Here is a 57,108-nt window from a genome sequence, read left to right on the forward strand (position 1 = left end):
TGAAACAAGTAGTTGGGATTCATGAATTCGAGTTTGTAAAGTCAAATTTAAATCTTATTACTGTCACTCTTGGTGGACCATCTTTTATCTAAACTTTATATTCCCATACTCGGGAATTGCTCCAAGTAGAATGATGTGAAATTTCATGAATGAAGTTGATTCTCTTGAGAATGTTGGATTTATACAAAAATATTTGTACAATTACTTACATAGGATCAAACAAGAAGGAGTGCAAGATGGTGATGCTGAAACGGTGATGGCGTATCTTTATGGAAAGCAAGAACTTGATCCAGTATTTTTTGTGAGCCATACGAAAGATGAATATGGAAACCTGGAGAAGTTACTATGGTGTGATGGTGTATCACATATTGATTATAAGGAATTTGGACAAGTACTTGCATTTGACACTACCTACAAGTGCAATGCATACAACAAACCATTTGTAATCTTGGTTGGTGTTAATCCTCATCGAAATACAGTTCCATTTGGATGTGCATTGGTAGTAAATGAGAAAGAAGATACCTATGTGTGGGTTTTACAACAATTAATTGCAGCGGGAAATGGCTACAAACCACTTATTGTCATTATCGAGGGAGATAAAGCTATGGCAAAGGCCCTTTCTCAAATTCTCCTAGAGACAAAACATAGATTATGTTTATGACATCTTACGATGAATGTCAAATCAAATGGTAATAAACAATTTCACGATGGATTTATGAGATACGTTGACAAGTGTAGAACACCATTAGATTTTAAAAAGGCTTGGACTAAATTATTTCATAAACATAAATTTCAAGATAGGAGGTGGGTAAAAGAATTGTACGAAGCAAAGGAAAAATGGGCAGAAGCATATATGTGAGATACTTTTATGCATGTGAATTTATTTATATTTTCAAAAATACTTTAACTATAGTTGAATTCATTTTATATTTCCTTTTATTTATTTTATTAAATGAAAATTAATAAAAAAAATTATGTGCAACAATGAGGATTACTCAACATTTTGAGTTAATGCATAGAATACTTAAAACTTTGTTGGACCAAAAGGTAATGTTGTATCGTTTCGTTACATATTATCATAAAGAACTACAAGCTCTAAGGTGGGAGGAAGGTCATCAAGACTACAAGACAACATATGAACAACCATATTGTGATAGTATATTAGCCACTTTAAAAACTCTTGCAACACGAGTATATACAAGAAATTGTTTTGCTACTTTGTGTATTATTTGATAAAATCACGTGTTGGCCCCTGACTAAGTTAACTTGATTCGGGCAACAACCCAACAATACTTATAAACAAAGGAAAAGAATATTTGATAAAATGTTTTTTCCCTAGAATTAAAGAATATTCTTATAGAAAATTACACTATATTAAAAATTAATATTTTAATATTTTGTATGTTTATAATATGATATTTTTATTTATGACCATATTTAGTCAATAATTGAAAATAAAAACTGGTTATATATTATTATAATTGCATGTTAGTTGAGATGAGTTTTCAAAGTCTTTATCTAAAGGAAACATCTAGAAAATGATACAGGGAAAAATTCAAAATATAATTGTAAATTGGAAGAAAGAAGAGAAAAAATAGATTTGTCAAATGGAGGATTAGTGAACATATTTGACCTTTCTAAATTTAATTAAATATTAACACCCAAACGATATCGTTTTAAAAAAAATGAGAAAATTGAATTCAAGGTTCATAAATTTAAATACCATAATTATCTGAATTACATTACATTATATTTTAATTTTTATAATATAAAAATAAATATATTATATTCAAATAGGGATATATATATATAAAAGTAGCTTACATTTGATAAAAAATATATATAACATAAATATTTTAGTGTAACTATACCGTTGATCATTTAACTACAGCTCATTTTAATTTCGATCATCATTTTTGAATTCTTATCACCATCCAACTATTTAAATGCATTCAATTAGACCATTGACCGTTAACAGTTAACAGAAGTACTGACGTGACAGTTAATAAAATAAATATAATTTATATTTAGTTCTTACTACTTACACAATCTATCAAATTAGTTATAATTTTAAATTAAGTCAATATATTTAATCCTCCAATTATATGATGACATGTGTCATGATATCATTGGAAGACTTTTATTTGTTTAATTTATATTTAATTTAAATATGGGGAACCAAACTGAGGCTCATTGGATGATAAGGAGCAACCTTAACCATTGCTCCAAGATTAATTTTTGTTATAATACTTACATCAACTAATATTTATTTTATAATATAATGAAGACGAGAACAATGAAAATAGAAGCAACACTAAAACTACTTGATCTAATCCGATATAAATTATTAGTTTATTCTTCTATATCTATATTCGAATCGGGCAAGATTTAAGAAAAATATATCATTTTTACTATTTAAATTATAATAAATAATTATAAATGTATTATTTTAACTATTTTAAAGTATTAATATATTCGAATCGGGACAAGACTGGGTTTAAGGTAATAAATCACCAACCCGACCCCAATCGGTATAAATTACTAGTTTACCTTTTTTATATATTCAATCTGGATCTTGTTTAAGGTAAAAATATATTATTTTAACCATTTAAAATATAATAAATAATTATAAGTATATTATTTTAACTATTTTAAAATATTAATTTATTCTAATCAAGCCGGGATAAGTCGAATATAAATAATATATTTTATGGGTGGATTGGGTTGAATATAAACGATATATTTTAAAATATTAATTTATTCGAATCAAATTGTCTTAGTGTTGCTTTATTTTCTTTGTTTCAGCCTTTATTATATTATAAGATAAATATTAATTGATGTAAGCATTATACTAAAAAGTAGTATTGGAGCAATGGTTAAGGCTACCCCTTATCATCCAAGGAGCCCACGTTTGATTCACCCTCCCCTCCAAGTACAATATTGTTTCAATTTATTTTCTTTACATTAGATGGCGTTTGATTGAAGAAAAAATATTTAAACTAAATATAAATTAAAAATATAAATTAAACTAATAAAAGTCCTCCAATGATATCGTGACATATGTAATCTTATAATTGGAGTATTAAATATATTGAATTAATTTAAAATTATGAAAAATTTGATAGATTGTATAAGTAATAAGGACTAAATGTAAATTATATCAATTTTATTATCTGTCACGTCAGTACAACTGTTAACGGCTAATAGTCTGATTTAATATATTTAAATAGTTTGGTGGTCTGATTAATAAGAATTAAAAATGATGGTTGAAATGAAAAGAGACTATAATTAAGTGGTCAACGATATAATTTACCCTAAATTTTATCAAATATTCGACCTATTCATTGTTGGTGTGTGGCCTTGTACATTATTAAATATATGCTTCTACCCAAAGGAAAATTGTTCGGCTAGCCCAGATTCAGATTGTCCTTGGCCCATCCAAATATATCATTTTCTTAAAATTTCATTCTAAGAAGGGTTAAATTGAAAAACTAATTTCAAGAGGGACTAAAAATATAATCACACCATTTATCAAAAGAGATCTAGATATATTATTCCAACTTTTGATGGCGAATTCAAGTAGCATTCCCGTAAGCTTTAAATTTATATAAAAGTATCAATATTTAAAATAAATTATTATTATTTCTTAAGAACTCGGGTTTCAGCACCATAAATATAAGCGGTAAGCATTAAATTTAAAAATTTAAGAGTTATCTTTAAACAGATATTGCATTGTAATTACTGTAAATTAACCATAAAATTAATTTTAACGGAATTTTAAAGGATTGAGTTGGATTTTTATATTATTTGCATGAATCAAATGATCTCCGTGATAAAAGAATATTGTCTTATTCATCCCTTACTTAGAGAAGACAAAAGGTGAGTGAAGAAGAAAATGAAATTGATTAAACAATTTCCACCGTACGTATGGTAAATCGATCAAATTTTTCCTTTAGTACACAGAGAAAGAAACAAAAGTGTCTTCGTTTCCGGACAGGGACACAGACAGACCGAAAGAAAGAACAACTCCAATAATCAACAGTAATACACAACAATAATGAATACATACACACATACATATACATACATGTGTATGTATCTATGTGTTAGGCTATAGTACATTAATGAACAACAAGTCACGAGAAGAAAGAAAGAAACAAGTCTTACACACACTACAAATCTCAGAGAATATTTACTTTTATTCTTCTCTCACTTCCACACCCAGCAACATGTAAAACAACGAAAACAAATGCCTGCAAAAATAAGCATAATTGTCCTCTGCACATAACAACAAATCCAGTTCATGGTGGCCTTCAAGCACTTAACCCTAAACAGGAAAGTGAAAGCTTTTACCGTGCTTAATAGTAATAATAATAACAATAATTTTACAGCTCAGGAGGGATAGACAAGGAAGGAGAAGGAGAGATGGGCAGCAATGGGGAGGGAAAACAGGCAGATTCTGCTATAAGGACAAGAACTGGACTGGGTGGTATACGGTCAAATAAAGGTCTTACAAGGTCAAGAAGTGTATATATATATGTGTGTGTGTGTGTGTGTGTGTGTGTTTGTGTGTGTATATAATTAAAGAAGGAATAAAAGGAAGCTCAGGTAGGATAGCACCAAATAAAGATAAAGAATCCACTGCCACATAGGAGTTCCCATGCATCGGTACTGGATGACCTGCAATGGAAAAAAGGATAAAATATTAGAAAAATTCATCTAAATTGTTTAATATACATGCATGTATGTATGTATTCATGTATGTATAAGATGATAAGTAAGGTTGTGCTCCCATATACACTGTGGAAGCATGTGGTTTGGTTTCTTGTTGCTTGAAAGCTTTTCTTTTTCCTTTGCCTCCATGGTTTGGTAAGGGTTAATGATATAAAAGCACAGGGAAATATGAAAATGATCTGAGAACTAAGAGATGGTGTTAGGCTTTATATAAAAGGCTGCAAAGGGAGATATTTCATGGAGCCAATAAGTGGTAGCATGAGGTTCGTTGACTCACCATTCATTTATTCAAATAAATCGTCTAAATTATATTATAGATAGAGCCAAGAAACATTAGTTAATGATTTAGGGTTTGGGGTTTAAGATGAAGTTTGTTTGTTTCACCATGACTAGATAGAGAATCAATCATTGAAATGAAATCATACATGTACGTAGGTAGGATGCATGAAGCTGTTTCATTAGGCAGCAGCCAATGGGTTTTGTCTATACCAGATTGGGGAAGCTGATGTGAAACATGAGACCCTGAATTGTATGCATCAAGCAACCACGTTTGGACAAGGGGTCACTCGAAACTACTAAGCGACATCCACTACTCACAAAGTGAAATCATTGGCAGATACATGCAAATCATGCACCTACATGATCGATCAAACCAGTAGCATTCCTTTAATGACGGCCGGCTAGTTGTTCGAGATCAATCTCAAGACCTAATATCAGATATCGTATAGAATTATTATCTTAAAAGTAATTTTACCTTGATCGATATAATTATTTGATGATAAAAGATGTTTTTTTTTTCATTTATGATACATTTAAGTCCAACTTGGAACTTGTGGTGGTATTGGTGAAGGCCCATATGAGAGAAAAAAAGGAACAAAAATCACTGCAAAGATTCTTGCAGACAAAAAAGTTATTAATTCAAACTGTCGGTTGCTTGCAATTGGTGGTCCCATCTACAATGTAAACTATACAAACATTAAGGGACTTGTACATGGCATTTCCCCTATCACTTAAACCGGTGAAGATGTTTTCTTGGTATCACACAAGGTCTTACCGTACCATCGGAGAGTCGAGCCGAGTGTGGAAGGAAATGTTCTCCGTGAAGAACAGCGATGCCCTCTCGAGAACGATCTTACCGGGCGAGTAACATGTCTGGGGAAAATAAAATGGAGTAAACTGTTTGTAATCAAATAACTCATAAATTTGTCCCCTAAATCAAACAAACCGAAATAAATAGTCGGAAATCTAGAGAAGCAGCTGCTGCAGTGTCGCTCGCAGCAAGCATCTTCACAGTGCAAGGAATGACAATGCCATTATCTGGTAAGAAAAAACTAAAACTCCCTGTTCTTACAAGGTTTCCATGAGTTGGAGACACATCTAGTCGAGTGGACTCACTTGTTAGGCTGAGAAAACTGACCGATGTTCATCTGCAAGAATTTTGTGGTTCAAAATGAACAAGTTAATGTTCAGCCTTCTCTGATAGAATGTATTAACCAACTGAGGCTAGGCAACAGGTACATTTCAGTCACTCGACATGAGTATCTTTACATTGTCATCAACGGTTCGCAACGTATCCGCCTTGACCCGAAAAGAATCCTAGCCTAGCAAGTTCTCATCTGTTGCCCAGAATATCATCCAGTATGTGAATAGGTTCCAAATGACCTAAGCTGTTAAACAAACATTGGACTAAAACATGCCATGTTGCAACATTGGGACATATCCCCTCATTTATCATCTTATTAAGGTAACCGATACCCTCTTCTATATCGACCCAATTACAAAGGCCCCATATGAGACTCGTGTATGAAATTATGTCCGGACGCCAGTCATCCCCAACACGTGTACGATCCAAAAGTTGGACAGCGATCTTCACCTTATCCTTCTTACATTAGGTAAAGATTATTATGTTATATGTGATTGCATCAGGTTTTATACCTCGAATCAGCATTTTCCCAAGAAGTTGCAAAGCATCCTCTAGCATACCGGCATGACAAAATCCAGAAAAAATGGTATTGTAAGTGACTAAATTCCATTCAATTCCTTTTTCTTCGATCTCCTGCACAATCACATAAGCGTCTTTTAGCCTATTTACTTTGAATAGACCATCGAGCAGCTCATTGTATGTTATGATGTTAGGAACGCAACCATAATGCTTCATTTCGTCAAGTGCTTTCATTGCCCAATCAACTCTTCCGTTACTGCATAAACCTTTGATAAATGCATTGAAAGTGACTGTGCTCGGAGTGCAGTTTTCCAACACCATCTTCTCTATAAGAGAACGAGCACAGTCAAACATACAATGCCGGCAAAGGACATCCACCATACTTGTATATGCTACAACGTTGGGATGACAACCGTTGGACATCATTACATTCCATGTTTCAGATGCACCGACCAAATCACTGACCTTTGCGAATCCATTAATAAGAGAGCTATATGAGACTACATTTGGAGGCCAGCCATTTTCCTCCATCTGATAGGATAAAGATAACGCCTCGTTGACCTTCCCATTTGAGCAGAGACCGTGTATTACAGTGTTATAGAAAACTGTATTAGTTTCAATTCCCTCTCGAACCATCCGGTTCCAACAGACAAAAGCTTCATGAACCCTTCCTGCCTTGAAATACCCCTTCATCAACGAAGAGAAAGTGTAGATATTGGGACTGCACCCTCTCACAAACATCTTGGCAAAAAAAGCAAGAGAATATTATAAGTAAGCAAATTCGGCTCCAATCCGTCTCGCTTCATATTACCGTATATTGGATTAATCATCGACAACCGATTCTCGCTCAGCAACGCGTCCAAAACACGGTTATAAATCTTAACCGTAGGCTCACAACCGAATTCCTTAATCCTATAAAACATTTTCAAAGCTTGTTCAACTAAACCCTTTTGGCGATAAGAATCAATCACAATCACAAACAAGTCCTCACTACAGCTAATCCCTTCTAACTTCATCTGTTGTAAAAGATATTGAATACCATCGATTTGGGACTCTCGTGCGAGCTTCTGGATCATGCATTGGTATGTTTGTGGTGTGTGTTTGAAGGAATTCGAATTGGCTATAGATTTGAAGTAATTTAAAGCTAAAGAAATGCTGGGTTCTTGTTTTAATGTGTCGAGAACATGGGATTCTTCGAGTTGGGTCTGGTTTTGGTCGGATTGGGGTTCTTTGTTGGGGTTTAAAACTGGGTTTGTGTTCAAAATGAATGGGATTGAAGGTTTCTTCACTTTCAGCAATAAGGAGCGGCCTTCTCTTAAGTACATGATTACGAACTAGAGCTAAAAAATCCCAGTTTTCGGATTCAGGGAATCGAAAATTAAACTAGAAATTTGAAGAAAAAATTAATACATAAATTGAACTGGCTTACCTTACAAGTAGAGGGAACAATCGGATTCAGGAAGACTAGAACTGAAGAAGACGAAAAAGACAAGGACGCTATTGTAGAGAGGTACGTATGGGATCTTTATGTCATTTCGAAACAGAAAGGGGGTGTAATCGGAATTATAGAACAACGAAAGGCTATAAAAAAACTAATTATGAAAAGGGTTAATTGGTCAAAAGTCCTTAATATCTACACCGTATCCAAACTAATTCCTAAATTTCAAAATGTTTCAAAATGTCCTTAATATTACTTTGTACTTCTCACGTATTAATAGAAAAAAAAAACACCACATCATTTGCAATGATATTTTAGTTTAATAATACAATTAAAATATTTTAAAATATAGAGTAATTTAAAATTTAATTAACAATTGCAAAATCCAAACAATCTCGTTATTAAATGAATTGTTGTTATTTCTTGAGATTTCAACTTTGAACACCATGAATAATTGAATGTTATCTTTAAATATATATTACCTTATACTTATTACAGATTAATAAAAATTTTAACTAACAATTTTGAGATATTTGGTACTATTAACACATAAATAAAATTATTTTATAAAATTTCTTTACATGTAAAAATAAATTTGATTTGATCATGTAAACTCAAATGTTTTTAAAATTTTAAAATTCCGTCAATTTTTGTGAAATAATAAAGATGGATACGGTAAGAGACAAACTTATGATAAAAGTATTCATTTTATATATTTTTTTATATTTTTTCAATCATCTCATTCACTTTTTATGATCTAAACTATAAATTTTATAACCTAATTTTTTAATTTTTTTAAATAATACATAACATTTAGTTTTCATTTCATATTAGTATGTCATCGCTAAAAATTTAACGTGTTTAGTAATTAAACTATCAGTTTTGATCTGTTTTAGTACCTAAACTTTTAATCTTTTCAAAACTTAACGTTAAATTTTAAACATATACTAAAATGAAATAAAAACTAAAGTTTTTAATGTGTGTATTAAAATGAAACAAAAACTAAACTTTAAGTATAATTTTAAAAAAATAAAAGTTTAAATACTAAAATAAATAAAAAAATAATAGTTTAGATATTAATCACGTAATTTACCCTACAAACAAAACAATACTTATATAAAATCAAAACAAGTTTTCTAATCAAATCTCTAAATTTTGATGGGATAAAATAAAAGGTATTATTTAAAATGAAAACTCTCCGGTATGAACATATATTGAACTATAGAGAAAAATGAGATCTAAAATATTACTACACCGTTAAATAATTAACGATACAATCACCATAAAATGAAATAGGATAAACTATATATATGGTAACTTAATTTTTCTCTCTCCAATTTCACTCATCATACTTCTTTTTTTCAAATTACTCCACCATTAAATCACTAAAGACATGACCGTATTTTAATCAAAATTATATCATTTTAATCTAAAATTTATTTTTTTCAAGAATTCAAAAAGACGTCGTTTTGATGTAAGTTACCATGTATTAACGTCGTTTAATTATTTAAAGGCGGGGTGATAAAAAAATTCAATGTATAAAATTTAGTGAGTAAAATAAAAAAGATGAAAATACAATGAAAAAATATGAAAGAGAATAAAGTTTGGTTACCAAATCGTCTAATTTACCCAATCAAATAAAGTCCCTAACCATCCATGATCAAATAAGTAACCAATTAGAGTAGAATTCAATCTAAAAACATGGATAAGTTACACAGTTTCTAAACCAGCTAGCTGTTCCCATTATACAAAACCAAATCTTATGCATATTACCACATTGAACATGATAATAATACTACTTTCATGTTCGCCCTACTTTCTAAAACAACAGAAAGACGAATGGTTTTTAACGAGAAAAGGGGGGGGGGGGAGAGATTGAACCTATGTGACAGCAGCCCTCACTGGTCCTTTCATCATCCCTATCGCTTGGACGGCCTCTCATCATCATCCTCTCCGCCGTCATCACCGTCGTCATCGGATTCATCTCTGTCCGATCTCTTCCTCTTCGGCGGAGCTTCAATCTTGCCGGCACCTTCGTCTTCTTCGTCATCGTCCTCCTCACCGTTTTCTTCTGGTTCGAAATCACTAGCTTCTTCTTCATCTTCGGCTCGACCAACGGCTCGAACAAGGTATTCTGTTCCCATATCCTCCTAAAACACAAAACATGTAAAGGAATCACGAACAAAAAGATCAACGAAACTGATTTTCCAGTATATTTTCCTTGTAGCCAAACATGACAATATATTTGGCTGAGAAACATCAAAGGAATAAATAAACAGAAAATATAACCGTAGATCTAAAGCTTCTAAGGCTGGATCTGAAAGCTCTAAACTATCCAAAGCTATGTGATTTTGGATCTGTAAAATTATGGCGATTAACTAACTATTATAATTAAAGATGCAGTTAATAGGGGGAAAGCCGCTAGTTAGAAAATGGATCTGAGAGGAAAATTAAAGAATCGGCTAATATCCTTCCAGAAATAATCAAATTGATGAAAATTAAGCTTGATTATTTTTTAAAATTTTGAGGTTTAACCTCGAAAAACAATGGATCTGAACAGTTTCAGCAGGAAAAGACATGAAAATACAGAGATTTTTCAAATAACCACAATGATTAAAAGGTATTAAAGTAGATTAATAAAATTTACATCTTCCAATCAAACAATTAGCGAGAAATACGAACGAAAAACAATAGATCTGAAAAGTTTCAGTTGAAAAGGACCTGAAAATTAAAAGATATTCAAATAAACACAATAATTAACCATAATTAAGTTAGATTAAAAGAATTTACCTCTTCTTCACTTTCCTCGTCGTCATCACTGTCGTCATTATCATCGTCGTCTCCATCTCCGTCGCCTTCACCATCTTCATCTTCGTCCTCATCGTCCTCGTCTTCGTCTACTGATTGCACCGGAGGACCACCGGAAGGGTGAATAACCTGCACTTCATCATCTTCATCATCCTCTCCTTCGTCGTCATCGTCTTCGTCCTCGTCGTCATCACCGTCTTCTTCCTCCTCTTCGCCGCCGTCTACTTCAGTTTCATCTTCACCCTCAGCCTCTTCCCCCTCCAAAGTCTTAATTTCATTTTCCTCCTCAAACTCCCTCTGCTCTTCCATCAACTTCATATTTAGGAAAAATAATCGAGAATTTTTTTTTCTTGGAAAAAAAATCAGAAATTTGGAAGAGGGGGAGAGAGGGGAAGCTTGTTTGCTCGCTCTACCAGTATCTTCCGTGACGGGGATCTCAGCCGTTGAAACGGGTATTCACGCGGATTAACGACGTGGAGAGTTATCGAACGGTTTAAATGAAAGAATATGTGTTTTTATGGTAATTGAGTCGTTGCGGCGCGTATTTTTCCGCTTTTCTTCATCAGCTGCTTCTCACGTGCTATAAATCCCTAGGGGAACCAAGGGGCTAGGGTTAACTGTTTTTTCTCTTCCTTTTTTTCTTTCGAAACTATTCCATTGATTGGGTCCATTAAATAAATTTAAATCCATACTTCAAAGGCTGGATCTATTTTGGTAATGTTTATGGCCCATAGTTGAACAAAAAATGTTTGAAAGAGAGATTTACATTTAATATTTTTAAGAAAAATATGCGTTGAAGAAAATATAAGGGGGGTGAGAATAGAGGTTAATTATTTAGGGGATAAAAAAATGTTTGAACAATTAAGGACGGAATCATGATTTTAGTTTAAGGGGTAAAATATAATTAATAATAAAAATGGAAGATAAAATCAAAATAAATCAAAATTTAAAGGCCTAAATAAACAATTGTCCTTATATTCTTTAATGATAAAAAAAATTAAGGGCAAGTGGCCGCCCAAGTTCCTACATGCCTCTGTTCTTGTGAACAGTATTAGATGAAGTCACTGATTGTTGTATATATCTTAGGTGGAAGACATCCGTAAATTTGTGAGAGAAATTTTTTATCCAAAGAACGATGCTTATAAGAAATGACCACTTTTCATTAAATACCTTTATAATAACTGACGGTTTCTTTAACTACTGAATACTGATATCATTTTTTTGAATAATAAAGAAGGCTAAAACCCAAGACATTAGCTTCTCAAACAAGAATAAGGTGGACCATGAGTGTCTTTGTGAAGAATATGAAGTAATGAGATTGAAAAAGAGTCGAAAATAAAAAGAGAACCATCTCGGAGGGCAAGCATCTTGACATCGTAATCCGTCGCACCATTAGCTTCACGATAGATCTTCTTGAATTCAGTGAACCAAAGCTTATTATAGAGAATTGCAATGGATCTCACCAACGCGGAAAGACTTTCCACCGACAGGGGAGGGGAGAGCAGGTGAAAAGCTTCACTACTATAGGTTTGAACAACCACCTTTTCAAAATTATCATTGTAAGAAATATATACTACAAAGTTCACACGTTAACACTAACGGGATAAATAAACAATAATGAAGGACTGGATCTAAGAAAACCTTGTCGTGGTGAAAACTAATGTCTTATAAATAAATTCGTTTAGATGTGTGTAATCGATACTTTAGACGGATCGTTCCCGAGGTTTACACGATCGCTTTGAGAAATCGTACACCTAAATTCGAAGTGAACTACGGGTGGTATTTCAGAAAGAAACTTTAAGAGAGTAACTTAAAACACTTGAGAGTGATTTGATTTGAGAAACCAAATGAGTTTTTTTATTTATAGACTAAATATAGGGACATTTTCATCTAACAAAAAAACAGAATAAATTTCTAATTTTAATTTTGAAATAAAATCTCAAAAAATAACAACCAAAACAAATGTACTTCATCGCATCAATACTTAGATGTTTGTAACTCTTGTATTTAAACTCTGTAACTTTTGAATTAAACTTGTCTCTCCAAAACTGCAAATTCAGTCCAGATACATCTTAACGTAAAGATTAAATCAAGGAGAAATACGACTTTTAAATTCTATAAATAAAGCAGTCAATTAATCAACTTGTTCTTTTAGAGAGAAATTCCTCACAAATTTTCTCTAAAAAGATAACAATCAATTATTATTACCACAAGTCACAACCACAAATTGAACTGAGCAGAGCCGGACGACGGTGGCGACGAGGACGCACGAGAATCCCCTCTTGTTCTCTGTCACTCAACAAGGAGAATGAAAGCCTTAAATATCCAATCTCAATGTGTTTTCCCCTCTATGTGGGATTTAAGCATTACTAACATTCCCTTGTGAGCTTGGGCGAATTGAACGCATAACCCTTCAACATCAGAAAGAGTTTTCCGTTGCCTCTTAGGACTTCATTCCCAGTTTTATACCGAGCACAATCTGAGATTTCGACAAAAAACTGCACACTGTGAGTACACCAAAACAAAGACAGCGTAAACATGATTGAACATACAGATAACGAAATGTAACTTACGGCAGCCAATCAACATTCAACAACTCTGTTATTATAATTTGTGGCAGCTGTATCAACTTTCTGAGATTCGGCCAATGAATGGGGGAGTTTCACATCATTTGCACGAATAGGATTGAAATCAATTAGCTCAGCAAACCCAGTTTTGGCCATCACAAAGATTGACTATTATAACAAAACAAGGAACAAGTGAAGACCATTTTCAATGATAACATAGTAATTCAATTTTGGCAGCTTGATAAACACATGATGACTTGGGAAAATCAAATTAAACAAAGAGAAGGTAGAAGAAGTGTAACCTGGTCCATCCCACCAGACTGTGTTCCAGTGTGCTGCATGTAACTTGGGCAATTTCTTTCTGTTAACAGAACAGGTATTGAAATTTCAGAAAACGACTTGCAAAGTTGCGATTATCAAAATGAATATGGAATTAGCAAACCTTTGGGAAGTTAACACCAAAAGCAGCCATGATAGCAATTGTAGATGAGCAAACAAAAGCTGCAGTGCTTCATAGACCGGAGCCTGGAAAAAAGTTGCACAATGAGAGTTAAGTTCTCTATAGGAGCATACAGCTGCCTGCATGTGAAGGTAAACTTTTGTTCATTAAGAATCGAAGTCTGAGTTTACTTGTAAGTGATGTAAAAGATAGAATACCTGTAGGAACTATTCCATCAATAAGAACATCAAGACCAACTGGCTCACTGACATCCACTCCTTTTGACTTGGCGTATTCTTAATAACCTTTATACCTACGGAATGTGGGAAGTACTAGCATCACCAATTTGGTAGTATCATAGAAACATAAGTACCGTAAAAATCTTTTCCATTTTAAAAAAGAACTTGCATGTCTGTTGGAAAAGATATGTAGCAACTTCAAATTAAAGGAAGATAAAAAGGACCAAAAGGATTCAATATCTCACCCACAAACAAAGTAGTGACCCCATTTATGCTTCTTCAAGTCAATTGCCTGAAGAGTCAACCATATCAGCTATATCGACGCAAATTCCAGATAATTCTTAAGACAAGGATCACAGAAAATAGAAAAAGCTGATTTTTACAAGCAGGATCTAGTTCTACCGGGAAATTGAAGTTCAATACATAAACTATCAGAAACATTTAGCAAGTTACATAATCACTTCAATAATTGATGAAGAAAGAAGTAAACCTGGTCAGGATCAGCAGGGTAAGTACAAGTAGTGTACTTGTCATTAACATTAGCAATTCCGAGAAACTTTTCAGCCTCTCCTTCGTCGCGCTTTCGAATTGCCACAATCGTGTCTTGCCGGATCGCCATCGGCAATACCGAGTATCCTTCATGGTCAATATGTTCTCCAATCAATTTCACTCTCCCTGCATGTAAAAACAGCCATTAAATATCAGATAAAAAATCAACAATGTTCACAATTACAAGATCCAAAGAGGTATCGCTGCTTTCTTTACTCAAAACTGTCAAAATGTTCAATGACCAGAAAGAACATTGATCATAATTAAGGGACCTATGTTGTATTTTACCCTTGTCAAGGTACGAGAAATAAAACAATAGCGATAAATACGCAATTTTTTTAAATAGAAAGTATTAAATGAATGCATCTCTATCACGAATTAATATCAAATTACGAAATCCAATTAAAGATGTTCACGTATTTTTTTAAGGGATTTTCGCATGATATTTGTTTTTTGAATTTTCTAATGAATTTATTATTTTATTAATGTCACCGACAAGGAATATTTTTTAATGAATATGTAATAAATAGACAGAGTGACTTGGATAAATCCGAAAGTTCTGGCGGTCCAAACCCGGTTTTATCGAAAAAGACAGTTGGGGATTATAGTATTTCGGATAAACTACAAGTTTAATACCTAAACTATTAATCTTAATACATTTTAGTACTTAAACTTTTATTTTTTTAAATCATACCTAACATTTAGTTTTTGTTTAATTTTAATATCTGTTGTTAAAAACTTAACGAGTTTAGTGCTAAACTATCAGTTTTAGTCCATTTTAGAACTTAAACTTTCATTTTTTTCAAACTTAACTTTAAGTTTTAAACAAGTACTAAAATAAATCAAAAATTAAATGCTAAATATGATTTTGAAAAAAAATTAAAAGTTTCTCCCAAAATTGTGGCAATGGCTCCCAACATTAAAGTACTAAAATCCATTGGCAATACCGAGTATCCTTAAACATCATATAGCAAAATTGCTCCCAACAACATAAATAACCTGGGACTGGTGGAAATTGTAGATATGGAGTGACCGCGGACTGAAATTCTAGATCGATCGAGAAATTCACAGATGAAACATTGATCGAAACAGCGAAAAACGGGGATAGGGGCATACTTTCTACCAACTATATATCAAGAAACGGTATTTCTAAGTTCATGAATCCTTAGCTGTAGAAGAAGTAGAAGTTTGACGGATCCGTCGTTGATGAACATCCCAATTATACACACGAGCGATAGTTACCTGCATAAAGGTAATGTACAGTCGATAACCGAAAACCAACACACGCATAGCAGGCATCAAGCAAGATGTATGAGCTAGAATGCCTGAAGACATCACTAGGAACGATGATATCATATACAATTACCAAACTACCTGAGTTATGGTCACTTGATCCCTCAAGAACTGCAAATCAGTTATAAGAACTTCCAAACTTGCTTTAGCGTTTTCCAAATTCTTATTCAGTAGCGAAGTGGCCTGCACATGTAAAAGTTATAGATTATTCGGTCTTTTTTCCCGTAAGCACGCGAACAGTAAGCAACCGGTTGCAGCTATCGCACCTCTTCACATGAATATTCCAACATGACATTTGCTCCCAGCCATAAACAAACTGAATCGTTATCCTCAATGCGAGCCCGAGAATATATGCCTTCGGAGACTTCAAAATCAGTAATGAGAGCCTATATGCCAAAAGTAACGTTATACAGCATTAGCATGTATGCAACCCGTGTTAGGTTAAAGAAATCTAAATATATTTTCAAGCTTGTTTGAGCAACAAGCATGCAACTATAAGATTTGAGAACTTCACACCTAATCGAGCAGAAAACGAATTTTTATAGAACTCAATCCCCAATTTTAAGCAATACAGGCCCCCATATGTAGCAGATCCCAATTTAAACTGGTTTAGTCACACGAGATATTCATGCTATATGGATGCCAGAAGCTCAGAGAGAGAGAGAGAATAGTCAAGCGTGTGGACTATAAAGAAAATTAATAAGTTTCATCATGTTACAGTGATTCATAATAACTCAAGTTCCAAAAGGAAATGAAGAATAATTATCTCCTTTAAACAGAAAAACAACAATATAAAAGTCGATATATCTGAAAAGCACGAACCTCACCAGTACCCTTCTTAGCTTGTAAAGTGGCAACCACGTCCAAGCATTTCTCGATATCAGGAATTTTTGGCTGATGACCATAATAATAAAACTCATTAGTTAAAACCCTTGTGACATGTCAGCAACTTTAAGCAATATATATATATATATTAAGCATGAATGAGATTGAATCTTTGGGGGGGGGGGGTGAATGAACATAGTTTAACCCAGCCTAAATTTTGATGTAACTAAACAGCATTGTAGCATAACATGGACACGTAGAAGCTTACTCGCATTCAGTATCTAAGAGGGCAAGAAAGTCTCACTTTCAGCCTATATTCCTCAGACTCTTACGACACTAATGTCTGCCACATGGATATGGGGATAGGTCATAGGACCTCCAAGGATTCACCAAATACATGGAAAACCTTAGAAAATTCTAACCATACCCATGTCAAATACATAGTCGTATCCTATACTTACACCCAAGTTTGGTAAGAGAGCTTTTAGAAACCAAAGCATATACAAAATGTGTAAATTAGCTAGGCACATTCTAGACGTTAACATGCCAAGTACTTTAGAATAAATTGTGCTTTTACAAAACACCATCCGGAAGGAAATTATATCCACACAAGGGTGAGATTTTCTTCTCTCTTGGTACGAACTCACAAGCATTTTCCCAATCCGATTCACAACACTTCTCCATGGACCAACATAGATGGAATTTACAGACGAAAACCATTTTGTATAACCCCAACTATAAGGAATAAAAACCAGTTCATAATCAAATTAACTAAAGATTTGTCGTCACTGACAACATAAAATTGTCCTTTTCATAGAACACATAAATACAAATATAAACTATAAAAATACCAGGAAACACTCTAGTTTCAAGCATCACATTTGTCCACACAGTGAGGACAGCCAAATGCGTAGAAATTGGAATGGAACACACATTTTTAATATGTATAAAACAAATGCAGCATATGAAAACAGTCAATAATACGATAAAAAAAAGATCCCAATATAATACCTGAAGATCTCGTTGCTGAGCAAGAAGCTTCATCTCGACCAGCTTATACTGCTGAAGCCTGCCAAATTCAATAAGTCCCAACCAAATAAGCTTTAAAACCCTTCAATCCCAACTAAATTTGAAAACTAAAAAGAACCCAAAGTTCAAAAAAGTTAAAAACTTTTAATTAAATTAGATTTCAACATAAAAACATAGCCTACAAAATGCACTTCAGTAAAATTGAGAGTTAAAGAAGGGACCTTTCTTGGAGAAAAGCAAGGGCAGAGTTAACATCGAGGCCAGTTTGAGAGAGATAAATCTCGACATCTTCTACGAACTGAGCTCCGTGGATTCCTCTCCTCTCCGTCGTAGTTTTGGGTGATGCCGTTGAAGACGAAGATGCAGCCGCCGCCATGTTTTGAATGTTTTTTTTCTCGATTGAGAGAGTGAAAATCAGAGGAAGAAAAATTACGCCGCTGATCCGTACGGTGTGAGCTTCGAAGGAGCGATAGTGTTCGTTGCTGTCTGAGTGATACGAAAGGCTGAGCCGAGGGACCGGAGCTATGAGTTTGAAGGCGGAGACCATATAAAAAGATCAGCGATATCGTGAGATGACACTGAGATGAGAAGATGCGGATTGGACGGCGTCGTTTAGAAGGTGAAATGCTGGAAGATGGGCTCCAGTATGGGGCCCGTGTTATATGTGTTTGTTTTCTTTGTTTATTTTCAGCTCATTTGTTGATATCAAGTGGAAGTAGGGTATATGGGTTTTTTATTTAGTCTAATATAGCAAGTAAAAATTATTTTGGGATATATAGTATTTTTTTAAAATGACATAGAACTCGTCATGTCGAGGTGACGAAATTTAATAAAAAATATTTTTTATTCTAACATTTTACTTTGATGTGATAGATTTTAATTAAAAAATTATATTTTTATTGAAATTCGTCACTTTGACGTGATAAGTTTCAATAACACTGTAAAAAATATCGTAGATCCCAAAATATAATCCGAGATGCCCTAATGGGCTAAATAAAAAAATATTATCCTTATTGGGCAAAAAAAGTCATAATGAACAAGTAAAATTTAAGGCCTTATTATAATTTCTTTTAATCCATTTGATAATATTATATTTAGTGATGTCAAACGAGCGGAGCGGGTAGAAATATCTCTTCTCCTATTTTTATCCACCTAATACTTTTGTATTTACCACTTATCTATCATCTATAACGGGTAAAAATTTTAGATCCACACACGTCCATGTAGGTATATTTTTGAATTCATCCTCACACCCACTACTTAATTGGATACTCACCCCTCATCTCGTACTCGTTTGTACTTGTCCATACCGACTAATTTACGATAGGAGAAATAGTGGTCTTCAATTCTAAAATGTTTATACTCTAACATTTGGTTAAATTACAAGTCATGCCCTATAAAATATTAAGATTTATAGAATAATATTTGAAATTATACTTAATTTCATAATTGTCCAAAAATTATATGGTGAGTAGTTAGTAGCCGAGTGGATTCGGAACGGATAAGGTCTCAAACTTATCACCTACCTACTACTTACAACGGGTATAACTTTTTACATCCACACCCTTCTACTACCCACTAAACTTATACTCATCTTCGTCCCAATTGAAATGGTACGGAATCCACTTTACTCTCTATCATTTCTAATTGTACCCAAATAAATTGGGTTTTTTTCTTCAGTTTTTTCAATTATATTGTTTCTAAAATAATTATACTATACTTTTAAAATATTCAAAATTTACAATAATATTTATTCATTAATATAATAATTATGTTTTTCGTATAAAACTATTGACAAAATTTAGAGTTTATAGGACAGCCTATCTATTGATGTTAAATGCAAATATTAAATTACCAAAACATTGGTTTAAAGTTTTTTTATCATATAAGGAAGCATATGTAAAAAAAATTAATCATTTGATAATAAATACTTATATACTTTTATAGATGTACTGTTCGAATTTCACAACTTAAAAAATAACAATAATCTTTTTAGTCACTGAATTTATTTGGTTCGTATTTGTTAAAGTTTTAAGTCTTCATTTGAGGGTGATTATGCTGTTAACCAACTTTGCTCGCCACATGCTTAGTGATAGAGCTGGTCCAATTAATCCGGTCCCTGTCCCATTCTTTTTCTTTTTAAAAGTTCTTTAGCAATGTCGGATTAAGATATGAATCACTATTCAAAAAGTAAATAAATAATATTTTTTGTTTATTTTATAATTGATCTAAATAAAAACTATTTTATAATTTAATTTAAGACGGGATAAAAAATCCTAAATTCAATTATTATCAAACTCGATCCTCGAATAGATTTATCAATTACTAATGATTTACATTCATTACTATATATATATATATATATATATGAAGTTGAGATGGAAAATACCATAATCGAAGAATCAGTACCATTCATATATCAACCCTGTATTTAACCCTAAGAAAACTACATGAATCAAGCGATTTCGATAGTAAAAAAATTGTTATTTTTCTTTGAAGTATCGAGTTTTGAATACTAAGAATATAAGAAGTATGAGTGTTCAATAACAAATGGTTAGAAATTATCTTTAAACAAATATTGTTTTATTATTACCCGTATTAATGGAAATAAAAACCAAGGAGACTAAAGCACATGCATGGGACGTAAGTGCGGACTGGTATTTTGTTTCTTTTCTGACCCAAATGAATGCGTAGCATCAGCATGTGCTTGCTTACTGCGATTCATCCAGCCAACAGGTGGTGTTTCTCATCGATATAACAATTCTATATCCTTAAAAATAATGGTTCTTTTTTATTTTCTAATATTTGTTCGGTCATTGATAATATTGAAATCTGTTATTAAAAATTTACTACTAATATGTTATTATAATCAATGTTAACTTCATAAATAAATCATTAGGAATACAATAAATATATTTTATAGTGAACGTGTTAGAGGATTAAGATGGAAAGAGGGCGTGTAGGTTTAATGAAGTTATTGGATGGGTAGAATGAGCCGTAACACAAGCGGACTGCCCCTGTTGGTCCCTCGGTGTTTATCCCTATTGAGAATGGATGGACCTAACCAACCATTTGTATTGAGACAGGTGGTGACCTACCTCACTTCCACCAAAGATGAACGGAAAGAGCGGGTGGCTTAGGGATGAAACTTAATATGAATCTAACGAGTTTTGATTGAATCCGATTTGATAACGTTAATTTTTTTTCAAAAAGAATAGGATTCAGATTGAGTCGAATTGGGGGTTAGGTTGAATTCGGATAGAGGTGAAAAAGTCAGACTCGATTCGAGAATAATAATATATTTTTCTTAAAAATTATTATTATTTTAATTAAATTCTTAATTTATATTGGGTCAGGGTCCAAATTATATTGGGTTAGGGTCCAAATTATATTCTAAAAAATTGGATCGGGTCCAAATCGGTTGGAGTATATATATTTCGGGTCGGGTGTAAGATATAAAATTTTTGGAATGGGTCGGGTCAAGTTTATAAAAAAAACTATACTCTAATCTGATATGTTACCATTCCTAAGTGGAGTAATTATTCTTCTTGAAATTTTAAAATTATTATATATTTTAGAATTTTTTTATGTATCCAATTTTGATCAAAAACTCGACTCCAACCCTTCAACCTCACCTTCTTGAACATGGGCCTAATTTTGGTGCTCTGATTTGTATATAGGGATGGGTATAGGACCCGAATCCGACGGGTTCTGACCTGACATGATCAGTTCGGATTTTTTTAATTGGGTTTAGATTCGGGTCGGGTCAGGTTTAGGATAAAAAATGCCCGATTTGACCCGACCCAAAAAAATATATAATTTTACCTTATATATTTAGAAATAGTTCTAATAATATCTCTCCATTTATAATTTTTTCAATTAAATCACTGTTTTTATTAAATAAAAAATATTTTTTTATTATTTCAAATCAGGTCGGGTTTTTAAGTTATATATCGGGTATGATGAAATCTTGTTTTGGTCGGGTCGGGCCGGGACTCGGGTGGAGGATCATTTGTTCTCGGATCCCGTCGGGTAGATAAAAAACTCCACCAAACCCGACCCATACCTATTTGTATACAGACAAGTGCGGGACACTTAATTTTTATTTTTGTTTCATTGAAGCTTCACCGAATTCTAGCTATCAATTAGAGGAAGTATACTTTTTTTTATTAAGCTAATATAATTATAAAATAATATATATTTAAATATTTTAAATTATTTAATAATAAATAATTTAGTGTTTAAACTCCGACTATTTCTTTAACTATTAAGATAATATAATCATTGCAACCATTAACTACGGAGATAATTTAAGAGATAATGTAATTCATGCAACCAGTCGTATAGTTACATGAACGCTGATGATTGAAGTGAAAACTTTAAAAATATTTGAATAGAATCAAGTGAAGTCGTGGGTTACTGATTCCTCAACAAAGGTTATCAATTACCAGCCCACAGTACGATGGTGGAGTGGGAAGCCATTGGCTAAAGGAGCATTATAGCCCCCATCCACCATCAAGTGCATTTGTCACCTATGACCTGGTAATTTGGACACATCTTCCCCACCTTATCAAAATCACTTTGGCCCCTCAAAAATCAATGAACAAACGAACCTTTGGTTTCTTCATTTTTAACCTGAAAACTGAGATAACTGATAAAATTTTGCAGATGGATAATAGTGTACTGTGTACATGCAAAGGTGAAAGATGAATTCAAGAGCTATGAATTAAATGGAAATGGAAATAAAAATGAGGATAAAATTTACTTGAAGAAAAACAAAGAAGACATGAATTTAAACAGGGGCGATGATTACTTAGAGAGAAGATAAATGATGAAAAATATATAATAAGGAAGAAGAGGTGACACTTGGCTTTTACGTAAATAAAAGAAGTCACTGGCTAGGCGGCGGCGGCGGCGGCGGAGCTGAGCTGAAGCTGGCGGCTCCAGAGCCAGATAGTAGCTCGGCGAGAGCGCTCATCGCTCGAACTTGCATCTCAAGCGCCGATATGTAATCAGTAGCTTCTTCAAGAATAATAGGTAGCGGTTCCTTTCGGCAACCGGGAACCAACCGGCCAAGAACCTTAACTTTCCTTTGAACAGTCGGTAAACTTCTCGCTTTCAGTCTCGAAACGCTAAATCTCGGTTTCTTCGACCGGCGACTCCTGGTGACGGCAGCCACGGATGCGGCGGGTCGTCCTCTCTGTCTCTTCCGCTTTCTAAATTTCAGCTTAAGCCGGCTCGTCAAAATGGCCCGGCTCCACCTGGTTCTTCCTTTAGCCGCCACGGCCAAAGCTTTATCAGCAGCTTCACGGACAGCTCGGCCACCGCGTGGAGCCGAAGAAGGAGGACTGTCAAGACTCAGCTGACTCAGAGCTTGAACGAGCTTCGAGGAATATACTTGCTGCTGCTTCTCCGATTTCCATAAGGCGTGGCTTGGGTTGATCTGATTCTCTTTGATAATCGATTTCCTCTTCTTCATCATCTTTCTTCGATCGGAATTCGAGTTCGTCACTGGATTCATTATCGTGGACGCCATCTCAGCGGATCAAATCCGTTAAAATACTCTTTTCCCTCTCTCTTTCCCGCCGTACAATTCGATGAATTGCAACCGAAAAGAGAAAATCCTGCAAAAAGGATAACAAAAAAAGGAATCTAGATTCAGAATCTTTGGATTGAAATCATAATTCCATAAAAGAGAAGAGAATCTATTACTGGTTTTGGTGAAGTGAGAGAAAAGAAAGTGGAACGGAGGGGTGGAGGAGATGAACGGAACGGAGTAGATTAAGGGAAAGAGAGCATGCGTCAGTTACTGCTTGGTATTCCTCCCTTTTTATTTATTGGTCTTTTGGTAATGGTGTGGACCGTTTGGTCGGTCCGGTTAAGCGGTCCGGGTCTGGTTATGGGGAGCTCACCTTTTTTGTTATGACTTTCCGTTTTAAATCCTTTCGTAGAAAGTATGACACGTGTATACACATTTCGTCCCATTGATTTTTATTATACGAAGACAATGCTTTAAATGAATCGAACAAATATGGATGAGAGTATGTATTTATTCGTTCATTTAATTATTATCGAATAAATAAATATAAATAACTAAATGAAAGTAATTTTTGTGACCCTCTCACTCACAAAATAATTCAATATGACCTTTTGAATCTATTTAATGTTGTTATAAATGGAAAAATTACATCATTCATCACTTCACCATCTTTTTTCTTCCATTGTAGTCACTAAACTTTAACTTATTTTAATTTTAATCTCTCAAATTGCTCCTATTTTATTAGTAAAAGAAAAATTACATGGTATAGATTCTCTTAGGTAAATCCCGTTTGGAACTAGGATTTTTCCCTTTTTCATGAGAATTGTACGTTGCATTGCAACAATATTATTTTAATATTGAACAACAATATACAATTAAAATAATATTTATATTATTTTTTAATATTGTTATTTTTAATTTGAAAATTGAAAACTTTTAATTTACATTTATATCAAAAAAATATTATTTCTTTCCTCTCAATCTTATTTTAATATTGAAAAAATCCAAGATTGAGAGGATATTTTTTTAAAATTTAATTAATATTATTTTAAACATATATTAATAAAATAAGAATAATAAATGTCACATCATACATAAATATTAATAAAACAAGTCATTATAATTAAAATAAGAGAAATTTGAGGGATAAAAATTGAAAACTTTTAAAGTTTAGTGACTAAAATGGAAGAAAGAAGATAGTTGAGTGGTTAATATATAATTTTCCCATTTATAATAGCAATAAATGGAGTCAAATAGTCACATTGAGTTATTTTGTGAGTTGGAAGGTCACATTAAACGCTAAAAATAGGATGTTATGCTGCTTGACGTGTCACGTCAGCACAAAGTAAAGGAGTCGTTAGTCAACGACGGAAAACGTTGGTCAAAGGGTCACATTTGATTTTTTCCCCGAGTTGGATGGCCACATTGATCCCAAAAAAATGATAGAGACCATATTGGTTTTTTTTTTATAAAGTTCAAGGGCCTCTGATGTCTTTTTGCCTAAAATTAATTAGGTTTTAAAATATTAATGTGTTTAAGGGTAAATGTAGTAGGTATTAATATTTTATACAGATTTGGAGATTGAGTTGAATATAAACGAGCGAACATAAACGAATGAATTACCAAATGTTCACGAACGTAAATGAATGAACGAGCCATAAATTTGTGTTCGTTAATTTAATTAAACGATCATAAAATCTTGTTAATATTTGTTCGTTCAATAAATAAAAAAACATAAATAAACTTCTTGTCAAACGGTTCGTTGAACAGTTCACATTTACATGCCTGTACAATCCCATCAAATGACAAATGGCTTAAATTGGTAAAATTAGTGTTATGCTCTAAAGAGATCATAAATTTGAACATTAATATTTAGGTGTGTATATTCAATGATTATGTTTATATATTATATGAATTATTATTCGATACAATAAAAAAATAATTTTACAAGTTGTGCTCAGATGATGTGAAATGTCTTATTTTTTTAAGTAAGGTATCAATTTTCTCATTTAGTTTTCTTCTTAATCGTGTTTTGGTCACTCAAGTGTTAAATCATAAACAGAAATATGATATAATAACTAGTGTTGATTAGGGGTGGCAACAAGTTAGAGACGGTTTTGCATTACCCATTTCATCCCCAACATTTGCGGGTATGATTTTAGGGAATCCCTATTATATGTTTTGAGGAATTTTTTATCCACATACCCATTCCTTACAGATCCCTGTGGGTTTCGGTTAATCTCATCCCAAAAAATAAACAAACATTTTTGAAATTAATGCAATAACTAAAACTTGTAAGATATATCGGATTGTCTCAAATTAGTCTCTATCTATAATATGAAAGCTTCAAACATTAATATTCATCCAACACCCGATGTGTATGTGCAATCTTATCCATTTTCAATCTCAACAAATCAATATATTAAATAAGAAAAAAATCTAAACTTCAATTTTAGTTCCTTTGAGATGTAACAGTGGCAATATGTAATCTCACATATATTTTTCGAGGATCCCCACGGTTATTTTTGTAAAATATCGAGGATCCCTACCATTATTTTTTGGGGATCCCCCAGTTATTCGCACGGGTACAGTTCGATTATCCCCACGGTTCAGATATAGCAATCTCCGTCCCCGTTCCCATTTGAGCTTCGGGGATAAAACTTCCCCCATCCCCATCCCGGTTGGTGAATATTTTAGTTATTCCCCATTTCCATGGGTTATGATCCCCACGATTTTCGATTTTTCTCCACCTGATTCCCACCCCTAGTTTTGATGTTAATTGTTTTATATTAACATGAAATCCACATGTCATTCACATCATTTTCTCCTTTTTTTTTACCTTCTTACTCAATATATGAAAATTTTATAATTTATTAATGTATTATATTGATACTGCAATTACTAGTGTCTATTATGATCACTTAAGATATTGACAAACTTATTTAATCGTCTTCTATCACTCTATTAATTTATATAATTACCAAAATCATTTTAAAATTCATAAAACTCGATCCTAAACTCAAAACTTGAAAAATCATAAATTAAATTGATCTATAATATATTATATTCGATCAGTATGGAATTGAGATATATAACTAATTTCTTCATTCTTCATCTCCACACCATTGAGATTTAGAAGAAGATGATCCATTATTAAGAAAAATAAAACTAAAATCTAAATAAAAAAGAAGAAAATTTTTAGGCTTATTTTATATTTATAAAAGAAAGATATAGTCATAACAACGTTGAGTATTTAATGATGAAGTGACTAAATTATAAGGAATACTAAATTTCATTGAATATATTATTATTTTCTTAAATTTTAATGCAAAAAAAGAAAAGAAAATATTGAGTGATAACATTTAAAATATATCATCTATTGTTTAGAAAATTAAATATATTTAAAATACAATTAACGTCGTCTTAATATCATTTGTAAAATTATTTTTTATGAAAGTGTTCAAATAATAACTTTATATTGTATGCTAAATTATAGGTTATATTTATAATCATTTTATACCAATTTTGATATGGCAAAAATGCCAGGATAATGCATAATGGAAAAAAATTTCTCATTCTAATGTGATTCTAACATTATTTCCCCATCTAGGGCATTTTATACAGTACACGCCTAAAGACTCTAGAATATCTCGACTTCTTCATGCTAAAATTTTACATGCATAATCCTTAGAGATTACTCGGTGTCTTTAATTGAAATAGGGTTGTGGAGGTAGCCAGAAAATCTCGGAGTCTTCTTGGGTTTTTCGTTGCTTTTGTATGCATAGTGAATGTCCACAAGTTTATAAAGTGGGTTGGTCCACAAAGAATGATGAAAGCACCAAATTTTTGCCATTTTACACCTTTCTCAACCTTTTCTATTTGGCTGGTTGCACGTGACATTCTATTTTCATATTGTCACATTGTTGAGCACTGGTCTTAAAACAATGTTAAGCATGATCCCAATTTTAATTGGGAAAAATGTCAGGATAATGCAGAATGTTAAAATTTTAACATGGGTAAATAGCAATAAAATGTTATGATGAATTTAACATAAAATAACTCTTACTTTAAGTCGTTTAGTCAAAGTGTCCGTAAAGAGCTAATAAATCAATTTATAGCCCACATGCCACTCATCAGAAGGGTTTTTCCATGAAGAACATCCAAATGGAAATGATTAAAATGAAACATATTGAAGCCCACATGCCCCCCATGCAACAGCTTTGATGCCAGAGGAAGAAGAAGATGCCGAGAATTCTCAGCTACCTCCATATGCACCAGCAACCCTATTTTAACTAAAGACGCCGATTAATACCCAAGGATTATGCATGTAAAATTTTAGCCTGAAGACGTCAAGATATCTCGGGATCTTTAAACGTATATTGTAAAAAATGTTCTAGATAGAGAAATAATATTGGAACTACGTTAGAATAGAAATTTTTTCCCATTCTGTATTATCTTGGTATTTTTGCCATTTATATACTCCGCTCCAATATTTTTACCATTTGACCATTATAATTTTTTGCCGACCTTTCCTTAAATTAGTGCGGGGACAAGACTAAATCCCTTCTTCAAATTTAATTTTTTTTGATGAAAACTTGTATCCAATTAGACTGGTCCAACTCAAATATATATATATATATATAATTTCTATGGTTTGGGCCATTTGATTTTGTCTGTGGTGCAACCTTATAGGCTGAGCCTGAGGTTGCCTTCTAAAACGGCAATATTATTGGAAATCCGAGGACTTTTCGGTAACTCAACTCCCCTTCTAAAAACCCTAATTCCCTTTCCCCATTATATATAATCCCCGCTTTCCTCCCAGCTACAGTCAGTATTGAACTTTCCTCTTCATCAAAAATTTTCTTCAGCATTTTATCTTCAAAATTTCAGTAAATTTTCTCCTTAGGGTTTCCCTTTAATTTCATTATCATAGTTTCAGGGAATTCGACCTATTTTTTTTTTCAAATTCGCGAGGCATGGATTATTTGCAGGTAAGTTGAGTCACTTCGCCTCAGCTTTACCAGGCGCAGCGAATTTAGCTCCTGCGAAAACCTCCTTTTTATCCCTAATTTTATTATTTAAGTTTGATTTCATAATGGGATCCAATGATGGTATGAAATCTTTGAGACCTGATCTTTTTGTTTTTACATTTGATGACAACTATAAGCAAATTCACTGAGGATCCCTTTATTCTGCAAATGAAATTCTGATTTTGTTATGGATTTTGTTAAGAACTGTAGTAGATGCTAAATGTAGACGATGAAATATGCACTGGGCTCTGATCAGTTTCTTATATGAACTGCTTTCTTGATGGAAATTGCAGCCTAGAAAGCTTGTCTGATACTTTAGCCTCTTCAATTCTTTGAAAATCATGTTATTTTTAACCTGTTTGTTTTAACCATATTGATCATCACTTGTAAGATGCATGTTGTTGAATAGATCAACATGTATGTTTTGGATTTTGTTATGGATTGTAGTGGATGCTAAATGTAGATGATGAAATATGCACTGGGCTCTGAGCAGTTTCTTTTATGAACTGCTTTCTTGATGGAAATTGCAGCCTAGAAAGCTTGTCTGATACTATAGCCTCTTCAATTCTTTGAAAATCATACTTTTTAACCTGTTTGTTTTAACCATATTGATCATCACATGTAAGATGTATGGTTATGGTTACATGCACATGTTTTATTTTGTTTCGAGTAACAAATGGATTCAATAGATACTAGCAAGTATACTACCTACACTTGAAGGACGTGGATTAGAATGATTTGAAGTTTAGGAAATCGATTTGAATTCAAACAATATCGCAAGGGCGTTTTATGTGATTAACCAATTAAGAAGGCTATGTATATTAGAATATGCTCTCGAGAGCAAGAGCTCAATGCCCAATGGAGATCCATGGTGAATCCATTATTTATCGCAGATATGTACCTAGTAACAATGTATTGATTATTCTTGGCAATTACTGCTGCCAAAAAGCACAAACTCGGATCAGATTATAGTGATTAGTGAATATGTATTCTTAAATGTTTTTCAAATGTACAAATTGTATTGCAATTTAAATGTTTAGATAATTTGCATTTTGGTCATTTAACTTTAAAAAATGTATTGTAATTTGATTTCATTACAATCATTATCATCAGCTGTTAATATATATGAATGATAATTTGATCGAATCTGATGTGTTTTGATTTAATTTAATTTGACATGATAGATTTAAGGGTAAACTATATGAATGGTCACTAATATTTGGGTAAGTGTTTGTTTTCATCACTCTAGTTATCGTTTGTTACAAATTCGACATTTCACGAAAAGAAATCATAGTTGGATTGTTATATGTTGACCTGGATTGTGGATTGCCACAGTGGATAATCGCTGAAATATCTTTGACCATCTTTTTATCTAATATTATAATAAAATATAAAAAATAATTAGATATTTAATGAAGATTTACTTATTAAATCAATTAAAGAGGAAAAATGATAGAAAATAATTTTAAAGAGAGTTTGTGTTCTAAACCTTTTCTTCTTCTATTCCTATGTCAAATGAATCAATTTGAGTGGGGATTTAGAGAATAATTTTAGGGTTTAAGAGGAAAGGGGGGAATCGTGAGAAAAAAAATAGAGATCCGTTTGGATTTAAAAAAATATAAGTTATTTTTATTTTCTTAGAAAATAGAAAATTTTGAAAAAAAAACGTGTTTGGTTGTAAAATTAAAAAATGATTTCTAGAAAATGAAAACAAAAATAAATGAAAATATGAAAACATAAAAGATGAAAACAAAATAAGTGAAAATAAAGATGTTTTCAATTTATTTTTATTAAAATTGTTTTTGTAATTTTTAAAATTTGAAAAATGCAAAACATATATTTTTAACTTAACTTGCACGGATTTAAATCTTTTCAACGGTAACTTTTGAGTTAATTGTATCTAAAACCCTAAAATTTTTGCAAAATATTCAAATATGGTCCTTAAACTTTTTGTAGTCAATTTGATCCTTAAAATATTTTTTTTAATTTTTTATATTTAATATATTAAATATCTTAATAATTGTTTATATTTTATATTTTAAATTTAAATAATTTTTAATTTGTTCTAAATATATAATTAAGTCCTTAAACTTTCTAAAAGAATCAATCGAGCCCTCGAATTAGCTAATAAATCAATTAAGCCTATCTATCTTATCATCATCCATCATGTAAGCATTGTGATAGGTAACAGTTGATTTTGTTAGTCAAATGGTTAGATTGAAGTTTTTTCTTAATTTAGGATTCACATTGAATGTAAAAAAAGTTCAAGGGCTATACTATTTTCCCCCAAAAGTTTGAGGTCCTTAAGACCACTAAACATAATTTTTATTTTAATGACATTTTTCTGCTATTGTTTACAATAATAATTGTGTGTGTGTATTTTTTAATTTAGGTGATGTTTATATTCTTATTATTGTATTATAAAATTTCTTATTAACATTATTGTTTTATATTTGCATAACTCACGTATTAAATTTATGTAATAAATTTTTTAATGATTATATTTTAATATAATTATTTAATAACTATTTTTTCATTTCTATTTAAAAAAATTAGATATCAATTATATTTTAACTATTTTTATTTCTGAAATTAAGTTTTCGTTTATATTAACCAAACATGTTTTCTAATTTTCAAAAAAAAAAATGAAAATGAGAACTATTTTTTAAAAATAAAAATAAAAAATATTTTCTAAAACCAAACCTACTCTTAGGTTTCGAGAGAAAAACTTACGGTTTGAAGTGAATATGATATTTACATGGAGGCTATGACAAAAGAGAGACAACACTATACTTTACGGTTTTGACATAAAATTGATTGAATTTTCTTTGGAATGATGTTTTCAATTTTGTTTCTATATTTTTCTTTCATAGTTATGTGTTGATTTGTTACATATGACAATTGAGTTTGCCTATAGATTTTTAGTTTTTCTTCCATCTTTACCTTAGTTAGGTTTTCTCTTAGGGATTTTGTTAGAAATTTTAAGCGAAGGAAGTATGAATGCAAATGTCAAAACTTAGGGTTAGGGATTGAGTTTTTATTTAAAGGGGAAGAGATGATCATTGGATCCATTTCACTATCCATCATAACAATCCAAATCAGCATATAACGGTCTATCTGTGATTTCCGTTACACCTATTAACGGTTGTTAACGTGGAGTGATCGATTTGTAACAAACGATAACGTTATTGATCGATTTGTGGCTGTTTTGAAACATCAGCGGTAAAAATGAAAACTTACCTAAATCAATGCATTATAAACCACAAAAAGATATTGTTACTTTGTTTACTCCCAACCAATTTCTACCTTTAAAAAAAAGGGGAAAAAACACCAGAAAAATCTCAAGAAACTTATGATACAAAGTCTAATGTAATATTCATTCCACAAGGCATCCAAAAACATGTCTCCCATGAATATTGCATTTGCTTCCATATTGGTCATTGCCATGTGTTTCCCATGTTCCGTGGACGGCAAGAAATCGGACGTTTTCAAACTCGATGCGCCTACCTTGATGAAGAAGCTCGCCGCGAATTTGACCACCACGGTCGACGCCGAGGGTGGAGGAGACTACAAAACCGTTCAAGAGGCGGTCAACGCCGTCCCGAACTGGAATAGTAAATGGATTATCATCCATGTTAAGAAAGGAGTTTATAGGTAACTCATTCCCAATAGCATACATGTATCACGGTTACGTGATGGATAATTATTATGAAATGCTTTTGGTATTGCAGAGAAAAGGTTCATGTGCCGAAAGAGAAACGTTATATCTTCTTGAGAGGCAATGGTAAGGGAAAGACCGGCATCATTTGGTCGCAGAGCTCCGTCGACAACAAGGAATCCGCCACTTTCTCCGTCGAGGCGAAGAACTTCATCGCATTCGGCATTAGCTTCAAGGTAACTATTAGGCCTGTAAAAGAATCGAACGGACACAAACAATGATACGTTCATTTAACTTCAACCGAACAAATGAACGAACACGAACAACTAAACAAACGAAATTTTTTGTTCGTGTTCGTTCGTTAAATTGATAAACGAACAGAAACGAACGAACGTAAACGAACACAAACAAATGAACATAAGAAGAGTTTTTTTTTTTCTTTCCAAATAATTTTAGGATTTATATTTTCTTTAATTGGTTTGAGTATTTTTATTTGGTTTTAAAATTAATTGGGTTTTAAAATATTAATGGGTTTAAGGTTAAAATTTATTAGGTATTAATATTTCAAATACGTAAATGAACGAACGAATTATCGAACGTTCACGAATGTAAATGAGCGAATGAGTCATTTTTTTCGTTTTCGTTCATTTAATTAAACAAACACAAAATCTTGCTCATGTTCATTCATTTAAAAAATAAACGAACATAAATTAACTTTACACCGAATGGTTTGCTTAATGTTCGGTTCGTTTACAGGCCTAATAACCGCTAACGGAAGTAACAGTAACAGATTAACATCCTCTTTTTTATATAAATTTGTTTAATGTTCATCATCAACATTCAACAAGCTTCGATTTCGGTTCATCAATGGCAGAATGAAGCACCGACAGGCGTTGCTTATACATCCCAGAACCAGTCAGTGGCAGCATTCGTGGGCGCAGACATGATCGCGTTTTACCACTGCGCATTCTTCAGCACACACAACACTTTGTTCGATTACAAAGGCAGACATTACTACGACAGCTGCTACATCCAAGGCTCGATCAACTTCATCTTCGGCCGAGGAAGAACAATGTTTCACGTAAGTTCGAATCCAAATTCTGGGTGCTTCGGATTTCGTCTGTTTTAATGGATTGGACAATACGCAGAACTGCGAGATCTTCGTGTTACAAGACAAGAGGATCGCGATCCATGGGTCCATCACGGCACAAAACAGGGCAAAACATGACGAGAACAGCGGCTTCGTCTTCCTCAAGGGCAAGGTTTATGGCATCGGCTATGTTTACCTGGGAAGAGCTAAAGGAAAATACTCGACCGTGGTTTTCGCTCACATGTACTTGTCTAAGACCATCGTCCCCGAGGGCTGGACCGATTGGAGCTACCATCACGGCCCCGAGTAAACGAATTTAGCTGACCCAATACTCGATATTAACGATAACATGATCATTAAATTTAACTCGAACCATACACGATCCAAAATTTAGCTGACCATATATGGACTCATCCAATTTGACCCGAATTGAAAACAACCCGAACCAAATTTAACCCGAAAATAACCCAAACTAAAATTAATCCGGACCGAAAATATGTATATACTTGATTAGACTTATAACCGAATTAAGCCTAAATGATAAGATTAACAAACAAGAAGATATATTCTTACAAGAATATATCAATAATTCTATATATATTTGATTATACTCATAACTAGTTCAATCCGAGTTGACCTAATCCAAAGATTGACCCAATTTGAAATTCAGTCAATCTGATATTAACCCAATCCGAAAATTAACCAATCTAATATTAATTTGACCTGAAATCTAACCGATTCGGTATTAATCCGACAAAAAAATCAACCAATTCGATATTGACCCGAATCGAAAAATAATAGATCCGATAGACACTTGACCTAAAAATTGACCTGACTCCCTACCCAACCTAATTTACCATACACCTGAACAAAATCCGAATCAACTCGATCCGAATCGAATAAAATTAAACCAAATATAATCTAGAGCCAAAATAACCGGAATGACCCGTTTGCTACCTCTAATTTAGAATCAAAGCTTTTGTTTTTCTGATTTATTTATCTGATGTGATCCTCTTGTTTGTGTTGCAGTAATTTGTTCCATGCCGAGTATAAGAACCATGGGCCTGGAGCTGATATGTCGGGTAGAGCTCACTGGGTGAAGAAATTGACCGACGAGGAAGCCAAGTATTGGACCACCATTGACTTTATTAAGGGCACTTATTGGCTTCCTGCATGGCTTGATTGAATGATGGGAAGTTAAGGAATTATGTATTTGTTTTACATCGTGTATTTTATCAAGTTATAATTTAAAAGCATGTAGTATGATTTAATAAAGTTTTATATATTTTGGTTTTAATTTATTGATATTTTACTTATATAATGAATAACAATGATCTAAAAGTTTGGGGATTATTCATGTAATTTACTCTATTAAATATATTAAACCCGGGAGTAGGGAACTTGAAACTCTGGTGGATCTACGACTTGGGGTTTTAGTTTTGTTCTTCTTCTAGCTGGTTTCCCTGACCATAAGCCACTAAAGCAAAAGAACAAGCAGATGGAAGCCGGAGATGGAGGCCGGAGATGGAGGCGTTGACCGAGTCGTTGACTCGAAGGATTTACAGCAACAAAGCAAAGCCTTCGATAAACTCACCGACCGTGTCGAAGACCGCCAGCTCGATTCTTCTCGTGCCCAATCGGTGCGCTTTATAATATAAAATCACATTCTCCCTTTGTATAATTTTAATTCCATTTTTCTTGGGTTTCGATTTGTTAGGCCATGGCATCGATTGCGGCCTCTGCCGAAGCTGAAAAGAATGCTATGAGATTGAGGTTTGAGCTATTTTTCTTTTATGAATTTCATTTCTGCAGTTTTCTGGTAAGAAAATAATCGGATTTTTAATCGAACCGCGGCTTGGATATTTGAATATTTGTATAGAATTTTAGTCCAATTAGGTGGTTTTTGTTGAATTTTGAGATTTCGTTGGGGGCAGAGGAGAGGATTGCTTTGCTTGAAGAAACAAAATGTTTTGTTTGGATTGATTGGAATCTATTGAATTTTACTTTGCTGATTGTTCTGTCATTAACAAATAAGGAAGATTGCTCCTTTGTTTGGCTCTTATTCGGATAGGGGTACGGGTTATAATAAATCTATAACCTTTCCAAGGACCTTTTGACATATTTTTGCTGGATACATACTTGTCCGATACGAACGAGTATGAATAACATAGATTGGAAGCTTGTTATCGACCATTCTTCTAGTGACATCATATTGAATGCTGATGACCTTGATATGCTGGAATTTTAATCACTGTCAATGGATAATCATATTTGATTTCAGTTTGCAATATAAGCTTCCTTTCATTGTTCTCTTTCCGTTCTCCTACTCCTATTCTTCCCCAGCCACGTTATTGAAGGAGCCCCTAGATCCCATTGATGTATCATAACTTTTAGCTGTAGGCCTTTCAAAATGGAAGATTCAATGTTGTAGATTTTTCAGTTTCGAATTTCTCGAGTCTCGGTTGCTCAGTAATTACGCAACTTGGTTATCCATGGTTATCCTAATGCGAAATTGTAGCATGGTCTTCTATGGCATTACATATCCTCGAGTACATAACAGATTTTTCTCCTTTTTTTGAATTTCTGCCCAATGCTTATCTAAAGCAAACATTATACATTTTGTTCCATACAGGGAGAAAGAATTAGCTGCTGTTAAGATCAATGCGGCTGAAGTGGACATCATTGCTAATGAATTAGAGGTTCGATACACATATATATATTGTTCTTAACATCGATATAATATGCCAAAAATTCTAATACACTTTTCTTATCTTTTGCACTGGAAGAAAGGTTGGACAAAAGGGTGGCCGAGAGAACACTTCGTGAGCACAAGGGTGATGCTGTTGCTGCTATTGATCCTTGCTTCACTAAACGGATCTGGCGGCATGATGATACTTTTTCAGGAAATCACGTCATGTGTAAGACGTAGTTCATTGAAATCTAAACATAAATATAGCTACATTGCAGTGGTTATCACTGTAAACTAGTTCACCTGGTTTTAACGTAATGGCTTTTATGCAAATTGGTTTCCCATTCTATACAATGCTTTACTTTTATGTTGATTGTTTCCGCATGTATGTTTTATTTGCGAGATTTCTTTCTTTCAAATTATGATAGAACTGAATTCGAGTTCTTACGAGTCAAACTTGAATAGCTTTACGAGCAACATCAATTTTGGTTTAAGAAAAATGATTTAAAGCCCTTTCCCCCCTCCTTGTAAGTTTAACCTTGAATACAACACCATTTCGCATTACAGACACTAATAGAAGAATCAAACAACCACTACCCTCAAAAAGCAGGTGTTACTACACACACTCACTTGGTGTAGAGGACATCTTCCCATGGGTGTCGATATAGTGGCTGCTTCAATCTCTTCTGGTCGAACGTGTGCCTGAGATATCGAACAATTAAATGTAAGGGACTACTAAATACATAAAAGTGTTTGAGCAAATGCTGTAAAGCAAACATCTCTCTCTCTAATTGCAATATTCTCTGTATCATTCAATTAAATCTTTTCAACATGGTTAGACCATATCTAAGTTCGTCTCAGATATCGTGCTTAAAAAAGGATGCGGTTTGTTTGTAAGCGGATCAAGAAATTTAAAGGAAAAGCTACAGTTTATGTATGAAAAATCCAAAGTGTAAGCAAACTTACCCAATCAAACCAATGGATCTTGCTAACACAAAGAGCCCATTAAGGTATCCGATTTCTACTATCTCATCAATCTCTTGCTTGGTGAACATCCCACTACCAGCAAGAAGATCCAAGAAAAGAGACCCAATGGCACCATCGACGTTGAGGACGAGGTTGTTAGCCTTGGAAAGAGTATATGTTTCAACTTGGACGGCATATTCCATGTACTTCACAGATGGGAAATTTGTTCGAGCAAACCGTTGGAGGAGCTCCACTCTCTTATCTCTGTTGTCCCCTCTCTTATCTCTGTTGTCCCCTCTCTTAATCCTTTTAACACGAAGCGAAGCAAGTATTTGCATCCATTAGACATGTAATAGGATATTCAGGAAATAACAGAAAATCAGATATCATGGTTACTGCATTTTCAATGGTTTAAAAATATTGACCATTAAAAACCATTTGTACCTGTGGCCAATTCCCGGCACACGAATACCCTTCTTTTTCATGCCTTCTACAAAACTCATAAGGTGTAAGACCCTGTGTAAACGAAGCACAGAGGAAGCGTCTTATAATGTTATGTGAGAAGAGTCATGACCCACCAACCTATCCCAAACCTTTACAATCAACATTGAAACTTACCCTGTCGTAAGCATCTTTAAATATCGAGCAGCATCATCACGGCACCGCCAAATCGAGGACCGATGGTAAGCAAACCAGAAACAAGACTGGAAAACTAGGTCTTTCCCAGCTCTAGCAGTCACTATGGGTTGTGAGCACCTGAGACACATGGACCATGGTCGGCACAGAGCATGATGCATATCTGGACAGATCATACTTATTTGTGAACACAAAAACAGAACTTCACTTTCTAAAGACAGAGACAGCATAAAATGAAAACAAAAGAAATGGATTGAGCTCCATCTAACTAGCTGTAAAAATAGTGAAAAACTGATGAGAGATGGCTTGGTATTGGTACAAACTCGTAAGAGGGTTATACAATTCAGTGGCCTACCTCAATAAATGAGTACAGTATCTGGGAAGGCTACGCTTGAACCACAAGAGAGAAATGACATCGCCAACACCATAACCTTGCTCAATAATGGAAGACATAGGCACCCAGCATAGCATGGCTCCTCACCTGCAAATTAGGTTCAAAGAAAGAAGTAGTAATGTCCATGTATTAAACATCGTTTTGGTTTCCAACACATATGGGTTAAGATAACGCACCCCTGTCATCAGAGATGGTTGAATAATATGTGTTGGAGCCCGAACTTTCCCACTCTTAATTGCAGTGTTAAGATCTTCTGGGATTTGTGGAGGTTTGACTTCCTTCACGGGTGTAATCTTCCCTTGTTCAACCTAAAGGCACAAGTCAAGTACATCAATATGGCTAAAGCATAGAACAGAGTTCGGCCAAGATAGAAAACTTACCAGTTTCTCAAATGTTTCCTTGATCACAGCTTCAAAAGCTTCATATGAAGTGGGAACTACACCTCCAGCATCCTTTAGTGCTTGATTCTTCGCCTGTGCGGATTCCATCTCACCACCACTCTTAGCTCCCTGAATTAGTAATAAGGTAAAAGGTTATGTCTCACTAATAGCAGTAACCCATAGTTGAATAAGAAAGAACGTTAAGCTGGTAACTTACAGCATGACCAAACTGTACTTCTGATTGAGAGTCGTGCACAAGTTCCACTGACCCAAGCAACCACTGGCTTGTTCACTTTACCCTGTTTCAGGGCTTCAAACCAAGGAATACTCATCTCGTCCGCCAAGTTCTCCAAGCACAACCATCATCTTTACTGAGTTGGGCATGGAAACAAATCAAGCACTTCTTTTCAGCGCAGGGGATGCTTCAGTATCATTTATGAATTTGAATTGTTATGCCATTAAAAATTAAGATGGGAGTTGGGAAGATGGGAGTTGGGAGGTTAAGTTTTTTTTTTTTAATTTTCCTAACCATGCCTTCTTCGCATATGTAGCAACAAGAATAAGCAATGAACAAAAACTGAATGAAAAAAACAATTTACCTGTGGAATGTTGTTGAATCGCAAAACAGGTCAGATAAAGTGGAGCCGGGGAAGACATCTCCTCCAATTGCAATACCTATATAATTTTTTAATTTGTACCCAAAAGTTAAATTTTAGAATATAAATTCATACTTTCCAAAGACATAACATAAATAGGAGATTGCCCCACAAAAGGCCACAATGCAATTGCTTAAGCAGAAGAGAAAAAGGAGTAAACTGCACAGACACGCACACCCGCACAAAAGAAAAACTATCACTATCACATACAGATTTGGAGACAAACCGACAGATCCAGGCCGATACAGCTTGCATTGAACAATGTTGTCAATTGTTCCAGCAGTGTCGCCAATCTTAAAAGCTCCAGCCTGAATTCCTCCAACGGTAGCTGGGCCAAAACAACCTGTAAGTCCATAAGTAATCAAATTATATGAAAGAAGACCAACAAATTAATCATTAAGATAAGACATGTATTATTGATTTGGTTTCTTCATCTTGCTCACCTTATTGTTGGAACGTGCATATGAAATCAACTGCTTGGTGTCTGACTCGGAACACCTTCAGCAATTATAGCGACAACTCGAATGGTTGGCTGTTTCAGAGCAGCCATGGATGAAGCAGCAGCACTGCAAGTAAGCAATTATAGCGACAACCGAATGTTGGCTGTTTCAGAGCAGCCATGGATGACAGCAGCACTTAAATAAATGCAATTATTTAACTATGCATTCAAGAACTCCTGCTCCAGAAACAGCATAAACAAAGACTAACCTTCGGAACGATGCAAAGTTGATAAAAACATCAGCCGTTGGATGTGCAGTACATGCTCCTTCAATGCTGTAAAATATATCAAATCAGAGATTAGAGAATATAAAGCTAGGAGAATGCAGTTGACCAATCAAATAACAGGGTAAGCTGTTCAACACTATCTTACTCTGTAAAGGATGCAAAATCAAATGTATATATTTACTGAATGTCCTTTCACTTATTAAATTATTAATTAGCAGCAACTAACTGTGCACAACTTAGCTATACACATTGGTTTCCATATACAAGAAACAACTAACAAAAGTAAAGTCCATGAGCTAATGAAAGCTAGACCAAGCTATAGTATCATAGGTCAATTATTATCTTTGTCAATGGTAATAAAGTAAATAAGTGAATTGAAGAAAAAATAAGGGAAGATATTATAAGGTAACAGATGATCACACTATAACGGCATAATATAAAATCTTCAGAATCAAGTTATACGCTTTTCATAGATCCATTTAACTAATTATCCAAGTTTACAGGCAGGCCCGCGGTGTATAAGGTAACATGCCATAACGTTCTACAATAAAACACTTTCAAGACACAAATTAATAATCAATGAAATATAAGATTGATCTAGTAATAGAAACAGAAGAGAAGAGTTTAAGCTTATTACGTAGAATGTACTGGGATCGCAATTTCCTCTTGACCGAAGAAGAGTTTCTGAAATCCCTCAGCTCCAGGATTAATAATACCAGCAACAGACGGTGTTTCCCTCCCTACAAATTCAAAAAGCATAAATTCAGTACCGATCACGAATCAAGCAGGAAACAACTTAAATAAAAAAAAAAACTTCCATTAAGTCCTTAAATGAATCAGCAAGGGATCCGTACCGCATAGGAAATCAAAATCAAGCATTCGCTGAATCGGAAGTTGTTTGTAGTTGTAGAATAAAGCTTGCGTAGTTCGAGAAAATAACTGTCCAGTAGCCATGTCTTCGACTCAAAAGAGACCTGTCAAAAACGAACACGATTTTAGCTTCAATCCATTAAAAAGGAGCCTGATCCAAAATTACACCTAACTTGAACCTAAAAACAACAAGATCTCACAACAAAAAAGACGAGATCAAATCAAATCAAACCACCACAATGCAGTTAAAACAGTGGTATAACAAGAAGAAACGCGAGATCTCTAGCTCTAAACAGCTAATTCTTCAGCCAAACAAGAAACAAACAAATCGAAGTATCTTAACGAAACTTTTTTATGAACGAATTGGAATAAAAAGGGAAGAAACACACGGAAAGTGACGGAAATTGGAATTGAGAGAAAAGAACAGATCAGAGAGGGAATGTAATCTTTACCTGAGGAGAGAAAATTGGAAGGAAATGCAAACGGTGGAAAAATGAGGAATGGTAGATACGGAATTTATATCGATCGACAGAGAGGGAAAATTGATTGCGAGCTGCGAAGGACTAACTACTAGGTAGCTAATTGCTAGAGGAGTAGGCCACCGTACCTGACTACGTGGCGTTAGATAGTTAGCTCGCTGAATAACAATTCTATTGTTCCGGGTAAATTATAAATTTGGTAACTAAACTTTACTTTTTCTCCTATTTCACTCACTTTACTATAAATCTTTATAATCACCTCACTGAACTTTATACTTTAGGTTTTTTTGTTACTTAGTCGTCTCCTCACTAACGACATTAAAAATAGACTTTTGTATAGATTTAAAACGATGTTATTTTGGTAAAAAAATTATTTTCCTAAAAACGATATCGTTTTAACGTCGTTAACTATTTAACGGTGGAGTGACAAAAAACCTAATATTAACTTCAGTGAGAAAATTGAATTTTTTTAAAGTTTAATGAGAAAAACAAGAGAGAGATTAAATTTTAGTGATGAAATTTGTAATTTACCTTTTTTTTGGTAATTTTGTTTTTCTATGACTAAATACTAATTTTAAGCTCTTAAATTTTACAAGGGTAAATTACATCAATCATCATTTACCTTTATTATCTCTCCTATTTCACTCAATGAACTTTAAATTCCTTTAATTTCCTCACTAAATTTAATACAATTAACATTTTTGGTCACTCAGTCTTTAAATAATTAACTTTTACTAGCTCATTTATAACATCGTTTAGTGAGTTGAGTGACCAAAAATGCTAATTGTGTTAAATTTAATGAGGAAATTGAACAGATATAAAGTATGAGGGAAATAGAAGAGAAAGTAAAGTTAGTGATGATTGTTGTAATTTACCCATTTTACAAAATGTATTCATATTAAGAAAAGTATAAAAATAATGGATCGACCGTAAGCAGTACAAATGTTCAACCAATAAAAATGAATGAGTATTAAAATTATATTACCTAGACCTCAATTTTAACAATTTATGAAAATTAAATAAAATTAAAATATATATATATATATATAGTATTATATATTTGATATTATTCTATAATTTTTTATAACATTATATTTTATTTGTATTTGCTAAGAGTTTAGGTTTGGCGTTTGGGTGGTAGCTGGTTGGCGGTAGGTGAAGTTAAGCTAAGAAAGTTGGCCTGACTTTACATGGAAATTTAGATAACTTATTAAATATAACATATATTTTCTTAATACTTCAATTAATATGTAATACATTTATAACCTTTTAAATTTGTATTTTTTTTAAAATTTTATGCATTGCTTTTTTATGTGTTTCTCAATTAAGATATCTATTTGAGCTAGACATTTTAGAAATAGAAGATAAATACTTTATATAAAAATAAAATTTAAAAATTATATTAACTAACTATTTTAGTGATGGTTACTCATAAATATTTTTAACATGTCTTAAGATATTCAACATCAAATTACACAATATTTGATTCGGATTTATTTTTTAGGATAAAATACACAAATGATCCTCTGACCATAGAGGATTATCGCTTTATTAAACTCCTCGATTAATAAAAGTTACAAATGGACCTCTGATTATAGAGTGTTTCTTTGTTGAGTCCCTCGGTTATTAAAAGTTATAAAATGATCCCCGACTATTCATTATGTTATGAACTTGTCATTTTCCGTTAAAGAATAATTGCATTCTGAGTTGAACGTTAACTCGGTGAGTGTGATATGCCCAGAATCTCAAACAACTATCATATCTCAATCATCATGTTAACGTCCATTTTAGACAACCACCAGTTTTTTAACGAAAAATGATGAGTTTGGAACATAATAAATAGTTGGGTGACCATTTTGTAACTTTTAATAGCCGAGAGACTTAACAAAGAAACATTCTACAGTCGAAGAATTATTTTATAACTTTTAATAGTCGATGAAATTAATAAAACAATAACCTATAATCGGAAGACCATTTGTTTACATTACCCTATAGTTGTAATACCCAAAATTTTGGTTAGTGACCAAAATGTAACTTTTGAAAGTTTGATGGTCAAAGTATAAAACTTGGAAGAAATTTTAGAAAATTAAGTGGTAAAATTCTTGAAAAGAATTTTATTTCATAATTAGATAGTTTACTCTGAGAGTGGGGTTTTATGGAAGTATATTTTGAATTTGGAATTTTGGTAAAGAAAAATTAGAAAGGGTTAAAACCGGTAATGAATCGGTAATTTCAGATTTAATTGGAATCTTACAAAAATTTGAAGGATGTTATAAATAGTTAGAAATATTATTTTAATATTTTGGATAAGATAAATTTGGTCTGAAAATATGGAAATTTTCAGATTTAATCGAAACAGTGGAATTTAGTGACTAAAATGCAAGTTTTGAAATTTCATGGGAAAATTCAGAAATTTAAAGTCAAAATATTTCATCTTTGACTTTGAATTATGATAAGGATGAGTTGTCATGGTTTTATGGTAAATAAGAAGATTCATTAAGGGTAAATTGGTCTTATCCCAATTAAGTGAATATTATATTCATTTAAGTGGATTATAATGTAAAATATTATGATATGCACCCAACATATCATTGCATTTGTTCATCTTCTTCTCCCAAATCAGCCGTGGGTTTCTCCAAAGGTAAGTGAAAATTCTAACTCCATTTTCAAGCAATTTGTTTAGGATTTTGTGTAAGTTGTAAATAGAAAATTGTTGTATGTGAAAAACTCTATCTTTTGGTACCAATATGGCATGGTAATCTTGTTGGTGTTCAAAGATCCTAAATTTAAGGGTTTGTTTTCATAAAAAGGGATCATGAAATTGATGATGGATTTTGATGTTTGTGAGATAGTAGATTCATATTCAAGCATGTGTGATGATTAGAACATATTTGATCTTTTGAGAATTTGTTCTATGAGTTTTGATCATGGATTGTTTGAGTGAGAAAATTATGGAAAATTATATATGAGTTGGAAATGATGAAGGAAGTATTATACAAGCCTTAGAAAAAAATTGGGATCATTTCGTAAGTTTTGAAAAGTTGAAGATCAATTCGTAAATTCTGGAAAATGGAGGGATTGTTGTGTATGTGTTATATAATTGATGTGCTATACTGGAATTTTTGGTATTAAAGATTTAGGTGATAAAATGGTGAAGGACTATTTTGAGTAAATTGGAAAAGTTGGTTCAAATACTAAAGAGAATTAATAAATGTTAAAGTATTTTAGTGGTGAATAGGTTGAAATATGATTATGGAATTTATTTTGTAAATATTTTTATGTTAGTACAATACTAACATATATAGGTATGAATTTATTTTTGTACAGATTGTGATTTACTCGGTTCAAACGATTCGAGTATAAAGAAAAGGGTTATTGTGGACAATAGTGAGGCTTATTTTGGAAAATTATAAAGTCTCAAAGTGAGTGCAATACATGCATGAAATTATACATGGATGTTTTATACATCATTAGGAAGACTTGCGATAAGTCGACATTGTTTATATCGGCATGATTTTATATCATTTTTATAAATTGACATTGATATGTCATAGTATGAAATTAAAATGCATTGATCATGAAAAATGTGATATTTTACCATGAATGTTTTCGGGGTATGAACTGTCCAATGTTAAATTTGATAATATACTTTGCCATGGATGAATCGAATAAAGTATACTATATGCCCGAATAAGTCATTGAGGGACAGAGTATAGTTGGCATGCCATAGAGTATAGCAGGGTTTATATTAGCACTATAGTGTGTAAAGACACTAAGTGCAGGTTTATGTCCGGATTAGCACTATAGCGTAAGCTTAGTGTAAGTGGTGGGCACAACCTTATGTGTATTATCCGGATTAGCACTATGGCGTAAGCTTAGTGCAGGTTTAGCACTACGGTGCATGTAATTTACTCGTATACCCAGGGTCCTCAGGGTTGTATATTGGGCTATTGTTTATGGTTTTATACATTATTGGTTAATAATGGTAAGCATGAAATTAAGCTTACGAGCTTAAGAAATTAATGGCAAGTATATTGGTAAGGAATTTTATATTCAGTTATATTATTTTTTATCATGGTAAAATATTGGATATGCTGATAATATGATTGTAAGGTATTTGGTTTTTATAATAAAATTATGCATGAATTGTATTGCACTGTAAAATGTTTTAATTGCCTCACTAAGTATATACTTAGCGTGTGATTATTTTCAAGCGTAGGTTAAAAGCTCGTAGAAGAATAGAGAGTTCAAGACAACATCAAGCATCAAGAAGTATATTTCTTTATAAGTAAGACATCCTAAAATGTAATGTAGTCTTAATTAGTGGCATGTAATTATTATGTTTTATTTGTGAAAAAAATTGGAAATAAGAAAATGGAATTTTATAAACTTATATGTATTTTCGCAGTTACTGTAGTAGTTATTGTTCATTGCTACAGTAACCACGTTTTAGAAATTTTCAGATTATAAAAGGGGAATCGATTCCCCTGCTACAGGGAATCGATTCCCCCACTATTCACTGTTACTGTTCACGGGTACTATTCACAATCCATATAAAATAAATCTTTTGAATTAAATTGGTTACAACGAAACATGATTATTATGATATGGTATTTTTATAATATTATTTACCATTTTAAGAATATAAATTTTAAATCGTTTTTGAAATGATAAAATGGTTTTAGAAATTAGGATAACATTTATAATTTGTATAGGTATAATTTACCATTTTGTAACTTTTAATAGCCGAGAGACTTAACAAAAAAATATTCTACAGTCGAAGAATTATTTTATAACTTTTAATAGTCGATGAAATTAATAAAAAAATATCCTATAATCGGAGGACCATTTGTTTACATTACCCTATAGTCAAGTGATTTGTTTTAATTGATTTTTTAACAAGAAATTTTAAGTCAGTGGTGGCTCTCCCAAGTCCAGGGACAGGGTATAACATAAGAATTTACAGATTGTCCAACAAAAGTGACGGTGATTTGAACTTTACTTTACAAACTCAAATTTCTGAATCCCAACCACTTATACCGACTCTCGTACTCGTTCGCGTATTTAGATTCGTTTTGCAACTTCTAATTGCGACCAAAAAATCATTTAATTCACGGTCAATTTGCAGCATCAATTAATAAGATGCATGATAGGGACCAATGTTGATAGCTATAAATAAAAAAAAAAACAATGAGAGAGAATGCATTTGTATTTGGTCTAACAGTGGCGTAGCAGAGACTATTTGTCTTGTCTCATTCTTTTGTAAGAGATTCTATGCCTTGAATTCAAATGTGGCATATATTCTATAAATGGTCAAATAGCATTTAAAAAAGAATATAATTAGCTTAATTCAAATAACCATGCAAGTAGTTCATATGATTATAATTATAGCATTTTCATCGAATTTGATCCAACATGTTTGAACAAGATTGACAGATTATATTTAATATATGAATCTAAAACTAGATCCAAGGGACTTTAGCCTATAATATTTTAATGATTTTTACATAAAACTTGATTAAAATTTATTTTTAACTAATAAAAATTGTAGTTTTGTTGAATTTCAAAGCTTCACTTACTATTGAGCATAAAGCCATCACTTTTGACTGGTACAACACTGTACAATTTATGCAGTTGCGTACATAGCGTGTAATCTAAAAGTGTTCAATATTTACCTGCTTTAGCAAAACTTTAATATAGATCATAGAATTTGTCGTCATATGATTATCAAATTTTGACTCAATTGATTTTATCAAAGGACTAATTATAAAATAAGTGTTCATATTATAATGTTTTTCACGAATAGATGTTCAAACTTTTTTTTTTAAATGATTCAGGTGCTTAACGTTACAAACGTTATCACTTTAGGTGCTCGGGCCGCAAACACTATTAATTTTTTTCGTTAAATGAATGTGTCACATTCCGATAATTTTAAAATTTTTATTTAACTTTAAAAAAATTAATATATATATATATATTGAATTAATCACTGGTATCCGATATATTGACAAACTAATCCAGATCAAGTATTGTAGAGGCGAGGACGACCCTCCCAACCCAGTTTGCTCCATTCGCAAACGCCAGGATTCGAACCCCTGACATTACTTAAGGGAACTAGTGTCTCATCTCACTAGATCAATTGGTTGTTGGTAATATATATATATATATATATATATATATATATATATAACGTGTAATCTAAAAGTGTTCAATATTTACCTGCTTTAGCAAAACTTTTATATAGATCATAGAATTTGTCGTCATATGATTATCAAATTTTGACTCAATTGATTTTATCAAAGGAGTAATTATAAAATAAGTGTTCATATTATAATGTTTTTCACGAATAGGTGTTCAAACTTTTTTTTGAATGATTCAGGTGCTTAACGTTACAAACGTTATCACTTTAGGTGCTCGGGCCGCAAACACTATTAATTTTTTTTCGTTAAATGAATGTGTCACATTCCGATAATTTTAAAATTTTTATTTAACTTTAAAAAAATTAATATATATATATATATTGAATTAATCACTGGTATCCGATATATTGACAAACTAATCCAGATCAAGTATTGTAGAGGCGAGGGCGACCCTACCAACCCAGTTTGCTCCATTCGCAAACGCCAGGATTCGAACCCCTGACATTACTTAAGGGAACTAGTGTCTCATCTCACTAGATCAATTGGTTGTTGGTAATATATATATATATATATATATATATATATATATTAAAAACAAAAAAAAAATTGAAATAATCCCAAAACTTTGAAAACCCTTGTTTCAACACCTAAACCCACGCTGGCTACCGCCCTTTTTAGTCGACGAAACTTCACCCGACCTCAGCTCCCCCGACGGTCAATAACCTTATGAAATCATGACCAATCGTTGTTTTGTACCTCGCGAACCCTAGGTTGAAAATCGAGACCCCATGTTATCCCGAGGGCCAATCGGCAATGACTATGGCGGCGTATGACTAGGAAGATGACAGGGACTACGTCGGTGACGATGGTCGTGGTCGACAAGGATGTCAACGACAGGTTAAGGATTTTTAGGAATTTGAGTTCTTTTTTTTTTTGTAATTTAAGTGAAATTCAAAATTACCAAAATATGATATGTGTCACTTAACGAATAAAATTAACGGCAGTTACGGTCCGTACACCTAAAGTGGTAACGTTTGTAACTATAGGCACATGAATCAATAAAAAAAAGTTTGGACACCTATTCGTGAAAACTACTATAATTTGGACACTTATTTTATAATTAAGCCTTTATCAAACAATGACATAATATATTTAAAAAACCATCTTTATTTGACATTTACATCCGAGTTCGAGTAATCGAGAAGCACACTGAGCATTTGTTGTATGCCAATGGGATAGTTATAAGACTCGACAGATCCAACCAAGTGAAGGGCTTCCTTAAGCGCATTCAGGAGATGCTCAGCGTGATGTTCAATGCCAGAATCACCATGCTGAGACCGCATGGCGCTCAATACGCTTCCAACAATCTGATGATCACATCAAAGAATGTTAACAGGTGGCCAAGAAACACGAAGAAAAGTAAAAGTTTGATTCATGATGAAAAAAATAAGGTTATAATCGGATTCGGGTGTGACTGTGAGATACGGATATGTGTCAGATACAAGTATATGTCCGGCACATATATGTTTTACTTTCTGAAGTTTTAATGTATTTGAGCGATCTTTGAAGCATCATATCCTCGTATCTGTGCCGGATAAGCATGAAAAAACATATACTTCTAGAAAAATAAAGAATTGGAGTAACACAGAATTTACATGTGTTGTGTGTTTGAAAAAGTCCCTTTTCTTCAGACCATCAGCTGTATGAACATTGGTTCCACCTGCTAGCTGAAGAAAGTCCAGATAAACAGGTGAGACTCAGTAATCCAGGCTCAATTGGAATTAATGAAGATGAACCTTAATATGTTCATATATACACATATATACGTTTACACAATTAACTTGTGAATTGTAATCTTTACCTCCGGCTAGAGTGTACGTAAACAAGGGACAGATTCCTTATATCAACTACATCCTGGGAAAAGAAATACCAAGGGTGAAAATTTAAGTTCCAATAAAGCAGTGAGATGAATATCCATAGGTTTTAGAATCTTGGGTACCTCAAAGCTAGCGCCACATATGAGCTTGACCCAGTTTCCCTGCTGCAGAGATAAGTGCGGGGAACAGGTTTTTGAAGGAATCCCTATTGATTTTATGAGGTTTTTTACGTTCTGAAGAGGGTTTTTGCTTCCAAATGTTACGTTCACTACAGAAAGAGAGAATAAACTACTAAGAATAACCAAAGAATAAATGATCGAACTGTAAGGGAGGGGAGAAAAAAGCGGACCATGGTGTTGAGGAGGAATTACAGAACTGCAGTAGAAGCTCAAAGCCATGGCGGAGAAGCTGGCAAAGATGGAAAAAGAGGAGGGGTTTAATGGACAACTCTTTTTAACAGATTTCGGCGGTAAGGCTGTATCATATTTTTATAGGTAAATTACGTAAGTAGTACTTAAATTATCAGTTTTAATTGTTTTAGTATTTAAACTTTCAGTTTTTTTCAAAATTATACCTAAAATTTAGTTTTTGTTTCATTTTAGAAACCTAGTACAAAACTTAACATTAAATTTTGAAAAAAATTGAAAATTTAGGTACTAAAACGGATCAAAATTGATTGTTTAGGTATTAAATGTATAATTTACCTTATTTTTATTTAGCCTTTGGGTCAATTCGCCTAATACTTATTTCATTATTTTCCGGTAAAATACACCCATAGGTCATTTAATTATTCATAAAATTACAAACGAGTTGATAATTTTCAAAAAATTACAAACAAATAATTCAATTAATCAATTATTATAAATAATCGCTTGGTTGGATATCTATAATAAGTGTTCCGCAGCAGGGAAAGGTTAATCCATGGTGTCTGGAGAAATTTGCTGAGACAACTCAAAAGCGTGTTGAATCGTTGGAGTGATCGACCTTCGGTGGGTGATGCGTTACACAGCCTTTAAGTCATGCCTTCAGTTGGAGGAAAATTTCGAGAGATACAGCAATTATCGCCATTGATGAGTATACTGTGAGCTTTGTTCTTCTTGCAGATAATCAATCCGACTCTTCATGTAGTAACTGTGTTGATATCCAGCATTTATATTGTACGCACTTACGCATATGGATATGAAGATAATCTTTCGAAAAATTCGGGAAATAAAACTACAGAAAAAAATGAACAAAACAATGTCGGACATATAGCATATCGTACACTATTTCAAAATCAGAGTAACATAACATTAGAGAACTGAGATGAGCAGCAAAGGAATATTTTTACCATAAGAAAAGATTCAACAGGCTAAAAGTGGAACGTTTAACCATACCAGAATGAGCTTCAAGCTCACATGATATAGCCATGACCTTGAGTAAGTGGAGATTTCAGACTTTCAGTACATAAGATCATAACTACAGCTAATTATGTAATGTAGAAATGGGAATTAAGATGAAATTGTGAGGGAGAACCAGATATTTTGAAGTCTTTTATAAGGTCAGTTTGAGCAATGAGTGTCACTAAGATTCCTCAAACAACATTAACACAAAAGTCTCGGTAAAAATAGTTTGTCGAAAGAAGATTACATTGAGCAGCTCTGATCATCAACTTATGAGACCAACTACATCTCAATCTCAATCTCTCCATCGATGCCCACAGTTTGGATTACAGCAGACAAAAAACAGTGTCATACCTTCCTCCCCTCTAGCAGTTGCCTGAAAAAAAAGGTTGCATTAGAAGAAACATTACCACTACTCATCATGCATAGAAAAAAATCATTTCCCTTAAAAAAACATATACATTCTAGATAAGTCCCGAACAAAACATCTATGTTGCCCAGAGTGGGGTGCGAGCGAGTTAGTTTCAGATACGAGTAAACTCAATTTTTTTCTGTTTCCCCCCCCCCCCCCCATATATTTGGATGAATATATCACCGTGCACATATTCAAATGTCTTACAGACAAATGCTGTAGGGAAAACGAAGTTTAAGCAACATAGATTCTCATTATATATGGATCACCCTTGATGCTACATGGAGGAAAACAAAGACAAAAATAGGCCATAGAAGAAGGGAAAATACAGATCTCCTACTGAGTATTAATTGTAGTGAACACCCACAGTTTTTACATTTTCGATAACCAAAAACCACAATAAGGATTTATCAGGTAACCATTGTATCCATAAGAGAATCCGATAACCTAAAGTTGAAAAATCTTAAAAGCAGATGCAATAATATAAGAGAATCCGATATAATGAACACACAACCTCGAGTTTAATGCTCTGTCAAACATTTCAGTCAATTTTTCCCCCTTCAATTTTCTAAAACACAGAGAATCCTCAAGAAATGAATCACATTCTCTCCTTACAATAAGGATTTATCCTATCTATAAACAAAAACTTAAAGTACGTAGGAAGTTCACCTGGAAGAACACAGCCTCTCCATGTTTACAATTGGCGCAAATAACGGCTTTAGTCCGAGGAAGAGTGGGATCAGCAGCCACATCCTGCAACACTTGAGTGCGTTCACCAGCAGAGTGATGCACTTCATTTCTATACACACAGTTGTTTTCAGCCACCTCCTACATAAATAACAACGATAATCCCAATTTAAAACGTTTAACTTCTGGTATTGAGTCAACAATTCACAAAAACAAAAGAAACCCATCTTCTAAATTGGACAAAATTAGAGAGAAACGGTAAAAAAAATGGAACGGGTTAGGAATTAATGTGGGTTTAACACGGAATCAAAAAGTAACTCAAAATAAATTATACCCTAAATGAAAAGGGGGGGGAAACAAGACACCCGAATCTTAATTCTTCATCGAAAAAAAGAAACTTCATCCTGCTAAAAGTAAATAAGTAAAAGAACCTGGTGATCGCAGTTGCGGCAAGCGTAGAGGAGAATCTTCTGGTCCCTGTCTTCCTTCGGGTAGAGGATGTTGTTGCTTTATCAACCAAACAAAAAAAATAAAAATTTTAAGCGCAGGAAAGAAAATCCAAGGGATGAAAAGGTAAATGAATGAAAAGAAAAGAAAAGAAGTAAAAGGGATGAAAAAAAATGCAAGAAAGAAATGACTGCAAGAAGATTAAAGGGCTGTGAGAGCTGACCATTCGCGGCAAAACTTCATGGTACTCATCTTTTCCGATTAATATTTGTTTTCCCGGGAGATTTAGAAAAGGCAGACAGCCTTTGGGTTCTTTTAGTAGCGGGATCTTTCCGAGTGTTGCAAGCCTCCAGTGGGGAAATTGAGGAGGTTTAGCGTTGATGGCTTTTATACTCTCATTCTAGGGTATATTATGAGTTTAATACTTAAATTATCAATTTTAGTCTATTTTAATATCTAAATTTTCAATTTTATAAAATCATACCTAAAGTTTAACTTTTGTTTCATTTTAGTACTTTGGCATTAAAAAATTTAGATTTTGTTTCATTTTAGTACTCGTTCAAAATTTAACGTTAAGTTTTGGAAAGATTGAAAGTAAACGGACCAAAATTAATAGTTTAAGTACTAAATACTTTAAAGTTTTTAATGGCAGAGTACTACAACGAAACAAAAACTAAACATTGGATATGATTTTGAAAATATTAAAAGTTTAGGCACTAAAACAATCTAAAATTGATAGTTTGGTACTAAATGAGTAGTTTACCCTTCATTTTAATATGGGGTAAACTACACTAGTAGTCTCTAAATGTTTAGAGAATTTATGTTTTGGTTATTGAACTTTAAAAAATTATATTATAATCATTGAATATTTAATTCGCTTTCATTATCATCTTTATCGTTAACCGTTAATAAGTATTTACATGTACGAGTGACAATTTGACCAAATCTGATGTGTTCCAATTTAATTTGATTTGGCATTATCAAATTAAAAATTTAGTTTGGATCGTGTTGGGTTAAATTTGTCAATGATGGGTCAGATCAGATTCAGAGTGAAAATCTTTGACCTGACTCAAGATAATAGTATATTATATAATTTTGGGATAAATGATAAAATGACATCTTTCTATAATTTTTTCAATTAGATCTCTATTTTATCGAATAATTTTTTTATATTTGTGTCAGATCAAGTCGAGTCAGATGTGAGGTCAGGTTTGAGTGGATAGGTTATGCTTCTCAGGTCGAGTCAGCCAAAAATCCGACTGTTAGTCGGGTGCAAATATTTTATCTAAAAAATTTAATCAAATCATGTTTGAGTGGATGGATTATACTTATCAAGTCGAGTCACCTAAAAATCCAACCCATTTTCATCCCTACTAATATGACACATTAAAAATTAAAAAAAAAATCCTAAGGTTTCAAATTGATAGAAAGATTATATTTTATAAGAAATTGACGTAATTTAATTTCAAGTTGATCGGATAATTGAAAGTGATATATTGAAAAAATTTAGCTTACAGTTTAGTTGGACCGTCGTCTATTTTTACCATTATTTCTATTATTGTTCGATATTTTTTAATCGAAGGATAATAAAATTATTCTTATTATTCTATTAATTTTTTAATCAAAAGTGACGTTTAAGGGTATTTGGTTTCATTACAAGAATACAAAGTTTAGTTGGGAAACATGACGGATATGATGTAATATGGAATGTAATCTTATATTTTGGTGCAACATGCAGGGATGGTAAAAAAATTCGAACCCGACGGGGAAAATTGAAAACCGAATTAAACGGGTCGGGTTCGGGGATGATAAACGGGGACGGGGACGGGGACGGGGAAAACTCATTTATTTTAAATAGGGACGGGGATGGGGACGGGTTTGGTAATCCCCGCCCCGATTACCCGATTACCCGCCTCGATACCCGACCCGATAAATATTAAAAATAATTATATATATATATATTAATAAATTTAATTTAAATAAAAAATATATATTTATATATTTAATTTAAATATATATATATATACCCGGCCCGATTCTCGGCCCAATACCCGACCCAATACCCGACCCAATACCCGTTTAAATAACCGTTTATGCTAAACGGGGATACCCGTTTCCTCGCGGTTTTCCCCGATTACCCGACGGGGATCCCCGTTTAAATCCCCGTGATTTTTTAAACGGAGACGGTATCAATTTTTTAAACGGGATGGGGACGGGGGGACCAATACCCGGCCCGAACCCGGCCCGTTGCCATCCTTAGCAACATGGTGTAATAATAACATTTGTGATTATTGTTTTCAATCTAAAAAAAAAAGAATGGTTTTTACTAGGGTAATTTACGCTTTTAATATCTAAATTATCAGTTTTTGTCCATTTTAATACTTAAACTTTTAATTCTTTTAAAACCTTACTTAAAGTTTAATTTTTATTTATTTTAGTACCTCCATTCAAAATGTAACGTTAAGTTTTGAAAAATACTTTGAGAGCTTAGGTAGTAAACAAACCAAAATTGATATTTTATGTACTAAACGCGTTAACTTTTTGTACATTATTCTAAAATCACATTACAAAGTTTTCCATCTTAAATATTAATGTACATTATTTATATAAATGTGATCAAACAAATGCTATTTTTTAATGACGTAGCATAAAAAAATTGTTTGAATAATGTCGAACGAAAATTATTCGTTGGTACCATGTACGACGCATGAACTACCATGCGACACCGGGATGTTTCCGTGTGTGATCCATGGCAGACACATAGATTTCCATGCGTTACCCAAATTTTGTTTTTTTTTTGTTTTTTTTACTTATGGTCACTACAAGTTGCTCGAATCATACAATGTTATCCTAATCAAATGGCTCAAATCATACCCTGTTACTATAATCAAGTTGTTTAAACCATGTCCTGCTACCCTGACACTTCAACAACTTTCAAAATTTTCAAAACCGTACTTAAAGTTTAATTTCTGTTTCATTTTAATATCTAATTCAAAATTTAACGTTAAATTTTCAAAAAAATTATAGTTTAGATATTAAATTGACCAAACTAATAGTTTAAGTACTAAATGCATTAAAATTTTAATGACAGATACAAACTGAAAATAAAATGAAATGTTAAATATGATTTTAAAAAAATGAAAATTTAAACACTAATTGAATCAAAATTGATAGTTTAGATATTATATGTATAGTTTACCCAAAATTTATTTAAACACAAATCTTCTAAAAAATTAATGGCAGTGGACTCGAAAGTGGCAGGCAAATATGGGAAAAATTGGCTGGAACAAGTAAACATATCTAAAAATTTTCCGGGAAAACAAATAATAGTGGAGAAAATTTTTAAAATTTGGAGGCAAACCAAACAGGAAAAAACAGACAAAAAAACAATACGGTGGCGCCTTTTTTTTGGTTTATTCAATGAAAACTCTTCATTTTTGTAGAATTTGGCGGGTGGCAAAATGGAATTAAAACTGTGTCCGTCAATGGCTTTTCGGTCATTTCACAGCCAATGAACTAGGGTTTCGCGTCCCGCTTATAAATACTTTTTCTGGATCCCCCTGCGTGCGGTGCTTTATGTCGGTTTGATTCGTTTCCTGCCACTTGAAAATTTTCCTTTTCTTTCTCTAACTTTCTCTCCTGAGAAAACTGTCAGTCTCTCTGATCAGCACAAAGCAAAGCCACCCACTTCATTCCCACCTTTTGGATCATTTTCCATATCTTGATCCGTTTTTCACTCGAAACTTCACTGCTCGTTTGAGTTCTGTTTGTTTTACAACTTGAGTTGGTTCCAGATCTTCAACAAAAATCCAACAATGCTGGATCCAAGTGAAAAAGTTAGTGGTCATCAATGTTCTTCATTGGATCATTAAGCTTAGCTTCCATTTTCTCTGACCTGATTCGCTTATTTTTTTCCTGTAGGGATCATATTCGGAAGATCAAAGTTACGAACATCAAGAAACGATCTCACCTACCAGATCTCAAAATCAAAGCGTTTTCAACGAACAAATCAAGAAAATTTGCGCCGATTGCGGTACTTCTAAGACCCCTCTTTGGAGAGGCGGCCCAGCTGGTCCCAAGGTATTCCTCTATTTCCATTTCAACACTTATTTGATCTTTAATCTTTGATTTTTGTTTCTCACGCTTTAATTTGATTCTTTTTTTGCAGTCATTGTGCAATGCTTGCGGGATCCGAAGCAGGAAAAAGAGGAGATCAATAATCGGACTAAAGAAAGCGGAAGAGAATAAATCAAAGAAATCATCAAACAGCCCTAGAAATTTAGGTGATAATCTGAAGCAAAGGTTGATATCATTGGGTAGAGAGGTTCTGATGCAAAGATCAACGCTCGAGAATCAAAGGAGAAAGCTGGGCGAAGAAGAACAAGCTGCTCTTCTTTTGATGGCTCTCTCTTATGGTTCTGTTTATGCTTAATTTATCCGGGCGTCTAACCATTGTTAAGTGATTTTTGCTCAATTCTTTTAGTTCTAAGTGTTTAACTAATTGTATTGTGAGAAGGAATCAAGAAAGTTTTGAATGATCTGCTTTGCCTAATATAATTTTAGCAGTGATTTGTGTTTCTGGGATCTGATTTCTCCATCTTTTTTTTTTTGAATTTGTTTTGTCTTATTGAACGTGTGGTTTATATAAACTTAACCCAAAAGAGAAAAGGCAAATTCCATGGATAAGGATGAAAAGAAACCTATAAAGGAATGAAAATGAAGTTTCAGGGAAAATCAAGAATTTTCTTTGGCGCCAAACAGCTTTAAGCACTATATTGAATTTGTTGTCTTATTGAACGTGTGGTTTATATAAACTTAACCCAAAAGAGAAAAGGCAAATTCCATGGATAAGGATGAAAATAAACCTATAAAGGAATTGAAAATGAAGTTTGAGGGAAAATCAAGAATTTTCTTTGGCGCCAAACAGCTTTAAGTACTATATTCTTTTGGTGGGATTTGAATCATACCAAAGTCAAATTCAAGTACCACATAATCAAATTGAATCGGATCAAAGTTAAATTCTAATAAAAAAATTTTGTTTTCACCTCAAAGTTTAACTATTAAACAGACCTTGTTTTTTAACGAGTAAAGTATACAAATGGTTTTGATTATATAATATTATTTTATTAAGTATTATTAAAAAGTTATAAAATAATTCTTTAATTTTAAAATGTTACTTTGTTAAAT

General features: G+C 33.0%; 7 protein-coding genes, 1 long non-coding RNA gene, 3 other non-coding genes and 3 pseudogenes across 14 annotated transcripts; 6 read left to right on the forward strand and 8 right to left on the reverse strand.

Annotated features, from left to right (window-relative positions):
- Positions 1 to 4,276: 4,276 nt before the first annotated feature.
- On the reverse strand, positions 4,277 to 4,904 carry LOC120123769. The gene is made up of 2 exons (XR_005516217.1): positions 4,800 to 4,904; positions 4,277 to 4,680 (listed from the first exon to the last, which is right to left on the reverse strand). It is a non-coding gene; the product is annotated as an uncharacterized LOC120123769 (long non-coding RNA).
- Positions 4,905 to 5,669: 765 nt separating this feature from the next.
- On the reverse strand, positions 5,670 to 8,198 carry LOC120123768 (annotated as a pseudogene).
- Positions 8,199 to 9,790: 1,592 nt separating this feature from the next.
- Positions 9,791 to 11,395, reverse strand: LOC120123767 (nucleolin-like). Of its 4 annotated transcripts, none has more exons than XM_039142594.1 (3): positions 10,900 to 11,395; positions 10,417 to 10,421; positions 9,791 to 10,266 (listed from the first exon to the last, which is right to left on the reverse strand). In XM_039142594.1, the coding sequence occupies exons 1-3, from the start codon at positions 11,238 to 11,240 to the stop codon at positions 10,034 to 10,036; spliced, it is 579 nt and encodes a 192-aa protein (XP_038998525.1). In that variant the 5' UTR covers positions 11,241 to 11,395; the 3' UTR covers positions 9,791 to 10,033. The 4 variants fall into 4 exon arrangements, with proteins under 4 accessions (XP_038998525.1, XP_038998527.1, XP_038998524.1 ...); XM_039142596.1 differs by lacking the exon at positions 10,417 to 10,421 and having other exon boundaries at positions 9,791 to 10,264; positions 10,905 to 10,909; positions 10,976 to 11,394; XM_039142593.1 differs by lacking the exon at positions 10,417 to 10,421 and having other exon boundaries at positions 9,791 to 10,267.
- A 1,741-nt stretch (positions 11,396 to 13,136) lies between these two features.
- On the reverse strand, positions 13,137 to 14,855 carry LOC120123912 (annotated as a pseudogene).
- A 780-nt stretch (positions 14,856 to 15,635) lies between these two features.
- Positions 15,636 to 18,368, reverse strand: LOC120123766 (probable prefoldin subunit 3). Its single transcript, XM_039142592.1, has 7 exons — positions 18,292 to 18,368; positions 18,085 to 18,261; positions 17,846 to 17,903; positions 16,832 to 16,903; positions 16,276 to 16,395; positions 16,091 to 16,192; positions 15,636 to 15,958 (listed from the first exon to the last, which is right to left on the reverse strand). The coding sequence occupies exons 2-7, from the start codon at positions 18,237 to 18,239 to the stop codon at positions 15,872 to 15,874; spliced, it is 594 nt and encodes a 197-aa protein (XP_038998523.1). The 5' UTR covers positions 18,240 to 18,261; positions 18,292 to 18,368; the 3' UTR covers positions 15,636 to 15,871.
- Positions 18,369 to 22,602: 4,234 nt separating this feature from the next.
- LOC120123871 (transcription factor bHLH147-like) lies at positions 22,603 to 23,767 on the reverse strand. The gene is made up of 2 exons (XM_039142677.1): positions 23,576 to 23,767; positions 22,603 to 23,487 (listed from the first exon to the last, which is right to left on the reverse strand). The coding sequence occupies exon 2, from the start codon at positions 23,397 to 23,399 to the stop codon at positions 22,755 to 22,757; it is 645 nt and encodes a 214-aa protein (XP_038998608.1). The 5' UTR covers positions 23,400 to 23,487; positions 23,576 to 23,767; the 3' UTR covers positions 22,603 to 22,754.
- A 4,736-nt stretch (positions 23,768 to 28,503) lies between these two features.
- On the forward strand, positions 28,504 to 28,585 carry LOC120123934. The gene has a single exon (XR_005516231.1). It is a non-coding gene; the product is annotated as a small nucleolar RNA R66 (small nucleolar RNA).
- Positions 28,586 to 28,654: 69 nt separating this feature from the next.
- Positions 28,655 to 28,746, forward strand: LOC120123936. Its single transcript, XR_005516233.1, has one exon. It is a non-coding gene; the product is annotated as a small nucleolar RNA snoR118 (small nucleolar RNA).
- A 145-nt stretch (positions 28,747 to 28,891) lies between these two features.
- LOC120123935 lies at positions 28,892 to 28,983 on the forward strand. The gene has a single exon (XR_005516232.1). It is a non-coding gene; the product is annotated as a small nucleolar RNA snoR118 (small nucleolar RNA).
- A 2,858-nt stretch (positions 28,984 to 31,841) lies between these two features.
- Positions 31,842 to 34,366, forward strand: LOC120123913 (probable pectinesterase 67). The gene is made up of 5 exons (XM_039142700.1): positions 31,842 to 32,086; positions 32,164 to 32,326; positions 32,965 to 33,171; positions 33,239 to 33,486; positions 34,210 to 34,366. The coding sequence occupies exons 1-5, from the start codon at positions 31,842 to 31,844 to the stop codon at positions 34,364 to 34,366; spliced, it is 1,020 nt and encodes a 339-aa protein (XP_038998631.1).
- Positions 34,367 to 34,606: 240 nt separating this feature from the next.
- LOC120123812 lies at positions 34,607 to 36,021 on the forward strand. Its single transcript, XM_039142637.1, has 4 exons — positions 34,607 to 34,820; positions 34,898 to 34,953; positions 35,813 to 35,879; positions 35,971 to 36,021. The coding sequence occupies exons 1-4, from the start codon at positions 34,692 to 34,694 to the stop codon at positions 36,004 to 36,006; spliced, it is 288 nt and encodes a 95-aa protein (XP_038998568.1). The 5' UTR covers positions 34,607 to 34,691; the 3' UTR covers positions 36,007 to 36,021.
- A 283-nt stretch (positions 36,022 to 36,304) lies between these two features.
- Positions 36,305 to 41,016, reverse strand: LOC120123813 (annotated as a pseudogene).
- A 9,627-nt stretch (positions 41,017 to 50,643) lies between these two features.
- LOC120123833 (DNA-directed RNA polymerases II, IV and V subunit 9A) lies at positions 50,644 to 52,248 on the reverse strand. Its single transcript, XM_039142651.1, has 4 exons — positions 52,145 to 52,248; positions 51,906 to 51,981; positions 51,457 to 51,615; positions 50,644 to 50,751 (listed from the first exon to the last, which is right to left on the reverse strand). Exons 1-4 carry the CDS (start codon positions 52,171 to 52,173, stop codon positions 50,671 to 50,673), a joined length of 345 nt encoding a protein of 114 aa, XP_038998582.1. The 5' UTR covers positions 52,174 to 52,248; the 3' UTR covers positions 50,644 to 50,670.
- Positions 52,249 to 55,473: 3,225 nt separating this feature from the next.
- On the forward strand, positions 55,474 to 56,399 carry LOC120123838 (GATA transcription factor 15-like). Its single transcript, XM_039142655.1, has 3 exons — positions 55,474 to 55,757; positions 55,843 to 56,001; positions 56,090 to 56,399. Exons 1-3 carry the CDS (start codon positions 55,737 to 55,739, stop codon positions 56,351 to 56,353), a joined length of 444 nt encoding a protein of 147 aa, XP_038998586.1. The 5' UTR covers positions 55,474 to 55,736; the 3' UTR covers positions 56,354 to 56,399.
- The last annotated feature ends 709 nt before the right edge of the window (positions 56,400 to 57,108 follow it).

The sequence above is a fragment of the Hibiscus syriacus genome, unplaced genomic scaffold (assembly GCF_006381635.1).
Source record: "Hibiscus syriacus cultivar Baekdansim isolate YM2019G1 unplaced genomic scaffold, ASM638163v2 tig00110403_pilon, whole genome shotgun sequence".
NCBI classification, from domain to species: domain Eukaryota; kingdom Viridiplantae; phylum Streptophyta; class Magnoliopsida; order Malvales; family Malvaceae; genus Hibiscus; species Hibiscus syriacus.

Excerpts from the sequence above, each read along its gene's own strand:
- LOC120123767 (XM_039142593.1), bottom strand. The coding sequence starts at position 11,240 with ATGAAGTTGATGGAAGAGCAGAGGGAGTTTGAGGAGGAAAATGAAATT. Across the intron at positions 10,268-10,899 it reads GAAAGTGAAGAAGAGGTAAA|TAGGAGGATATGGGAACAGA; the intron begins TTCTTTTAATCT and ends TGTTTTGTGTTT.
- LOC120123766 (XM_039142592.1), bottom strand. The coding sequence starts at position 18,239 with ATGGCGGCGGCTGCATCTTCGTCTTCAACGGCATCACCCAAAACTACG. Across the intron at positions 16,396-16,831 it reads CTAAGAAGGGTACTGGTGAG|GCTCTCATTACTGATTTTGA; the intron begins GTTCGTGCTTTT and ends TTTGGCATATAG. Across the intron at positions 15,959-16,090 it reads ATCAAGTGACCATAACTCAG|GTAACTATCGCTCGTGTGTA; the intron begins GTAGTTTGGTAA and ends ACCTTTATGCAG.
- LOC120123871 (XM_039142677.1), bottom strand. The coding sequence starts at position 23,399 with ATGGCGTCCACGATAATGAATCCAGTGACGAACTCGAATTCCGATCGA.
- LOC120123913 (XM_039142700.1), top strand. The coding sequence starts at position 31,842 with ATGAATATTGCATTTGCTTCCATATTGGTCATTGCCATGTGTTTCCCA. Across the intron at positions 32,327-32,964 it reads CATTCGGCATTAGCTTCAAG|AATGAAGCACCGACAGGCGT; the intron begins GTAACTATTAGG and ends CATCAATGGCAG. Across the intron at positions 33,172-33,238 it reads GAGGAAGAACAATGTTTCAC|AACTGCGAGATCTTCGTGTT; the intron begins GTAAGTTCGAAT and ends GACAATACGCAG.
- LOC120123812 (XM_039142637.1), top strand. The coding sequence starts at position 34,692 with ATGGAGGCCGGAGATGGAGGCGTTGACCGAGTCGTTGACTCGAAGGAT. Across the intron at positions 34,954-35,812 it reads AAGAATGCTATGAGATTGAG|GGAGAAAGAATTAGCTGCTG; the intron begins GTTTGAGCTATT and ends TGTTCCATACAG. Across the intron at positions 35,880-35,970 it reads TCATTGCTAATGAATTAGAG|GTTGGACAAAAGGGTGGCCG; the intron begins GTTCGATACACA and ends ACTGGAAGAAAG.
- LOC120123833 (XM_039142651.1), bottom strand. The coding sequence starts at position 52,173 with ATGAGTACCATGAAGTTTTGCCGCGAATG. Across the intron at positions 51,982-52,144 it reads ATGAAGTTTTGCCGCGAATG|CAACAACATCCTCTACCCGA; the intron begins GTCAGCTCTCAC and ends TGGTTGATAAAG. Across the intron at positions 51,616-51,905 it reads GCCGCAACTGCGATCACCAG|GAGGTGGCTGAAAACAACTG; the intron begins GTTCTTTTACTT and ends TTATTTATGTAG.
- LOC120123838 (XM_039142655.1), top strand. The coding sequence starts at position 55,737 with ATGCTGGATCCAAGTGAAAAA. Across the intron at positions 55,758-55,842 it reads TGCTGGATCCAAGTGAAAAA|GGATCATATTCGGAAGATCA; the intron begins GTTAGTGGTCAT and ends TTTTTCCTGTAG. Across the intron at positions 56,002-56,089 it reads GCGGCCCAGCTGGTCCCAAG|TCATTGTGCAATGCTTGCGG; the intron begins GTATTCCTCTAT and ends CTTTTTTTGCAG.